The 72,089-nt window shown below is 37.1% G+C and overlaps 1 protein-coding gene across 2 annotated transcripts; it reads right to left on the bottom strand.

Moving 5' to 3' along the window:
• Positions 1–4,324: 4,324 nt before the first annotated feature.
• On the bottom strand, positions 4,325–31,566 carry LOC149200908 (DNA-directed RNA polymerases II, IV and V subunit 3-like). 2 transcript variants are annotated; one of them, XM_089402819.1, is made up of 5 exons: positions 31,411–31,566; positions 30,929–31,242; positions 30,671–30,835; positions 23,515–23,752; positions 4,325–4,920 (listed from the first exon to the last, which is right to left on the bottom strand). In XM_089402819.1, the coding sequence occupies exons 2-5, from the start codon at positions 31,234–31,236 to the stop codon at positions 4,639–4,641; spliced, it is 993 nt and encodes a 330-aa protein (XP_089258945.1). In that variant the 5' UTR covers positions 31,237–31,242; positions 31,411–31,566; the 3' UTR covers positions 4,325–4,638. The 2 variants fall into 2 exon arrangements, with proteins under 2 accessions (XP_089258945.1, XP_089258946.1); XM_089402820.1 differs by having other exon boundaries at positions 30,929–31,527.
• Between the last annotated feature and the right edge of the window lie 40,523 nt (positions 31,567–72,089).

Genomic DNA, 72,089 nt, shown 5'->3' on the forward strand with positions numbered 1-72,089 from the left:
GAGAAGCTTTCAGTAAACTTATATAAACAATATCATAACTTCAATCTCACTAAATTCAAATTTAATATATATGTATATATAAAATTTGTTCTCTTTATACTTGAGAGAAAATATCAGTGCAAAAGTTTAGTTTTGTTACAGAAAAATGATTAAAATTTTAAACAAGACAACATTCATGAAAAAAAACCATGAAGAGCATTGCATTAGGTTATTCTCTCATGGAAAAATAGGCACATGCATTCATGCACACTAGACATGGAAAAATAGGCACATGCATTCATGCACACTTCAAAACAATTCAAAGTTATATTAGGCATTTCAAAGTGATGGCATTTTCTTCCAAAATGATCACACTTTTCTCTGATCTTGCAATGAACACTTTTGCAATTTTTGTTTTGATATAAGAGGAAAATGGATTTCCAAAATTTAGAAATATAATGTAATGTTGAAGTCTAGTAAGTTGGTGAAATGGGAGTATTAGCTTGTTACTCATAAAAGAACGGTCTTCCATTCTCTTAAATTTTGAAGAATTTCAGATTTATTACTGTATTAATGTTTTTCCGTTTGGGGTAGCTCAATTGGCAATGGCTATGGAAATGAAGTCTCACCTAACCGAAAGTCTTGGGTTCAAATCTTGTGCTATTCCCTGATCAGGGTGAAAAAATGGACATGATAAAAATGTAGTCCTACCATGCTTACAAAAAAATAAATTTGTTGTATTAACATTTAATTTGGAAAGTCACACTTAAGATGATTTTGTTTGCCAATGCCCTTTGCACTGGGTGATTTTTGTACCTATTTGGAGTGGACATAAACTCAATATCATTGTTCAACAACTAAATTGAAGAGGTTGGTCCTTCTAAATTTTTTAATAGTTTTTGCAAAATGTTTATAAATATGGTAGGAATTCCACTGAAAATATCACTGCAAGAACAATTTTTGGCAAAATGTCCAAATAGACATAAACATGATAGGCATTACACTTAAAATGAAGCTGAAGCTGCTCGTAATCAAAGGCTGCTCATGCTCAAGTTGATTTGCAGAGCCTCTTAGAGTCCCTTCCCCAGGTTCAACTCCACATATATACATGCACAATTTCATTATACTCTATTTATGAATCTGGCCAACATGTTCCCAATATCTCCAATACAAATTTCATCTCAAAAAATCAAAGAGATTGAGAGAACGTAATCCATACCAAAATTTATTCATTATACTCTATTTATGAATCTGGCCAACATGTTCCCAATATCTCCAATACAAATTTCATCTCAAAAAATCAAAGAGATTGAGAGAACGTAATCCATACCAAAATTTAATTTTGACGTGATTAGGGAAATAAAACCAAACACCCATAAACTTAAACTCCAAAACAAATGTCAAAGTTCTCTCTTTACTAATAAAACGAGACACAAATAAACTTCAACCAAAAGCAAATTGATACATCGGACCCTTGATCAGGGATAACCACTGCTCTACTATCGATAATTCCATAGGTCTAGGGCTTGACCAGCTTCCCCTAAATTTCCCAATTAGAAACAAAAGCCCTAGACCAGCTTCCTTTAAATTTCCCAATTAGAAACAAAAATTAAGGTTTTTCTTTTTGAATTTTGGATAACCAATGTTCTACTGTCCATGCTGCCAGAATCCTCTAAATTTCCCAATCAAAACACACTCGACAAAAATGAAGACTTTTCTTCTTGATTATGGTGATGAAAGATGTAAGCTCCAACTAAGGAGCGTAAATTGTTTCCCATTCTCACCCCTTACTCCACTTGCTAAAACACTTCCACAAAGCACGGATCACAGGACTTCCCCCGACTCTAAGACCGAAATGGGTGATGCAAAACCTGCAACCGATGACAAACTCCAAACCATGGAACAAAGAAATCCAACGAAGGCACGTGCATTTCCCAACGAGGACTCTACACCCAGGAACGACGAAGAGGCAGAGCTGCAAAGCATCTCGACGACTAGATGGGTCGAGAGCATAGGAGGTCAGCAGCAACTAGAATGAACCCTAGCAGAAAGAGACGCGTTGGGCTTCCTCACGCAACATCTTCCCCCTTCCATAAGCTTAACATAATGTTTATGGTTGTTATTCAAAGAACACTGTCCTATGACTTTATGTTCATGAGATGTCATACGTTTGACGCAAGTACCTAGTAACATTGTTGGTGTATCTATTAAACATGAGGCTGTCTCTATTAGCATTTGCACTTTGCTGTAAGTGTTGTTTCATCCCTGTTATAAGCGGTAAACAGCATTGTTTAGGGGGGTTACTAAGTTATTTTGCTTCATAATTAAGTTCTATGAACTTTACCTTGCTTAATTTGATATTTGTCAGAGGGTTTACAAGACAAATTGTCTAAAAATACGATACATTGAAAACTTCAAAGTTTTCTGCTTCGTCAATTTAATACAAGTGAAAACCTGAAAATTTTCAGATTTGTCAATAAGGTTTAAAAGACAAATTGGCAATCCTTGTCAATTTGATACTTGTCAGAGGCTTTGAAAGACAAATTGGCAATCTTAGTAAAGAATCCCCTTGTTTTATATATTAAAAATAACCAACAAAAAAAAACAGCCTAAAGAGAAGGAAACACAGCGGGCACTGTTCCTATTATACCCCTTAAATGTGTGTTTCTATGTTGGCTTGAATAATTTGTGTAGATTTCTATAAAACCAACCTAAAGAGAAGGAAATAACCACTGAGGTTACCCCTTAAATATGTGTTTCTATGTTAAATAATTTACGAGTGTAGATATCTGTAAAACCAACCTAAAGAGAAGGAAACAACTAGACCAACCTAAATGGGAGGAAACAACGGCTTCGGTTACAGTAGGCCTTGTCTATTTTTCTGTGAATATATTTTTAAAAATCACCAAAATCCTATGGATACTATATAAAATCATCAAAAATTTGAAAAATTTTACAAAACTATCACCAAACATTTTATATTTTGCAAACAGTAGGCCTTGTCTATTTTTCTGTGAATATATTTTTTAAAATCACCAAAATTCTATAGATACTATATAAAATCATCAAAAATTTAAAAAAATTTACAAAACTATCACCAAACATTTTATATTTTGCAAATTAGAAACCAAACATTTTATATTTTGCAAATTAGAAACCAGGGAGATTTGCTAAAAATTTTGGACCTTAAAATAAATTTTATATTTTACATATTAAAAACTATATTTTGTAAGAAAAAACAATAATATCACCAAACATTTTATATTTTGCAAATTAAAAACCATATTTTGTAAAAAATTAACAAAAATATCACTAAACATTTTATATTTTGCACATTAAAAACCAGTAAGATTTGCTAAAGTTTTTGGACCTTTGTTGCATATTAAAAGCTATATTTTGCAGATTTGCTAAAGTTTTTGGACCTTGAAATAAATTTTATATTTTGCATATTAAAAGCTATATTTTGCAGCTAGGAAGATTGGCCAAGGTTTCTCCGCTTTAAAATAAATTCCCATCCTTTAAATTTTAGCTCCTCTTTTATCATTACCCTTTGCAAATTAAAAACCAGTAAGATTTCGTTCAAAATAAATTCCCATCCTTTAAATTTTAGCTCTCCTTTATCATTACCCTTTGCAAATTTTATATTTTGAAGGTTAAAAACTAGGAAGATTTACCAAGGTTCCTCCACTTTAAAATAAATTTCCGTCCTTCAAATTTTAGCTGCTACTTTGTCATTACCCTTCTCCGATTTTTTTCCTTTGTCATTACCCTTCCGATTTTTTTCCTTGGTCATTAACTTTCTCTTATTTCCGGTAATTATTGTTCCATTGTCATTTCTCTTCCTCATTTCCTGTAATATAGCCAAAGATTAAAACAATAAAATGATCAATTTGTCATTACCCTTCCGATTTTTTTCCTTGGTCATTAACTTTCTCTTATTTCCTGTAATTATTGTTCCATTGTCATTTCTCTTCACTCATTTCCTGTAATATAGCCAAAGATTAAAACAATAAAATGATCAATTTTGTACAGAAGCCTTAGCTGCTAAATTTCCTAAAAATAATAAACCAGCTGTACAGAAGCCTTAGCTGCTAAATTTCCTAAAAATAATAAACCAGTTGTACAGAAGCCTTAGCTGCTGAATTTCCCAAAAATAATAAACCAACCACCTGTTCGATCCAAGCTTCCCACTTAATGAGGCATTTTAACTGCTGATCCAACGGCTAATGAATCAACTCTTACTATTTTCACATATTATGTAATTTTAACACTAACTGAAACCACCACTGATTGCATTCAGTGCGATAATAAAATGCTAATCTCACTATCATACACAACAAGAGTATTAGTTAAGCACATCATATCCTGTATTTACAAAACCAGGAATAGGTTTCACAATACTCCCAATCATGAAATATACTTCAAGTACACTGATTGTTGTGTGTCCACTATAGAAATAGTACTGCATTAGCATGTATGATATCTTATTTAAACAGGCTTAAAACCTCAAGGATCTTTAGGGATTTCTTCCATCAAAATTATCTGCAAAGTTTGAAGCACTGTTGCAGGGCGATGCTTTACAGAACAAAGTGGCAAAGCACTCCTAACGCAAATTAAAGTAAAAAATGGTACAAGTTAGATACCAACTACGCATCATGATCATCTTCCACCTCCGCCTCGCATGTGCTGCTCTAGATCAATGAATTGTGCGTCATCTTCTTCAGTTTCTGGCGACAGCCGAACTGTTTCAAGTTTATGTTTAAGAATATCAATGGCATTAAGAAGCATCTGAGAAGCTTTGAGTGCGCCTGTGGATTCAACAGTGAATATAAAACTGTCATCTTTAGCATTAATGCTCACAAGTCCTGGCTTTCCCATTGCCTCAGCTTTCTTGATGACCTCATCATCATAGGAATATGCTTCAGCATCGTGCACATATACCTGCAAAATAAAACTCCACCATGAATCGGTACCAAAGAAATGTTTTGAAACTGGGATCAGCCCGCAGGCACATACATAAAGCTTTAGAACAAAAAATTAAAAATGTCAAAAAGGAAGGATGTGGATACGAAGAATTACCAGACTAACAATAAATATAGTTGTTATCTTTAACCACTGCTTCGAAAAGAGCATTTGTAGAACTAGCACAAATGGAATGACAGTACGTAGGAAGAGTATTGTAAGATAGATATACATGAATGACAGATTATATGACTGGGGCAGTTTCTTTTACTAATCACTAGAAACTCAGTTGCATATCGTTTTAACGCTTTGAAAGGCTAGGCGACTGTCCCATGAAATTTGCACTTTTATTCAAATGTGGTGTCAAGTAATGGTTGTAGAGAACACCGTGGACCTGATGTAGCATTAGCTCTTGATAGTGATCTACGAGGATGGGAAGAAAATAGCAGCACAAAGAGATTTGTTCGTCACCGGCTGTATCGGTGTGGCAATTCACACGAAATTTTTTGCCTCGCCCTTCAGGGTCAACTGGTTAAGCTAGTTGCTGATTTGAGGAAGCCTCCTGTCTAGTTTGGTCAGTTGTCTTGAAAATAATAGCGAGAAAAGGTTCCTTGATTTGTGCCTTAATCAAAGGAACCACAACAAGTTTTTCCTCAGCATGCTCGAGTTTCTTATAAGTTATGATGATTTCCTAAAATTTAGGAATAGTTCCTAAAAATCGGGATGAGTTTAAAAACAGTTAACTGATGTGTTAAAGTGGAAGACCGAGTTATTAGCCTTCTAGTGAGAGTTAATTGAGGAAAAGAATGTGTGATTGAATCCAAAGTCCTTGATTTGAGATAGGACGAGTTGCATGAGTAGTTAACTCATGCAAACTCAATCAATCAGAAACGCAAACTCCTTAATTAGAAACTCACTAAACTTAGCCATTTGAATTGCTTTAAAAGGAGGCACAAAGGCACAATTTGATCATTGTCTTCTGAGCACGAGTTGGTGAGACAAAGCAGTAGAGAGCACAGGTTGGTGATTTATTTGAGATAAGACAGAGTTGCATGAATAGTTAACTCATGCGAACTCAATCAATCACAAAAGCAAACTCCTTAATTAGAAACTCACTAAACTTAGCCATTTAAATTGCTTTAGAAGGAGGAGCAAAAGCACGAATTGATCATTGTCTTGTGAGCACGAGTTGGTGAGACAAAGCAGTAGAGAGCACAGGTTGGTGCTTGTGTGTTGAGGCTTGTGCAAGTTTGATAGAGAGCAGATTTCCTTGGAGAGTGGGCACAGAAATAGGGAGAATCCCTATTTAATAGGAGGCCTATTGTGCTAGGATTTAGGAGCTCTAGTGCAAGGAAATAGGGCTCAAGAGTGCGCATAAATTTAGGAGGCAGGGATCAGCAATCTTGCAAGGGTTTCAAGCCTGGTTCAAGGCAGGAAAACAAAGTTGTTTTTAGATTCAAACAAGTTGTATTTGTAAGACATCTATTGCTCAATTTCTATCAATAATCAAACAGAAGGTTTTCCTGGTTGGGTTCCCTGAAAAAATTGTGTTATTTTATGGTGATGGTGTGTTTATTTCTGTTCCTATTCTGCTGCAAAATAAGTAGAGAAATTCTATGTCTATATGAAATGAAATTAGTTTCAGATTGTTCATATTAGCACTTGCAGAATTTTGTAGATTTTCTACATGGTATCAGAGCTCTTGGAACAGATTTAAGATCATCACAAGTACATCTCGCATAAGGTGAAGGAGGCCATGTTGGGGTATCTTCTTTTGGGCAGCCAAGTTTGGTTAGGAGTTAGCTGAAAGCAAGTACAAATTCTGGGCAGTTTGGTGCTGTTTTTGAGTGCTTTATCTCATGAGAATAAGGTCGAGATTCTGTGTTGTTGCTGGTGGGATTGTGCTCTAGTTTAGGGCTGGTCTGGTGTCTTTAAGTGCCTGAACAGAAGTTTTGAAGAGGCTGTGTATCAGCACAGAAGTAGGGCTGCGGAAGAGGAAGGGACAGCGCAGTTTCTGGACGTGTCTGAGGTCACAGTCCAGACACAGTTTTCCTTTCGTTCTGTTGCATTCCCAGAGCTATAAAAAACTGAGTTATTAATAGGCCTGACTCCATTAATTACGCTTAAAGTGGCATTTCAAAAGGAATACTTGGCAGAACACCTTAGTGTAATAGCTTGTTGGAGCCGGAACGAGAAAAATCTATACGATGGGATGGCTAGAAGTAATTTTCAGTGGTTTTAAGGAAGCATGGTGGCCAATTTACCATTTTCCCAAATTAAAAAGAATATTTTAATTAAGGGAAATGTGCTCAATGATTAAAATAATAATAAAATAGGAGCTTCTAGAGGGGTCCATCAGATCTATAAAAAGAAGAGGAGGCCATTAGGGGACATCTTCGATTTGTATTTTCTTCTTGTGAAGAGGTTTGAAAACTCGGTTCTCTACTTCAGCAGTAGCCCCAGGACAGAAACCCTTGGGTGATCATGGTGAGAGTGGACAAAAACCCATCTCATCTCCTTGGTGGATTCAACCAGAAATCACAGGTGCAATGATTGATTTCAGTTCAGTTTTGGGAGGGTTGGCTTCAGCGTCAGAGTAAATCAGTTTTGGAGACCAGATTGTCTATCTCAGCGATTTTAGCTATATCATCATGTACACTCTTTCTGTCATCTATTATAATGAAAGCTGAGAATATTTCTGCTCATTGTGTTGTTGAATTGCATGCACTTTACTTGTTATATTTTACATGGCAATCTTCTATTAATCGAATAGTAATTTTATAGTGAAATTTTTGGTTGAGTTAAATTTCTACAAAATCAGTCAAATATCATGTTTGGGATATTACATGTTGTCCATGATTTGTGAGCTCTTTTACTCAATTTCCTTGATGATTTGTTGTACTAGAAGGCTAAAGGGCATTGAATCTTATGCAAGATTGCAAGTGGTCTCCATCTTGGGTTTGGTCTCCCTATACGGGGTCCTGACCCTCCAGAGGGCTACATTGGCACATGTAGGTGTGTGTGTTGAGAGCCATGGGCCTCCACAGCAGTAGACAACACTCCATGGATCCCCAGAGATGTTCAGAGATTGCTCGAGATTCAACTATTGGACGAAGAAGATGCAGCTGATTCACCATTGCCCAGCGGCCCCACAGTGGTACCATGCACTTGGAAGATGACCAAGGACTTGTACGTTGATGTGGCATCACTTACACCATCATCTGATCCCTTATAGATGGTCTACAAGCATCTTCGACTTACATGGAGACCCATTAGGTCACTTGTGTGCCCTCACACCCATTGAGAGCACCACAAATTTATTATGTAGAGAACAAGGGTCCAACCCCTTGTCCATTACTTTTGGAAATCCTATTCATCATTATGGCACTTATTGACTTCATCAGGCTTCTTAGAGAGTCTAACAATATGTATTATTGATCATTTGACCTCTTGAGTGGCTTCTTATTTTGTTTATGACCTAGTTTGGTGGGTTTGTCACCAAAAGTTAGTTATTTGTACATTATTTTTATTTTATGAGCTAATGTAAGCTCAAATAGCTAAATCAAACTCCTTAGAGGTGTAGAAATACAAATGATGAGAGTTCATTTCTCATCATCCCTTGGTTTGGACTTGTATCTCACTTGAGATTTTCGCTATTCCTTCTTGGTGGACGAAATTTTGGAACATAGATGAATTTTAATGTCTGGAATCTGGATTGCCTCTTCTTGTCTTGGAGCTTCATGATTGGCAAGTTTATTGGTGGTTGGATATATTCTCTTACATGTAAGTACAAATTTAATGTTATTATTCTTTTACTTTGAAACATGCAATTATACTGAAATTTTGGCTATACTAGGGCTAGTTGTTGCATGCATTTACTGCGAAATTGTGGAATGATGTTTTTATATAATATGGGCCATGTATGTTGAACGAATTCTCCTAGAGATAATTCTATGATCGGATTTATCCTGACAAGCCACTTCACCTTGCAAATGAAGTATAAAAGATTTTAAGGTCACTCTCCTTTTCCCTAAATGACAAGCGAAGTTGATCTTATAGCCTCCTTGACCAAGAAACGAAGTCTATCTTCATATTCTTCTTGACTCCAATCTCCCCAAGGGATTAGGCACTGGTTGACCATAAGGTGATCACTCAAACAAACATTTTTCTTCACCTCTCCTTCTTTATTCTAGGTCTAGCCACATTAGGGCTCCTAAGGCATCATTTTCCCAACAAACAACCCATAAGAAAAAATAGATCTCTTCGCCTCTACTGTGTTGTGTCTCCTAGACCTCCTCCAAATTTGAGGAAATTTCGAAGATGGGGTTGTGAGATATCCCAAGCCCTAGCCTCAAGATAGGTTTTTACCCTAAGTTTCCCTAGGCTAGTTCCTCATAGGAATCATTTTACACCTTTAACTGAAATTCAATTCTTTGATCCCCTTCACCTCCTTGTTTAGGTCAAGTTTATCATAAGTTGCTAAACTCCTTCCTCTTGACCTAACCTAGGTCCACTTGGCCCCATGTGGTCCCATACTTTTGGAAAGTTAACTCTTCAAAATACACTTGGGAAACCAAGTTCAACAAGAATTTTAGAGTTTTGGGAGCTCCTTTACAATTCACACTCCTTAAACCTAACCATTAAATCCCCATCCCCTTCTCCTAGAAAGAAGCCTTGCACCTTGCTTGAGAAGCAAGCAAGTCCCATTCTTGAGCCTCCCTATGAAAGGGTCCCCGAGATCACTTCACACCCATTTTAGTTGATCAATTCTTCATGAGTGATTCTCCATATATCAGGTCTCCTCCCATCAGTGAAAATCCGTAAAGAGTAGGAAGCTTTAGTTGTTGTGACAGTGGGCTTAAGCTTTCATTGTTGCTCTTGATCTAGCAAGTGCCCCTCTAGGACGCCCTGCTAGTTTGAGTGGTAACAAGTTCTATATTAGGTAAGTCGAACTGGTGGTTCACAAGTTAACAAAGGCTCACTGCTAGTGTTAAATCATCCTTCCTAAAATTTAGGAGGCTAACTCAAAATCTTCATCCTATTCCCAATACAACTCACATTAGAAGACAAAATTCAAATACTTGACCTTCTATTTTAACGCATTGGTTAAATGCTTCATAACTTGTCTTGGACTCCTATTTTTTAGGCGCTTGAGCATGTCATAAAAGAAACTCATTCTAGCTCCTATGATTAAGGCACAAATCAAGGAACCCTTTTCTCGCTAATATTTTCAACACACAACTCAGATAATTACTTAGATTTTGATGATGACCTGTCTATTCTAGGCTTCTCTCCATTCTTGGGATGGGACTTCTTGACATGTAGTTGCTCTTCACTTTTGGGATAGGACTTCCTTACATATGACTTCTCTTCTTGTGATTGTTCTTCATCATTCGGATGAGACTTCTCTTCATGTCGTTGTTCTTCATCATTGGGATGAGGGTTCTCTTCCTGTCGCTGCTCTTCATCTTCTTTGACATGTGGTTGCGCTTCATCATTGGAATATGAGGACTCACCAATATATCCAAGACTTGTCCTGATGAATGATGATCTATGGCAATTGATAATGTCTTCCAAAACCTGTGAACTTCTCAGTTTTTGTTTACTTCAGCACTCAAGGTGACAATTTTCAGCTCATGGTTTATCCAATCTTGTTCCTTCTGTTTTATCTAACCTTTTAAGACGTCTTCAACCCTTTTGGCTTCTTCAAGTTCCCTCTTCAAAGAGGTGATCTACTTTTTTTTATTCTACTTGTTCCATTTGTTTGGATTTTCTTTTTCTTTTTCCTTGAGTTGGCTTGTCAAGCTTTTTTCCCTATCATTTGCCTCTACCAGTTTGCTTTTGAGATCCTCCACTTCCTTCTTGGCTTCATCAAGTTCCTTATCTTTTTCAGATGATTGTAGCTTATTAGTTTGAGCTCAAAACCGGGTATTGTCAACATAGGTAAATCGATTACTATCATCAATCTTCTTCTTTTTAGCCTTCAATTTTCCATGCTCATTATGAAGGATATCATACATGGCTTATTCTTAAGAAGTCTATTGAAGAAGGTGTTGAGAAATCTAAGGCATAAAGAGTTAAAAGATTTATCTGCTTGATAATTGCCTTTTACTTCTTAGCTTGTAGTCTTCTCTTCGTTATATTATTATTATGTTCTTTTCATCAAGACAATTACCAATATGCACAATAGAAGACAAGTGACACAATGTGTAGGCTAGTCAGCCAGAGGCAAAACCTCTCACCTCTTGAGAGGAAAACCCGATCAAAATTCTTCTTATAGATCTTCAATTGACGAATACCATGACCATGACAAAGACCCTTGACTTTAGTATCCTCCCAAGAACCTTGTCACTAACCTTGATGTTCTGCCTCTTCTTTGCCTTGACTTCTTCTAGATCTTGAACTGCTTTCCTCGACTTCGAGAGAAACTCAGTCTCTATCCTTCACACTGCCTCTTCTCAGCTTCCCCTAGAGAAACTCGGTCTCTAGGCTTTTACTGGTCTCTTCTAGAGAATCTAAGTCTCTATCTCGATCACCTAGAGAATCTCGATCTCTTAGGTTTACCCTAGAACAGAAACCCTAGATCTCTTCGGTTTACCCTAGAACAAAAACCCTAGTCTACTTGATGTAGTAATAGGTTCTTCCTTTGATCTTCTTATGATGTCTTTGTTTCTTCTTTCTTCGCACAAGAGAGAGTATATAACCCAAGACAAGTCCTAGAAGAATCCTTCCTTTGCTGACCCCAGAAGAATCTTGTCCTTGTTATCCCCAAAAGGATCCTTTCTTCGTTATTCCTAGAAGAATCCTTCTTCGCAGTTCTTGTTGTTGGACTCTACTTCGCACTTCTTCTTGATCGAATGCTTGTCGAGTTGCTTGCCTCTAAGTGAGGTTGAGTGTGGCTATATACACACTTCATTACATGTCCTTTAGGCCAACATGATCACAAGTAGTTAGGCTGACTTCTTCTAGCAAGTTCTTCCATCATTCTTCCAAGGTGAAACACCCTTGCTTTCACCTTGATCCCTACTTCTTAACCCAAGGAACTCGTCCTTCTTCAAACTCCCACAAGCCTCCACGCACAAAGTCGTGCTTCCTGTTGCTTGGTCTCATACCAACTCGTGTTCACCAAAACAATGATTAAACTTGTGCCTTTGTTCCTCCTTTTTTAAAGGCAATTCGAATGGTTAAAATTAATGAGTTCTATATTAGGTAAGTTGAACTGGTGGTTCACAAGTTAACAAAGGCTCACTCCAGTGTTAACTCATCCTTCCTAAAATTTAGGAGGCTAACTCAAACTCTTCGTCCTATTCCCAATATATAACTCACATTAGAAGACAAAATTCAAATAACTCGGCCTTTTATTTTAACACATTAGTTAAATGCTTCATAACTCATTTGGACTCCTTATTTTTAGGAACTTGAGAATGCCATAAAAGAAACTCATTCTAGCTCTTATGATTAAGGCACAAATCAAGGAACCCTTTTCTCGCTAATATTTTCAACACTCACCTCAGATAATTATTTAGATCTTGATGATGACATGTTTATTCTAGGCCTTAGGAAGAATTTGCTTTAAGTTTTAATCACTGAAGATAAGGGCTTTATAGTGGAGTTCAATAACAAGTGAAGCCTCATCAAGTTGAAGGATTCTAGCCTAGATAGAGCTTCAATAGAAGGGGTTAGAGAAAGTAAATTGTATATGCTATATGATGAACATGTTCAAGCTTTGGTACATGACAATAATCGCTTGTGCAAGTTGTGACACAAGAGGATTGAACAGGCTGCATCACAAGGCATTTCCTATTCTAAGATAGTTAGAGGTCTAGACAAAGTTCAGTATTGAATAGCATAGTGTATGCAAAGGATGCACACTTGACAAGCATACCAAGGCTACTTTCCCAAGCAGTGAGCATAGGTCTAAAGGGACCTTAGACCTACCACATTTAGATGTTTATGGACCAATGTAAATATCATCAATAACAAAAAGCATATATTATGTTTCCTTTATTGATGATTCTTCTCACAAGACTTGGATCTACTTCTTAAAGACCAAGGATGAGGCCTTTAGAAAGTTTCAAGAGTTCAAAGCTCTAGTTTAAAAATAGACAAAGAAGAAGATCAACATCTTCAGAAGAGATAATGGGGGAGAGTATACCTCAAACAAGTTCAAGTGTTTTTGCGAGGAGGTAGGAATAAGAGGGAGTTGATAGTTCCATAAAACCCACAATTGTATGGGGTGGTCGAATAGAAGACGTAATCCACAATAGGTGTTGCTAAGGCCATGATATATGACCAAGACTTGTCGATATTTCTTTGCGCAAAGGCATGCAACACGACAATCTACATCTAGAATTGGTGTCCTCACAAGATCTTGAAGCAAGACACCAAAGGAAGCATTCACTAGTGTGAAGCCAAAGGTGACTCAATTTCATATCTTTACTTGTCTAGTTTATATCCATGTACTAGTAGAGAAGAGGGTTCCAAATGGCTAAGATGGAGCCCTCCATAATGAAGGGTTTATTTATAGGTTACAATAAGACTTCCAATATTTATAAGGTCTATATTCCAAAGCAAAGGAAGACAATAGTGAGCCAAGATGTGAAGTCTAAAGAATACTTTACAACCAAGATGTCCTGTAAGCCTATTCCAATGACAAAGGATGAGGAGCAAGAAGCTTTGAAGGTTGAGTTGGTGTCACCAATAATTTCCAAGATAGTACAATAACCTTAAGGTGAAGAGGGAAAGGCAAAATCCCCTTTTACTTTTGTCAAGAGACCTCTGTGGTTCAAACATTAAGGGATGCTCCAAAGCATGTTAAGACTCCTAGGAGCACTTTCAAAGAGAGCAAACCTCCAAAGAAGTTTCCAAACTATATGGCATAAATAAATAACATTCTAGATTCCAAGACTTCCAGTTTTCAAGAGGCAAGAGATCAACAAGTATAGAAAGATGCCATGGTGGAGAAGTACACCTCCATCATGAAGAATAATGTTTGGGACATAGTGCCAAGACCAAAAGGGAAGTCAACTATAAGTTCCCAGTGGGTATACAAAATCAAGCATGTTGTAGAGTGAAACACTAAGAAGTTCAAAGTGAGGTTTGTGGTAAGAGGGTTCTCCAAATAGAGGAGTGGACAAGGAAACATTTCCTCCAGTCACCAAGTACACTTAGAGTTATGTCTTTGCTTTCATCTATGAGAATGGGGATACATCAAATGGATGTGAAGATAGCTTTCCTTTATGGAATCACTAAGGAAGAAGTGTGCATAGAGCAACCTCGGGGCTTTGAGGTAAATGGAAGCAAGCCCCATGTGTGCAACTTAAAGAAGCCTCATATGGACTGAAGCAAGCACCGAGAACATGGTATTCCAAGATTGATGGATATCTACAGATAAAGGGCTTCACCAAAAGCAAAGTAGATTCTAACTTATATTACATATTTGTTCAAACCGATATGCTTATTTTTGTGTTATATGTAGATGACTTGTTTTTGATAGGTGCAGAGAAGTTCATTACAAAATGTTATGCCGCGCAAACATGGCAACTGAGTTTGAAATGAAGGACATTGGCTTACTGCATTACTTCTTGGGGTTGAAGATTTAATAGAGACCGAGAGATATCTTCCTTGGGCAAGGTAAGCATGTCGTTCAGATCTTGAAGAGGTTTTGGATGGATGATTGTAGACTTATGGCCACACCCATGATCACTAATCTGAAGAAGGTGACAACTTCATATTCAAAGTTGGTGGATTCCACAATGTACAAGCAATTGATATGTAGGATCCTTGGTGCATTTGGTCAATACAAAGCCAATGATATGTTTTGAAGTGAACACCTTAATTTAGTTCATGGTGGAGCCAAGGCAGAAACATAGGGTAGCAACAAAACATGTGTTCAAGTATTTGAGAGGCACAATGGAGAATGGTCTAAGATATTTTGGAAAAGTGAAGTAAAGTTGTAGGGTTACTTGGACTTAAAATTTGGCAAGCAATGTAGCATACAGAAATAGCATATTGAAGTGTTGCTTTATTTTGGGATTAACAATTATATCATGGTTTAGCAGGAAGCAGACTTTTGTGGCACTTAGCTCAGCAGAGGCAGAATAGATGGCAACTAGCACTGCTCGTTATGACGCCATCTAGTTTCACAAGTTACTCACGGGATTGTTTAATCAGGGGTGGGAGCCTACAATAATTTTCTATGATAATCAAAGTTGTATCAAACTCTACTTGAATCCAATTTTTCATGACAGATCCAAGCATATTGAAATCAAATATCACTTCAAATGAGACAAGGTTCAAATGAGAATAAAGCTCCAACATATTCCCACAAATCAACATGTAACTAATATTATGACAAAAGGGACATTTGAGGCATTCAGTGACAAACTTGAATTGGTGCATAATTCATTCCTTACTAAAAGCGAGTGTTGAGAATTATGGCTCTGACAAAAATTTCTGCACATGTTCAATGTAAACACACAAGAAGTAGTTTGCGATATTTTTAAAAAGTAATTCTACTTTTGGAAAAAAAAGTTATATTTTGTAGATCACTTTAATAGAGGCATAAAATTGCATATCATGTATAAAATTGTGTATCATGCATAAAATTGCATATCACGCATGATATAGACTAGGAGCAATCTTAAAAGTAGATTCTCTGCTCAAAGTATAAAAACAGAGTAAAGTAGAGGCTTTCAATGAGTAGTTGAGCAACAAAGACGGAGAAAAAGCAGGCCACGAGGAAAAAGATGTTTCAAGCAACACATTGTCTCGTACAACAGTTAAGTACAATCATATGAAAGTTCATACATACGTATGTATAGCATCGTACAACAATTTTCTGATGTTTATGTTCTTTAGCAGGATGTACAAGCTTAGTTCAAACTTCAATGTGTTTTTGGTATCTGTGCAATGTTGTTTTTCGAGCAATGTGTGGAAATTTCCTTGTAATTTTTTCATAGGGATGAAAAGTTGATTTGTTGTGCATGTGTGAAACTAATTTTCATGATTTCACTATTTAATTTCTAGCTTGTGTAATTGATGCTATGGTAATTAAATTCAACAATATACTTGCTCAATTGAGATTGCAAAGACACTAGTCACCTAGAGCTTCAAATTGTCAGAAAAAAAGGTTTTAACATGGGTCATTTGCAAAAAAGAATTCATCACAGGCTCAATGAATGCTTATTGTGCAAGGTAAGTGAAGAAATGATCCAACATCTATTAGCTATATATATATTGAGCAAGTTTAGAAAGACGTACAAATTATATTGGGGCTGACGAATGTTTGGAGGGGTATAAGTGAAGGACAGTCTAAAAAACTTTTGTCAGAATGCAGACATATAAAGAGTAAAGGCACTTCCTATTTAGTGTAAAGTATAAGTATACTAAATAGTTTCAAACAAATCAAAGTGAAACATCCTCCAAGGCATATCTCAATAGAGGTCATAGATCCGTCTTGTGCTTGGATTTATTTTGATGGTGCATCACAAGGGAATCCACAGGTATGTTGTAACATCCAATTTTACTTAAAATATTTGTAATTAAAATTGTTAGTTATTTTGCATGGGTATTTTGTTCCTATTGGACTCACACCATGAGGTAGATATAACATGGTGTTGTTGATATTGTAAATATTTTATGTCTGGAATTAATTAAAAAATGACCAAGGCCAACAAAGCAAGAGCACCTAAAGGGGAGATGATACCAAGAAAGAGGAAAGGTGAGGGGGTATGAGGAGGGTTATTTACTTATGCCTTAAAACATATAGCTTATGTTACCTTGAACCATCACTTATTTAAAACTTAGTTTGCAAAGGTAAATGAGATTAAGAGAAGCAAAGAAAACAACTCCCTTAATCTAGGCCATCATTTCCTAAAATTTAGGAAGTTGTCTTCCCTACATTCTTGGAACTAAAAAGAAGTTGTGTTGGAATTCTCTTTCTATCATTCATGCATGCAAAAATTCAAATGGGACAGAGGGACTCGTTAGAAAAACAAAGAGAAGTTTTAGAGATGGTTGATAACAGAAAAACAAAGTAACTTCACCATAGAACAAACCAGCCATGAGAATGAGCCATTCGACCTTGTAAAAAAGATAAGAAACCAAGGAAATTCTGTAGGAATTATGAGATATCAACCTGGACCTTACTATGCACACACTGAACAGTGAAGAATACTGAAGGAAGGGACTTCTGAGGGACTGTGTAACAAAGAACTACTAAACTCTATCCTCAAAGAACTTAGCAATGAAAATTACTTGCCTTGAACCTATTTAAACTGAATTTAGAACCTTCTTTCCCTATTGCTCCCCAGTGGTATCATAGCCCAACTCGGGGGGTGGTGACTGTTACCCACCAAAAGTAGGTAACCCAAAGGAGAAATTTTTTCTCCTCATATGACAGCTATCTAGCCAACAGCACCATGGTGGTCTTCAAATAGTTTTATATCAGAGCCCTCCACCTATTGCTCTGATCAATGCTTCCCCCATTTGGCATTCTTCTTGAAGGAAGGTGGGTCATCCATCAGCAGGTACATTAACCATTTTAGCAATTATGTGCTTTCATTTAACATTAAGGGCATATTGACATGACTCACAGGGAAAACTGGATAATTGACCACTCCTGATTGTATCCTTGTTCCCACATTTCACCTAGGAGGTTAGCCTTTGACTCTAGTCCAATGGGACCTCCTCTAACGCCTTATGGTTTAGGAAGGGCACTAATTGGTATAGTGTGTCTATGGTAATCCTTACTTACCACATTCCATCCTTGTTATTCATCTTCATTATTTGGGTTGATTGCCATTGGTCATTGAGATTGGCACCCTATATCCACATCTTTGAGTCAAGGCCCGCAAACTTGGCCTCGAAGGTTGATGCAGCTGGAAGAACTATAAAAGCATATAAAACCACAATAGAAAGAAAATGTAAAATGCAAAAGATGGTTGGAACTTATTTATCACTTGAGAAAAAGGCTAACATGAGTTGGCACCCCTCATGAGCCATCACCCAGTTCCTCAAATATTTAATGCTTCATCTAAAATAAAGGAACTCTCGAATGTCCCACCCCAATGAGTGAGAAACCACTACATCTTTAAGGGGAACTGGAAAAGCACAAAGCAAGCTTGGTCTCCTAAGCTATGCACCAAAGAAAGATAAATCATTAAAGTAAAAGGCACACTACAAGGGTGGAAAAAGCAAGTTGAGTAAAGGGGTAACTCATGTCTCCTTACATCATTATATTCAAGATGTTGGACCTCCATCAACCAGTCTCATGGTTGTGGCATCTTCCTTGAAATATTTCCCACTCCATGACCACATTATCACTTGCAACTATGGACTCATGGGTCCACATAGGACATGTGATTCCCCTTGGGTGTTGGAAAAACCAAATAGGGTTGGTGACCTATTCATCCTTAATATAAGTGAGATAACTTGTTCACAAATCTTGAGCTAGTAAGACATTTGTAGATACATCTTATGTGAAATATTTTTGTAACCTTAGCATTAAATATGGCCCACTATGATGTTTTACTAGTTTTTGTCCCTAATAATGTTGATTTCACTTGATATCACAAATACAACAAAGATCCCTTGACATATGGCTTTTCTCCTATACAACACACTCAAGAGGATGTTTTGTCGTGTTCTGAGATCTGATGTGACCTTGTAAACCCAACATTTCCCCTCCAAAAATGAGCACTGGGCCTTGAGCAGATTCCACATGCTCCCAAACCTCTAGATGTTGAAACGTTGGGCCAGAAATCTTAGGTATTAATATTACTTGATGATGTGCCCAAATGGACTCAAGACACCTCCAAGCTAGCCTTGACCATGTTTGATGGGTGTTTCCCAAATTCTAGAACAAAGATGAGGATGGATGTCACTGAGATGACTTGGGAAGGCTAGCAAGTAGCACACCATGCCTTGATGCCAATGCTTGTCCTAGACTATGCCACGCCAACCCTACCCCTAGGAGGGTGACGAAAGTTTTTTTAGGGATGGCATCATGGTGGAGGAGGTGCCTTTTGGAAATGCACCCATGCACTTTGATGATTTCTTGGAGTGAGGAGCACTCATGGACCATTTCATCACTTGCTTAATGGAGATTGATCAATCTTGGAGGATGATGTCATGGTGGAATGTCTTTATTCCTACACGTGTGGGTTATTTTGACATTTTTATTATGTTTTTGATCTACCTCAAGGTCGACTTGACCTTTGACCTAGTTGGATGCTTAAGCAAATTTTTAAGGGTTTTTCTTGTAAAATTATGAAAAAGTGACTTGGTTACCTTCATAGAAATAGAGGGGAGTCACTTTCATTATTCATCATCATCATTCACTCACTTCGTCATTAAAGGAATGTGCACTAGCTCCTGTCTTTTCTTTCTTGGACACAATGTGATCTTTATGGAGCAAATTGTCTTGGGAGGGAGATGTTTGCATGGGGAGACTTTGTTGGGATTGATTGAAGTAATTCCTGTAGAAAACGTGTAAGTGTGTAACTCGGGTGGTACTTCTAAATAGGCCTAAGTGTCTAGGCGTGCAAAAGTCACCTACAACCTCCTTAGATACTTGCTCTAGTGTGAGCAAGTTGTTTTTGTAACTTAGCGTAAATTAGACTTAAGAAGAGCACATAATTATTATGTTGGCTTATCAAGCTAAAGTAAACTTAGGAAAAGTAAAATAAATTACTTTAGTGATTATGTTGTAATTTCAACCCTTGATCTCAAGTAAGGCATAATATTAGTCATCAATCGCTTTGGAGATTAGGGTTAGTGATTTAGGTCAATGTAAAGTTATAAAAGTAAGGCTAGGGAAAAGGAGAAGACACCACACAGTAAGGCAAGATTGAGAGAGGCATCTCAGTGAGTGTGTTGAGTATGAGGAAGGGGCAGCAAGGAGATCCATATCAACCAAGGAGAGCTTGATCAGCTGAATGAGATATGTGTTGTATGTATTTCCTCAATTGGGTCATTTTCCCATGAAGGGAGCCCAAATAAGTTCTAAAGAATTTAATGGAGAACCCTAATTGGGAAGAATATGTTGTGTAATTTTTATGATTGAGATATGTACATTTCACTTTCTACTACATTTATTTTGTTTATACCCTAATTGTGCTTTTATTCAGTAGATGTAAATTTGCTAGGGCCTAATTGTTGGATTGTTAGGGTAAGAAAAACTAACATGGTATCAAAGCATAAACTCTGAGGTAATGATCTCTAAATCACATGTGCTAAGGTCATACTAGATCATCGGGGCTAGGTTTAGTCGCAATCATACGAGCAAAAAGTATTTTTTAAGGGGAACCTGAAGAAATTTGTCATACGACCCAATTGCCTCTTAAACACTAAGAATAAAAAATAAATAAATAAATTGAAAAAGTAATTGGGACAAAAAAATTTTAAGAACGTGATGTGGGTGCCAAAACTCAGGTGTAGTCTACTCACAATTTCTATGATGGAGAAGAAGGGGTTTTGTTTGGATTTCCAAGATGGGAAGGCATTGCTATGACCCAAAAATTCTAGCTCTGATGAGGGACATGTCATAGGCGTTAGATAGAGCAACACGAATAGGCTAAAGGGCTAGTCTATTCGAGCAATGGCACGAAGCAGAGCAGTGAGAGAGAACAAGGAGCAAGTACCTCTGAATATTGAGTAGCTCAAATAAATTCAACCTTCAAGTTCAGGAAGAGAGTAGTCAACAGATACCCCAAGTCTGTCAAGAAGGTCGACTCTTGGTACGAGATGACCTTATATGTTTAAGAGAAAATGGCTTCTACGAACCAGGCCTAGGGCAACAAGATTTTGATGATGTTTCTAAAATAGATGGCAACAAAGGCTTCTAGTTTAAAAGTAGTCAACATAACAAATGCAATTCTAGGATCAAAGTTAGTTCTAAGTGACAGAAGTACCTCACTTGCTAAGAGGGAGTGTTGATGTTTGTATCTCAAGCAGGTATTTCTACACAGACCTAATTGTCTAGGCGTGCAAAAGTCACCCACAATCGCCTTGAATACTTGCTCTAATGTGAACAAGTTGTTTTTGTAACTTAACCTAAGTTAGACTTAGGAAAAGCACATAATTACTATGTTGGCTTATCAAGTTAAAGTAAACTTGGGAAAAGTAAAGTAAATTACTTTAGAGATTATGTTTTAATCTCAACCCTTGATCTCAAGTCAAGCAAGATCCAATCTCAACCATCAATCACATTGGAGATTAGGGTTAGTGATAGAGCTCCATGTAAAGTAATAGATGCAAGGCTAAGGAGAAGGAGACAACACGATACAGTAGCACAAGATTGAGAGAGGCATCTCAGTGAGTTTGTTGGATCTGAGGAAGGGGTAGCAAGGAGATCTAGATCAGCCAAGGAGGGCTAGATCAGCTAGATCAACCCAGTGTTGTATGTATTTCCTCAACTGGGCTATCTTCACCAAAGGGAGCCCAAGTAAGTTTTGAAGAATTTAATGAAGAACTCTAATTGGGAAGAATATGTTGTGTCATTTTTGTGATTGATATTGATAAATTTGTTTCTGCTAAATTTGTGTTAGGAATCTAGTTATGCATTTAATCAATAGAACAGTTTTCCTCTAGGAATTAACTGTCGGGTGCTAGGTTTGCAGGAAATCTAACACTTCTTCTCTAAAGCAGTGTGTAGTAGCTATTGTCTCTTCTTCTTGGATGCAATGTGATCTTTATGGAGAGGATTATCTTGGGAGGGAGATGTTTTCATGGGGAGACTTCTTTGGGATAGATTAAAGTAATTCTTGTTGGAATTGTATAAGTCCATTGCCATTTTCATCCACTTTTCATGCTATATTTCTGAAATTAGGGTTTTTATGTGTGCCTTATTAAAAAGTGCAATATATTTTTTGAAATCTTGATTCTTTATGGTGTGTAAAATTTGTCTTGCAAGAATCCATCAAAGGAGTTTGGTTCATACATCCTTTAACCTTAAAAATCTCCCACACAGAAAAGTCGCAAGGATTTCTAAGTGAAGAAATAAAGTCTTCAACCCTCTTCATATGAGGCCCTCAATCATTGACCTCACCCTAACTGACTCTATTGCCCGATTAGATAAAAGCACTAATCTAGTAGGTGTTGATCAAATTAAATTTATCTTTCTGTAATTTCTTTGTAACCAAGGTTAGTGTTAGCTTAAAATCTGCATTTTATAGCAATTTTATGTCCATATGTTATTGCCCTATTGGAAGGGATTGCATTTAATAATTAAAAGGCAAAATCTAACATTAATTGCATATTTTAACCTTAAAATTAGGGATCACATCTTGGTATTTATTGTTGACATATATGTTTTTAGCCATCTAAAACTATTGTTTACTTGACCATAGCTTGCCTCCTTCATAGCCTATTGGTCCTTTGTTGATCTTATTCATTATAGGGCCTATAGGCTATTTTCTAGAGCTGCTATATGCCATTGTATGCCCTAAATCTGCATATCTTTCAAGCCCTAGCTTATAACAGCCCTAAATTTGGGTTAGGAATCTGCTTATGCATTTAATCAGTAGATCAGTTTTCCTCTAGGAATTAAGTGTCGGGTGCTAGGTTTGCAAGAAATCTAACACTTCTTCTCTAAAGCAGCATGTAGTAGCTATTGTCTCTTCTTCTTGGATGTAATGTGATCTTTATGGAGAGGATTATCTTGAGAGGGAGATGTTTTCATGGGGAGACTTCTTTGGGATTGATTGAAGTAATTCTTCTTGGAATTGTATAGGTCCATTGCCATTTGCATCCACTTTTCACGCTATATTTCTGAAATTAGGGTTTTTATGTGTGCCATATTAAAAAGTGCAATATCTCTTTTGCAATCTTGATTCTTTATGGTGTGTAAAATTTGTCTTGCAAGAATCCATCAAAGGAGTTTGGTTCATACATCCTTTGACCTCAAAAATCTCCCACCTTGAACTGTTTCCTTAGTTAATTTGACTCTAAGAAAGTTTGAAATGTTTCCTTGATTCTGCAATAATCAATTGCTGCACTTTTGCTGCAGGCCATTAGTTTGTATCATTCTTATAATACCAATTAGAATAATTTCTTTCTTATGTACAATTTATACCATTTCCTTAATATTTGTTTAGGGAACCTATTAATAGTAATTACACTTCTCTGTTAGTTGCTAGTTGTGTAGAACCCCCAAAACATTGTTTCAAGCAAACCAACTTGGGGCATATCCAATCAACTTATCTAACCACTGTAACTTCCTGTCATTACCTTTTCTTAAATAAGATAAGGATATCTTTATGGGAATGGAAAATATAAGTCATTTGCTACTTTGGTCATCCTGTCTTGGATTTAAATCTAGTTTACATTGAAATTAAACATCCTTGTTTTCTATGGTAGATGCCAAGGCAAACTGAAAGCAAGTTTCCTAAAATATCAGATGGAGCAACAGAAGTTGCAAGAAATTATGTAACCTTCATAGACTCTAACAAGAAAAAAATATGAATACTTCCAAAATTTCTGAAGAATGCATTCTCCACACTGTCTGAAGTTTGAACAAATTAAAGCAAATTCATTGAAGTTTGAATAAATTAAAGCAAATCACTGACAAACCTGTTGTGTATCTGGATTAATATCAAATACTTTTGTGGGACAGCTCTCAACCCACTCCCGCTTTTCATCAAGGGTTAAAGTCTCCATCAAATTTTCATTAATGTGAATATCAGGCTCATACATGAAAGTAACTGTTGCCGCCGGTGACCATTTTGCGTGGTCCTTGCCAATACCCTTTCTGGCTATTGCACGAAGCCTCAATTCCTGGCCACGTCGAAGTTTCACAATGATTATTCCCCTGCCTAGCAGTTAAAAATTAGTTGTTTTCCCTAAAACCAATAAAAATGTTTTGCAACATAGCAACAAAAACTACAACATTGCAAACCAAATACTTGGACTATAATCAATTACACACACACACACAAACACACACACATAAGACATGCAAATAAGTTTCACCGTTACAAAAGAATAAACACTTTCAAGTAAAAGACCTCCATAACAGTTTCAAACATAGTGAAAGAAATCAACACAGTAAATAGCAGCAATAGTTTTCATTATGATATCCTATAAAGGTTAAAACTTAAAATTCAATCTGAAAAGAAACCCCAGAATACTTTAAAATAACAATATTCAATCAGAATAGAGTGCATAATTGCTTAAATTATCCAAAAAAGGTCAAAAGTCCATTCATTATGGGAAAAATCGGAAAGAAATAGCCATATACCTCACAGATATCAATGCTATTCATCCATTCTCTCTACCTGTGTGGCCTATATATTCTTCCAGTATACAAGTATCTTTTAAACAATGATACCACTCTTAGCCCAACACATACTATCCTCTATGTATGAGCTTTTAACTTCAGTCAATCTTACAGTAAGATTTTTACCCTCTCTAACACAGCCAAACAATTCAATTTTTGGTAGCTGGATAATCCCTTCACCGCAATGGAACAATGCATGCTGATGTTTAGAGGACAAAACTCAATTTCAAAAATAGTGCAAGGGCTAACTATGTTTAAGTCATGCAGTGAGACACTTAGCAATGGATAAGGTCGTGCACATGCCCATCTGTTTATTTTAACCAACAATGACACCACAGTGGATAAAAGGAACCTTGCAACAATCAATGAACTGTTGTCAGTATTAACATTTCGTGCTTGTCAGGCAGTATATGTTGGAAATAATACTGAGAGGGGGGGTGAATCAGTATTATCAGATCAGATAAAACTTTTCAATTTCATACTCAGAAACATATACGCGACTTCAGTTAAGTGAACCCGCGTGTATACGCGACTGTGTCTAATGCAACTAGCGTATATCCAGAGATCTTATGATTCAGTTAATCTTATCTTCAGTAAATGCATCAGAACATTATTAAGCATATTAACAGTAAACAGGTGCAGTATAACAGAACAGATCATCACACAAATGCCACACACATGAACACCATGATATAAGGTGGAAACCCAATGTGGGTGAAAACCACCTGCTGCAATTTGTCTCTTTCTTCTTTAATGAGAACTTCTTTTACAATGTACTGGTGCAGTCCTTTACCAGCACGCAGGCTACAACCTGCAGAGGGCTACAACCCTCTTAGCTCTTGTACTAGCCGATCCATTTACTAGTACGTAGGTGCCTACCTACAGAATGCTTCTTTACTCGTTTTCCAGCTGCTAGTGGAAGGGAGCTACAACCCCCTGGCTCTTGTACTGGCTGATATGTTTACCAGTACGTAGGTGCCGGCCTACGATCTACTCGGGACCATGTTTCATACATTTTCATACTAGATCCATAAGACAATCATCATTGTAGTACAACCTGCATCATCAATCACCAGATCATAAACATGCGTCAGTAGATCTAGTCTCTCCAGAGTCAAACCATATGAAGATAATCATTCCAAGCCTTGAGATCTCGTTCCATCATTCATCATCCTCCACATGGGTGAAACCTTGGTTCAGATCACCAACCCATAACCAGCACTTGGATCACACACTTTCTCAGATCTTCATCACTCACACTTGCACACTTTGGCCTAGTGATCTTCTCCTTATATAGCCTTAGGCCTTGCTCAATACCAAGAGCCAAAACCATAGTAACACAATACCATCAACCTCAAAACTAGGGATCAACACGTCCGTCGAGACGCCATGGTCCAAAACCATAGGCACAACTTCCAAGGACTAACTGCCACTGACCAAAGGTACGTTTTCACATGTACGCGCTTTTACTGAAGCCAACCTGCGTGTACACGCTGATTCTCCTTGCTGAACCTGCGTATATCTCTTTCTTGTCCTGCTGTACTGAGATCTGTCCACTAGTTAAGTTGTCATCACCTGTACCAGTCTCTGAGCACCTGTACCAACCTCTGAGTGAGTTGCCATCAAGGACAACACTTGAATCATAATGCCAACAATCTCCCCCTTTGGACTTGATGGCAACCACCACACCAAGTCACTCTCCCCCTTTGACATCAAGGGCAAAGGGTGGACCAAGATATTCTCTTCCTTGGTATACCTTCTGCTGTCCATACTGCTGTCCATACTCCCCATGAGTACATGCTGAAATCTCCAAATGTGCTCCCCCTTTGTGTATGCCAAAGTGTACCAATCTATCCATCCTGCTCTTGCTGAATTGTGCTGTTCATGCTCCCCTTGACTGTAGGCAAGATCTGCAAAAGATGTTCTTCAAGAAGAACAAAGACTTATACATCATAGAAGACCTTCCTATCACCAAAAGACTCAACATACATTCATCACCCAACCTAGTGGGGATATACCAATATTGACTCATCCACCTAACCATGTGAAGATACATGATAATACATGAACATTTCATCATTCATCCCAGGCATAGTGGGGAAACCAACATAGGCCGTTACATGACCTTGACATCATAAAAGAGATACATGACATAGTGATGAAATATCTAGACCAAGACTTATGAAAGCCACCAACAGCATCATGATCTGTACCATAAGCATCAGCCTGCAATACCATTCCTAAACAGTAAGATGTATCATTTAGCTTCATAGACTTTATCAACACCTTCTAACCATAATGCCAACAATGCATTATTCGAAGAATATTCTCCCCCTGAGTGTAAGCCAACCATGTCTGAACCATTTCCTGAGTCTGTTCTGCTCCCCCTGAGCCTGAGCCAACCATGACTGAACCTAGGTCTGTTCTGTTGCCCTTTCTCCATATACGCGACTTTGCAGCCTGTAACTCGCGTATATACGCGACTTGTCTTCATGAAACTTGCGTATGAGAATCAGAACACTGAAGTTCTATACCTTCAGCTCCCCCTGAGTCTGTTATGTCTGTGCTGTGCTGAGTACCCTGTGCTGTGCCACATCTTTCTGACTGAACTTCCTTCTTCTTCCATATCTTCACGCATGTTGATGATTTCTTCTTATCATGAGCTTTGTTCCTGCAATCTCTTGCTTTATGTCCAAACTTGTTACATGCATAGCATCTTACATGTTTCATATTCCTCTTGTAGCAATCAGCAGCTTTGTGGCCAAACATATTGCAAGAAAAGCAATATCCATTAAAGTATCTTGAATGTGATGATCTTTCTGCATGATGGTCTTGAAACCTTCTTCTTCTACATATGGCTGCAACATGTCCAAGATTATGACATACAAAACATTCAACATTATTCAGTGGAGGAAATAATCGTCTATCACGTCCATAGTTAGGAGTAGAGAATCTTCCTTGAGGAATTTCTTTCCTTGGTTGTTCCTTTTTGGGCATTTCAGATTTCTCATTAGAGTTTCTTGCCTCACCTTGTGAACTAGATTCACTTTCAACATATTCATGAAAACCAAGACCAGTCTTGATAGCAGGAGATCTTTGACTACTAAGAATATCATCCAAGACTTTAGAGCTATCTTGAAATCGTAAAAGCTTATCCTTTTCTTCTAATTTGCTTTTCAAGATATTTACCTCAACTTGATGTTGTTCTTCTTTTTCAAGACATTGCTTCTTCAAGGTCTCTTCAACTTTCCTTCCTTCATCCAACTGATGCCTTAGTTTGAGGATCTCGTTTTCTTGCTCTTTATTCAGTGCTAGCAGCATTTCTCGAACTCTGGAGGCACATTCCAACTGTTCTTCTAATCTGATGATTTCTTCTTTGAGGGCATTCTCCCTTTTGCTAGGTAGATCTTGTTGATCTATGATTTGATCTGACGCTTCATTTGCTTGTCCATCTTCAATTTGAGGTGCTTCAGGATCTGAATACTTGCTTCCACACAACGACAGGTTGTCATTGTTCTTTTGAGCTGTCTTCTTCTTCTGACGTGCTTTCTTCCCCATTGTTCTACGAATCTCCTTCAAGCGATCAAGCTTCTCTGAAGGACCTGCTCTGATACCAATTGTTGGAAATAATACTGAGAGGGGGGGTGAATCAGTATTATCAGATCAGATAAAACTTTTCAATTTCATACTCAGAAACATATACGCGACTTCAGTTAAGTGAACCCGCGTGTATACGCGACTGTGTCTAATGCAACTAGCGTATATCCAGAGATCTTATGATTCAGTTAATCTTATCTTCAGTAAATGCATCAGAACATTATTAAGCATATTAACAGTAAACAGGTGCAGTATAACAGAACAGATCATCACACAAATGCCACACACATGAACACCATGATATAAGGTGGAAACCCAATGTGGGTGAAAACCACCTGCTGCAATTTGTCTCTTTCTTCTTTAATGAGAACTTCTTTTACAATGTACTGGTGCAGTCCTTTACCAGCACGCAGGCTACAACCTGCAGAGGGCTACAACCCTCTTAGCTCTTGTACTAGCCGATCCATTTACTAGTACGTAGGTGCCTACCTACAGAATGCTTCTTTACTCGTTTTCCAGCTGCTAGTGGAAGGGAGCTACAACCCCCTGGCTCTTGTACTGGCTGATATGTTTACCAGTACGTAGGTGCCGGCCTACAATCTACTCGGGACCATGTTTCATACATTTTCATACTAGATCCATAAGACAATCATCATTGTAGTACAACCTGCATCATCAATCACCAGATCATAAACATGCGTCAGTAGATCTAGTCTCTCCAGAGTCAAACCATATGAAGATAATCATTCCAAGCCTTGAGATCTCGTTCCATCATTCATCATCCTCCACATGGGTGAAACCTTGGTTCAGATCACCAACCCATAACCAGCACTTGGATCACACACTTTCTCAGATCTTCATCACTCACACTTGCACACTTTGGCCTAGTGATCTTCTCCTTATATAGCCTTAGGCCTTGCTCAATACCAAGAGCCAAAACCATAGTAACACAATACCATCAACCTCAAAACTAGGGATCAACACGTCCGTCGAGACGCCATGGTCCAAAACCATAGGCACAACTTCCAAGGACTAACTGCCACTGACCAAAGGTACGTTTTCACATGTACGCGCTTTTACTGAAGCCAACCTGCGTGTACACGCTGATTCTCCTTGCTGAACCTGCGTATATCTCTTTCTTGTCCTGCTGTACTGAGATCTGTCCACTAGTTAAGTTGTCATCACCTGTACCAGTCTCTGAGCACCTGTACCAACCTCTGAGTGAGTTGCCATCAAGGACAACACTTGAATCATAATGCCAACAGTATAGATATCCGGAAAGTAAGAGCAGCAATGGATTTCTCCAGTTTGAACAGATCGTATGCTGTCTATTTCCTTTATTTCAGAAAAATTTTAATAAAACAATAAAAATAAAAATTCCTAAAAATAAAATTGGTAACGTTCTGGGTAGAGCGGCAGGGAATTGCTATGCTATGTATAAAGTGTAGGTTAACAGTTGCTCCCTTTTCAAGTTTTTACCGCTTTGATGAGGTCCGTTCTAATGGCCTTCACACCCTGTCAACTGATAGAGAAACAGATTTTAAGATATTGGTAGTTGAATATGACTCTTTCATAATTATTGTTTTAACAATAAACTTCCAATTATTATTCACTGCAGTAACTGTGCCCTTCCCCATTCTGGTTGTGTTACAATGAAACGTCATTGGCTTACAAAACTTGAAAGCATCCCTTAAGCTGTGATGCGGGATGCAGGGTATTCAGACAAATTCGTCTAGGGGTATTTAGACAAATTCGTCTAGGACTTGCCACTGGCCCAACCACAACTTGAAACGGCATGCTTGCTTAAGCAAAACAGCAATCTAGCGGGAAAATGTGAAAGATAGCAATCTATCTATGGGAAATTTAAACCTTGGTGAGGATATGAAACACCCCCACTTTACCATCAAACCAGGACTTGCACCTGGTCCAACCTCAACAAGAAACAACATGCTTAAATAAAATGTGAAATATGACAGCAAGCTAGACGCCAAATAAAATGTATCTCATAGGATTTGAACCTTGACCCGGGCATGAAACGGTGTATGAAACATCCCACTTTGCCTTCGAACCAGGACTGGCACCCGGCCCACCACAACATGAAACTGCCCCACTTCACCATCGATAAAAGACCCACTGTTGCCTTTTAGATCAATTTTGTTGTTTTAACTTGGTGAATGTTAGGGCAGTGTTGACCTCTTTTAGATCAATTTTGTTGTTTTAACTTGGTAAATGTTAGGGCAGTCCACCGGGGTTCAATTATCCCTGTAGTCTGCCCCACGGGAATAACATAAGTTTCAGAGAAAGAGATTGCCATAGTATTTTAAAAAATGCTTAAGAAAGCACGAGGGATAACATGAAATTCAGAGGAAGAGATTGCTGTAGTATTTCAAAAAATGCTCAAGACAAGGTTAATTACAGCGTTGTGCAACAATGCTTCTTCTCTGGTAAGAATATTTTTTTAGGCGAAGTCTTCTGTATTTAAAAAAAGGGATGAAATTTAATGTCAAAAATCCATCCACACCAATGGAGTGTATGTCGTTGTGAAACAGTGGCAATAGTCTATTTTGTAAAAATTAATGAACTTAACTCTATCCATTTTTCAATAACGAGAAGAACAAGAAAAAGACGACCAAGTAAATGTGAGCCCATATTTCTTAGCAATTTAAGCGAGTTTAATCCCCCTCGGAACCAGATAAAGAGTAATGTATTATTTTGTATTTCTAAAGCTTAAGACGGAGAATGTTTAAAGAACATTTGTTCAGAGGCATCGATTTAAGTTAGTTCAATCCACTTCAGAATCACATTCATTCCTTTCCACTTGAAAAACTATATATGGAGAATGTTTAAAGAGACCTTTGTTCAGAGGGATCAAAGACGTTCATATCGGCAGCACGGTCCACAGCGACGACGGGATTATCTCTCATGTCGGAAGACACGAGATCTAAGCTCGTGACATCTAGGGTTTGATCGCCATCGCATTTCACGTTGAGCTTAAACTCCACCGAGCAATAATGGCACCTGAAAAACCACAGCATAGCATTAATGTCTATCATCAACCTCATTCCCATTAGGAAGACAAAGGCAGAAAGAATGGAAGGTGAGCATTGTTACTGGGCATCGCCGTCGCAGGTGTCGCAGTCACGGGAGAATCGCATTTCCATGGCGCGCTCGCTGATGAGGGGAATCAAACCAAGCCTGTGCGCAAGAAACTCGTCGTTGAGGACCGAGGAGTTGCTCTCGATTTCGACAAGGTCTATGGCGATGGTGGGTACTTCTCCAATAATCACCCTGCGAAGGGCGTTGGCGATGGAGGGGTCCGTGTTCCTCAGCTCGAACTTCATGTAATCATCCTTCAGTTCTCGAATTTTGATTGTTGGGAAGCGTTGGTAGGAGTACGACATTTGCCCTTGGCTCTCCATGTTTCTCTGTCCCGCAAACACTTATAGTTAGTTACTATTCAATGCCGTCCGTAGTAGGTGTTCCAATTTATCATTACCACCCCCGGGTACATAATCTAAGAAGGTCTATTCTGAACTACAATACTGAAAAAACCTTCCACCAGAACTGCAGCATAGCTGGCTGGAAATGCTCACCTGTAGCGATTAGGTTTCTTTCCCACGCGTAGGGCATGTCCAAGTCGTTGCCCTTGCGCGCACTGTAACAACCGGTTTTCCAGGAGTAAAAGCGTTGAGCGAAAAATTCAGTGTGGAATGGTGCGTGTGTGAATATATAGATCCAGGATTGAATATGAGTACTTGTTTAAATCTCCATTTAGTATAGGTTTTGGTTTTTCAATTAATTTTGTTCAAAAGCTACTCCAAGTACTTATTAAACCAGCAGTTGTCTATAACTTGATTTTTTGAAAGTTGAAAGTCTTTCTTGCGGGTTTTTCTGATAGAAATCCGGTAGGAATTTATTGGAATCGCAAGTTTGATAGCTAGTTTCTGCACAATGAAACACCAAAAACTCCCTTATTAAATCTCCATTTAGTATTTCAGTTATTCAAGTTGTATAATTAGAATGGTTGAAGATATTGAAAAAAGTTATGTATTAAAATTGTAATTTAAGTAAAATAAAAGTGTAATTTGATTAATAATTATTTTATTAAATTTTAATAATTATATACAAAACTAAAAATAAATAAATTTAAATATATGGAAATTGTATCTTTAATATAAATGTATAGATTTTTTTTAATTAAATAATAATAATGAAAAAATTATAAAAAAATATGTAGATGAAAATCTTTATTAAAATGTGAAATAATTAATACTAGTTATGAAATAGGTTAATAAAAATAAAGATGTTGCATACATTTATACAAATGAATAAATTTAAATTTTTTTTTAATTGATTAATAATTATAAGAGATATTATTTTTAAATTTAAAGAGGTATCTTTATAAAAATGAATAAATTTAATTTAATTTAATGTTTTTTAAAATTGATTAATAATTATAAGAGTTTTTTTTTTTATTTAAAGAGGTATAGTATATATATTTTTATATATGTTAAATTGTTATGTTTTAATTAAGCATTTTTTCCAAATTGTTTTATATAGCAATTTGATTATAGTTTATCAAGAATTTTAAAAATATATTATTATGGAAAAATAATATTAATAACAAATAATCATGATTGTTTAAAAAAAAATTGAAAGGAATTTTAAATAAATAAATAAACAAACAAACGAAACCAAAAGGGAATCATCTAATTTATTTTTTGTTTAAATGAGATTTCATTTAACTATGATTTTAGTGTGTAAGGAGGACATGTAAAAAATAATCAATGTTAAATTTCTAATTATATACAAATAAATATTTAATCATACCATTTTAAAGTGGTTGCACAACTTATAATTGTTGGAAAGGCAGAGGAGCTTAAATACAAATTTCACACAAAACGCACGAGTTGTGACTCTTCTATTGACCACACAAAAGCTTGATTATTACAATGAACCGGTGAAGGGTATTTAACATTTTCCAATGAGCGACTTGCCTAAAATAACTTGACATGCAACCACTCACTATAAATTCGACTATGACTTAACTCGACTTGACTCAACGCTTAGTTAACTAACTCTCTAATTTTAGCCAACTCCTCATGCAGGTGTAATTAGCTTTTTTTAACACTCCCCTTTAATTACAACCACTAAACTAGGACATGATTCATAACAACTGAAACATGCCTGCTGGTCTATGTCTCAGTTAGGCTTACAACACCCAAGTTTCTTCTATGAAACTCACACATCTTTTTCTAATGACTTAGTATATATATCAGCCAATTGAACACTAGATTTACAAGGCTTCAAGTGAACTTCTCCATTGCTCACAAGTTCTCTAATAAAGTGATATCTAGTATCAATATGCTTTCTCTTTTGATGAAACAAACTATTCTTGGATAGTGCGATCACTGAGGTGTTGCCACAATATATTGTTGTTGATCCTTGTTGTTTCTTTTTGAGTCCATCAAATAATCTTCTTAACCACACTACTTGACATGTTGCTGATGTTGCTGCTATATATTTTGCTTCTGCTGATGAAAGTGTCACAATAGGTTGCTTCTTAGATGCCCATGAAATCACACCCGAACCAAGATGGAACACATAACCAGAAGTGCTCTTCCTATCATCCAAACTTCTGCAAAATCATTGTATGTGTACCCAATCAAATCCTTCTTCTTTGTTCTTGCATACATTATGCCACAATCTCTAGTTCCTGCTATGTATCTCGGAATTATTTTTCCTACACTTTAATGTGTGTATTTTGTAGTTCCCATAAACCTGGAAATCAAAATCACTCCTTGCGCAATATCTGGTTTTGTAGCTGTGAGATACATGAGGCTTCTAACAAATATTTTGAATACAATTGGATTGACATTCGATCCTTCATCCTTGCTTAACTTTGTACTTGTTGCAATTGGTGTAGGGATAGGTTTGTAATTCTCCATCCTGAATCTTTTCAACAAATCTCTAGCATATTTATTTTGGCAAATCAAAATTCATTTTTCAGATTGCTCAACTTCTATGCCAAGAAAATATTTCATAAGTCCGAGATCTGTCATTTCAAATTCTTTCATCATGGTTGCTTTAAATTCATCCAATTCAACATCACATTTATAAATCATGTCATCAACATATAAGCAAACAATCTAAATCTGTCCATGCTCATTTACCTTTGTGTACAAGGTAGACTCAATGTTGCTTCTGCAAAATCCGTTCTTGATCATGTAGCTGTCAATTCTGCTATACCAAGCTCTAGATGTTTGCTTGAGTCCATAGAGCACTTACTTCAACCTATAAACTCTATCTTATTTACCTTCAACTTCATATCCTGGAGGCTACTGCACATAAATTTATTCTTCTAGAATTCCATTCAAGAAGGTTGATCTCACATCCATCTGATATACTTTCCACTTGTTTTGAGTTGTTGTGGCTAGAACTTCTCTTACAGTATCCATCTTGGCTACTGAGCAAACATTTCTCCAAAATCTATTCTCGGTTGTTGTGAGAATCCTTTTGCTACGAGTCATGGTTTAAATTTATTAATTTCACCTTTCTCATTCAACTTTGTCTTGTACACCCATTTTACCCCAATTAGATTTTTGTATTTTGACAAATCAACCAAATCCCATGTATCATTCTTTTCAGTAGCTTCAATTTCTTCATCCATGGCTTGCACCCAATTTTCATTTCAGATTGCTTCTTCAAACGAAGAAGGTTGGAATGACAATGATGCAAAATTTGAGCTAACATCCAAATCATCATAAATATCTTTTAGACTTCTCATCTTTCTCTTACCATTGTTTGATTCATCACCTGATTGATTGTTGGGAGAATCTCGATTTGTTGATCTACTTGAAGATCCATGCTGCTCTGAAAATCTTGGAGTCTTTGTTGGTGTGTCTCTATTTGGTGTCTTCACCTATGATTCTTACTACTCCTTGTCTACTACTTCATCTTCTTCCATTAGTGGCACTTGTGCATCAACTATTTTGTCTACAGTTCCATTCCATGAATCTTGTTATTTGAACACAACATCTTTGCTAATTATGGTCTTCTTGGTGACAGGGTTATACAATTTGTAAGCTTTTGATCGCTCATTATAACCAATAAATATGCATTTTTCACTTTTATCATCCAATTTTCCTCTTCGCTCTTTAGGCACATGTGCATAATCTACACATCCAAATACTCTGAGATGAGATACACTGCAAGACATACCTGACCATGCTTGTTCTGGTACTTTTTTCATCACACTCTTTGTAGGATATCTATTGATCACATAAATATCACATGCACTGCTTCTGCCCAATACTCATTAGACAAGTTTCTGCCTTTCAACATGCTTCTTGCCATGTCCATAATTGACTTGTTCTTTCTCTCTGCTACACCATTCTGATGTAGTGTGTACCTAGTTGTAAACATTAGTTTGATTCCATGTTGTTTGCAATAATCATGGAATGCCTTTGAATCATATTCTCCATCACGATTTGACCTCAATACCTTGATCTGTCGATCACTTTGGTTCTCAGCTAAGGCTTTGAATTCCTTGAACTTTGCAAATGTTTCATACTTTTGCTTCAAGAAGTAAACCCAAGTCCTTCTACTATAATCATCAATGAAAGTGAGGAAGTAACAAATTCCACCAATTGACTGTGTCCTCATATGTTCACACAAGTCTGTATGCACTAGCTCAAGAGGTTGCCTTGCTATGTATGCAACTCCCTTTGGAAAAACTTCATGGTGTTTCTTTCCCAAGATGCAACACTCACAAGCACTAGTAGGTTCTTTGATGGGAGGTAATCCTCTGACCATTTGTTTTTGCTGCAACAATATTAAACCAAGAAAGTGCAAGTGTCCAAACCGAAAGTGCCATAACCAATAATCATTAAAACATGCAACTGTAAAAGAACTGACCTGATCACTGTAATTCATAACTACAGGAAAGAGTCAGTTCCTCATCATTTGCACCTTTGCTATCAGTTGCTTTCTTGGGGGGCTTGTCATATATAACACACTCTTATCCTTGAAATATAACTATGTATCCCTTCTTTGTCAATTGACCAACACTTATCAAATTATGTTTGAGACCAGGAACATAATATACTTTTGAGCTTGTCTTCGACTTCCCTTGCTTGGTCAAAATGTTGACCACTCCTTTTCCATCTACATCCACAGTCTTATTATTCCCCAACTTTACCTTTGTCTTTACGGATTGATCCAAATTTGCAACCAAATTGTTGTTTCTTGTTATGTGGTTACTGCAACCACTGTCTAATAGCCACACATTATCAGAAGGTTCATGCATTGATGAGAAGCTAGGAGCATGGAGTTAGTACTCTTTGTAGTGACATTAGCTCTCTGGTTCCCTTAATCAACTATCCTCTTCCTGCAATCACGGACACAGTGACCAAATTTATTGCAATAATAACATTTCACCTTTTATTTGTCAACTCTTTGACTATTTCCGAAGGTTCTATAGTTGCTTCCACTTTCATGTTCATGCTCTTCTCGACTATCTCTCTGACCACCATTGCTTTTGCCTTGTCGTTTGCCTCTCGATCTACTTTTGCCTCGACCTCTGTCTTTTGAAATAGAAACCTGACTTTTGAAAGCAATTTCTAAAGTGGAATCCTTATTTTTGTCTATCCTTGCCCCATGTGATAGAAGTGATCCCATTAACTCATCAACTCTTAGTGATGTCAAATTATTGGCTTCTTCTATGGCTGCTACCATAACATCAAATTTGATAGACAAAGATTTGATGACCTTCTCAACCAATGTTTGATCTTTAATTTCCTCAACATAAATTTTTAACTAATTTACGACAGTCATGACCTGATTCATGAAAGAATTTATGTCCTTTGTCTCCTTCATCTGCAGAATTTCAAAATCTCTCATAGTATTCTACACCTTAACAATATTGACTTTAGCCATACCTTTATAGCTTGCTGCCAAGGTATCCCATGCTTCCTTTGTTGAAGACATGATCATTATCTTCTGGAACACTACTCAGTCCACTATTTACTGGATAAGCTACAACGCTTGTGCATTCTTCTTCTTGTCTTTCTTCCATAGATCCCTCTTTGCATTAGTGAGGGATAGTTCTTCTTCCTTAGGTTTTGAAAACCCAAACTGGACATAATCCCAAACATCATGAGCCTGCAACGTGATTGCCATCTTAATGGCCCACACATCATGATCCTTCCCTGTAAACAATAAGAATTGGAGCTAGAAATTTGAGAAAGCCATTTTTCTTCAAGACTTTTCTTCAAGAAAACCCTAAATTTCTCCTTTTATAAAATCCTTTCCCCTTTATGTATTTATTTTATATATATATAAAACTTATATAATATATCGTATTTCAAAAACTCTTTTTTTATAAACCTTTAGTAAGGGAAAATATTTATTTTCTTAAAAATGGTGGTTCACCTATATTTGCAACCTTTATAATAACACAAAAATCGTACCCACTTCCCTTTTATGGGTTTCGAACACCCACGTCACTATGCCTTTCATGAATTTCAAACAAAAAAAAGGGCCTTTAGGGGAGAGATTCCTAATATTGTGCAGGGACCAGTAGTTGATATAATACTGGTCCCACCAAACCGCCAGTGATTAAGACTTTTGAAACCAAATTTTAAACAGAAATAAATAACATTATGTATAAATAAGTTTTAAATTATGTCCAAAAATCACCCATATATTGACTGGGCCCACAACTGTCCATAAATAGTATTTTACTACTTAATATTGCAAAACATATTGACCCAAGTAGAAAACAGCTAGAGCCATAAAGGCTTCCAAACTGGTCTATTCCAGAAGTACAAAACAACAGTCACTTCAACCCCCACTCATCAGAACTGCAACTTTGCATCCCAAATAAATATGCCTACCTGCACATAACAAAAGGAATGTATGTCAGCCATAACTGCTGTGTTGTTCAACAACTAAACACCCTATGTTCAATAAATGACACCCAACCCAATAACAATTAAATCCAATTTGTTCAATAAATGACACCCAACCCAATAACAATTAAATCCACTTTGTTCAATAAATGACACCCAGACCCAATAACTGCAATAAATGACACCCAACTCACTCTATTTCTCATTAAAACAGATCAAAGCACATGGATCAACAAATAAATAATTCCCAACCATTAGATCACAGCAAATTAATTCCATACCACACATTCAAAATGAAGCCATTGCAATCCATGTGCATCCATGTCCACTAATTAAAATCAAGTCCCCAAAACTATAAAAGAAGTCCACCCACTGTTGAAGTTGCATCTTATGCTTTCAAACTATTCAGCAAACTTGAAGACAACATCACAAAACAGTGGCCAATATATTCAAGTTAGTTATATGAACTACAACTCATTCTTCTTACAGTTCTGTTTTCATTTATCAGATTTCTTACATTACAGTTCTGTCCATTCATTTATCAGATTTCTTACATTGCAGTTATGTCCATTCATTTATGAGATTTCTTACATTACAGTTTTGTCCATAGGGTGGTGACAGTTAACCTATACAGTTACAGTTAACCTTTTTTATACAGAGTTTATGTATGTGTTCTAGCTTATATAGTTAACCTATCGAATACAGTCGTATCCATCTAATCAACGTCACAGGTTGCTTACCTTACAGGAATTGAAGGTTAGCTTACACGAATTATTCGATCATCAACTTCATAGGGATTACAACTTACATATCACAAATGTTACGTATGTCCAAATGTTACGTATGTCGTGCTAGTACTGTAGTCATAGCTTGTTTACCTAACAGGAATTGAACCTTGAACCTTAGCTTACAGGAATTGAGCGATTATTATGGCTTGGGTTCTATGCAGAATGAGTTAAAACATAGAACAAAAACGAATTGTAACTTTAATGACTCTGATAAACTTAGTAATTTTTCACATATTTTCAAACCTTGACAATCATCATTGAGACATCACATTGAAACATAATCGAAAGACATGTATTTTCAGAAGCATGAAGCTATTGAGAAAGCAAAAATTTTGATATTGAGTCGAAAGAGTGCAAATAAGTGAATTTCTACTATTGGTGAATGGACCATAGAACTGAGGAATGGTTTCTTAGAATGGAAGCCCGAGCGGATGACCATTTCTCTTTATTGGATTAGATGACTGTAAGATTTTAGATAATGAGAAAACACAATTATAAGTAACATAGCAGCTGACCGTCTTATTGGCCTTCATATCTTTTCACCTCGTTGAGCTCGAGACCTTAGGGTATGGAGAGCCCGAGCCATACGGAGTTGTAAAAGTTGGACCAAAGGAATGGGGATTTACATAACTCAGCACTGTAAATTAAGTCACAGAAAATGGAGAGAAATCTTGGAGCAGAGATTGTTCTTCACAATATTCAAAATAACTAAATAAATTATATGAAAAATATAAAAAATAAATGACTGCAATGAAACTCGATTAAACTGAAGTAAAACCAATTGTCTATGACACCTAGGAGACCATAGAATCAAATGTGATAGTGATTACAGCTTACATATCACAGAGGTTACGTATGACGTCTTAGTACTGTAGTCATAGCTTGTTTATCTAACAGGAATTGAACCTTGAACCTTAGCTTACAGGAATTGAGCGATTATTATGGCTTGGGTTCTATGCAGAATGAGTTAAAACATAGAACAAAAACTAATTGTAACTTTAATGACTCTGATAAACTTAGTAATTTTTCACATATTTTCAGACCTTGACAATCATCATTGAGACATCACATTGAAACATAATCGAAAGACATGTATTTTCAGAAGCATGAAGCTATTGAGAAAGCAAACATTTTGATATTGAGTCGAAAGACTGCAAATAAGTGAATTTATACTACTGATGAATGGACCATAGAACTGAGGAATGGTTTCTTAGAATGGAAGCCCGAGCGGATGACCATTTCTCTTTATTGGATTAGATGACTGAAGCTATTGAATACATCTCATTCATCTTATCACTAGTAAGCTCTATACACTAAAAAGCGTGTATTAGTATCTGAGCATGGTTTCAGTTCACCCTTATCTATGAGTGAGCTAGAACAAAGCTCTGTATAATTACATATGTTATATGTATATTAAAGCTGAATCTAGTCTATTAGGGAGATAACCAACCTGTGATACAGGTACTTTATCATATCTATACATGTATTTCTTAGGTTAGCACTAATAGTTCAACCTTTAGATGATGTTACTTGTAAAATATCTGTGCTATTACTTATGCCGAGTGTAATGAGAATGAGACAAGCAAGTGATTAGGTAAACAAGCATGGTTAGAAAGAGTCATGTGTAACTACTGTGTTCTAATTGCATAGCTTGTCATAAGCTTAGATAAGATACAAAGGTGACAAGTTAATCAATATACCACATGATATCCTGGGGTTCTCACTCTTAGTCATTCCTATTATATAAATACCTTTTTTCTTATTGGTATACAGACTACCGTTCTCTCCATAATCAATACATATGGATAGACTGTAATCACTGTATACGCATATCCTAATGTAATACATAATCAATACATATGAATAGACTGTAATCACTGTATACGCATATCCTAATGTAATACATAATCAATACATATGGATAGACTGTAATCACTGTACACGCATCCTAAGGTAATACATATGGATAGACTGTAATCATTGTATACGCATATCCTAATGTAACAAGCTATGTATCCTAATGTATACGCATATCCTGACACTGCCCTATGAAAGTGAAACATTTGCTCTCATTATGAAAACAGTGACATACATGTTGACAATTTCCTGTAATAGAGGAAAAGTATTTTTGCATAATTAAAAACGCATAATTTGACATATATTCAAATGTCTAAATGCAACATACATGTTGATAATTTCCTGTAATAGAGGAAAAGTAATTTTTGCAGAAGTAATAAAGCATAATTTAACATATATTCTAATGTCTAAATGCATGCAATAATTTTACAGGTTGTTGCATCTATGGCAAAAGGAAGTTACTCTGCTCGTACAAGGAGAAGTGGCAGGAGAGTGACAAGGGGTGCGCAGCTACGATGCACATCGTCTGATGATGAGAGGCCAGCTGATGTCAATGCTGGCAATGCACCAGGGAACATTGTTGAAGATGACCATGTGACAGCCGTTGATGTTAACACACCATCAGCCACAGAACCACCATCAACAACAGTCCAAGGGGCAAGCTCAACTAAAAAGATCAGTGCTATAAGAGGATGGACAAAAGAACAAATGTTAGTTGCAATTGACGACATAGAGTTTAATGGATACTCAGTTCGGGCATCTGCAAAAAAACATGGTATTCCTCCCTCATCAATACATTATTGGATAAATGGACTGACTCATACAAAACGTAGAGGGCCTCTTACAGTTATGACTGAGGATGAGGAGGCCGAGGTGGTTGAGTGGTGTAAAGAGATGGCCCAACTGGGACATGGGCTAGAGTTGATACAACTCAAATCAACAGTTGCTCAAATCTGTCAAGGGAGGCCAAACCCATTCAAAGATGGGTTTCCTGGTAAATCATGGTGGTTTGGGTTTAAAAAAAGGCATCCAGAACTTGTATTGCGTACTGCTGAGGGCCTTGACAGAGATAGAGCATTAAATTTGCGCCCTGCAGTTGTGCAAAAATTCTATGACACACTTTCTAGTGCTTATGATAAACATTCTTATGGAGCATACCATATATGGAACTGTGATGAAACAGGTTTACAGGCAGGGAGGAATTGTGGCATGCGGGTAATTGCCAAGAGAGGGAGCCGAAATGTGCCAAAGATTTTGCCCAAGAGCAGGGAGTGGATAACTATTTTATGTTGTGTTAATGCAATTGGTACTTCAATCCCAGGATTTTATCTATTCAAAGGTAAAAATCAACTGAAAAACTATATACAGAACTGTGAACCAGGTGCATGCATGGCTGCACATCCCCATGCATGGATGACTAAAGAACTGTTTCTAAGTTGGCTTTTTCACTTGGCTACATCGGTACCAGGTGGCGTCTCGCCTAATAACAGACACCTTTTGATATTAGATGGCCATGGGAGCCACATGGTTGTACAAACAATTGAGGAAGCAAACGATTTAGGCATCGACCTGTTGACATTGCCCGCTCATACCACTCATAGGCTGCAACCCCTTGATGTTAGTGTGTTTGGCCCTTTCAAGAACTATTTCAGGTCGGAGCGTGCTGCATGGATGGCAAAGAATCCAGGGGTTGAGGTGAAAAGGTTTGAGCTAGCAGAGCTTGCAAGTAAAGCTTTTAAAAGGGCTTTGACACCATCAAATATCAAGGCTAGCTTTAGGAGGACAGGAATCTGGCCACTGAACTATGATGCTCTTATGCATGATACTGGTTGTAGCCAAGCGTTTCATGTGGATGGTCCGGAAGAAGGGAATGTCCAAACATGTGTTGAAGTGCAAGAAGTAGATGACCAAGATGATGTTGTTGCCGCTGGTAATATGATTTCCCTGTCTCAAGGACAGTTATATGCTGAAGATGATGAAACTGTATGTGAAACACAATATAACAATGAACAAATTCCTAGTAACATGGAGATTGTTCCACCAACTCAAGAACATCAAATTCCTGTTGCTGATATTGCTAATGATATTGTTGAACATGCAGTTGACAATGACCAATTGACATTGCCAAGCCAAGTAACCCCACCTTCATGGCTAGCAGAAGCAATGATCAATATGAATGCACATAGTGTCTCAGCAACCAATGAAGAAAGCATGAACATGCCCTCACAACCAGCAGAATTGAACAGTGAAATTGCTCATTTTTTTGTGGACAATAGATCAATGGAAGAAGACGAAGGACATAATGAGGCATCAAATGAAGATAATGATATGGTTCAATCAGTTCCAACAGATACTGAAAGGGAAGTACCAAGCAATGACATGCAAGTGGGAGGGGTGGAGAAGACACTTGGACGGTTCCTAAAGCTACCAGTAGAGAGAGTATCAATGAGAAAAAAGCAAGGTGCACCGGGTAGTCTTCGTCTGGGCCGAAGCTCACAGCTACTCACCTCAGAGGACTATATAAACCTGTTAGTTGAGTCAGAAAAAAAGAAACTTGAAATGCAAGAATTAAAACAGAAAAAGAAGGATATGGTCAAGGAGAAGAAGGCAGCAAGGATTGTTGCAGCACAACAGCGAGCAGAAGAAAGGATTGAAAGAGATAAAGCAAGGCAAGTTAAGGACCAACAAAAGCAAATGGCAAGACAGGAAAAGGAAAAACGAAAGGCACAACAAATGCTTGAAAAGGAACAAGGGATGATCAACGATACAAGAATAGCTTATGAAACCAGGATTATTTCAAACTCATTGGACTCCATTGCAGATAATACACCATTATTCCAAGATCTCATAAACATTCAAGTGCCCCACTATCAAACCGAGGGTTTACCCACTTGCCTTGTTCCTACCAGAGCTGGTGTCAATTCTCTGTATGCTCATTACACACCTCCACTTAATGCAGGGGTCAGTAGTGCAAATGTGAGGTATGGGTACTCAATACCTCCATGGTTGGAAGCTGCAAATTGGAATCAATCATATGGCAACAATCAACCATTTCCTAATCAGCCCTTGACTGGTAGGCCAACCTACCTGGCTCAAGAAGGTAACTCGGGGAGTTTTGGCACTCAAGATTCTCAGGGCCATAAAGAATAGGGGTGTCATATGTTTTCAGTTCTAACCACATTATGATGTGGATTTTGGATGGATTGTATCTTTTTCTTGGCACAACAACATTTTGGCTTACAACCTAGTAGTGATTTCTTGTGGCAACCTAACTGTGTGTTGATAAGAAATTTTCAATGGAATATGTCTTTCTGTAAAATATTAATTATGATAAAACTATTTCTATAAGTTATTCTGTGCGCATTGTACAAAGCTCTAAACTCACTTATGGCTCCAATAAATGGACCGTTATAATGTGATGACAGTGCTGGGCAAGTTTACAATCACTTAACACTGAATAGAAGTCTACACTCACAATTAGAAACACCTCCTGCTCGCTTCTAATGTACGAGGCACTAGTAGTAAGGAACTCTATACTTAGCATGTTATTGATTGAATTAGAATGAATAAGAACTTTACATTGCTGGAAACTAGAAATACAATAAAGAACATAGTTATGATTTTTATCAATCACCTAGCTAGCCTATTTTTTTACTACTGCCCAACTTATAGAGAGCATGTGTTTTTATATGTGTCAGTAAAAATGATGGAAGTATCTAAATTAATCAAATCAGTTGATGAACAACTATGAGAATCATATTGTTCCATCTTGTTACATCAACTTTCCAAAAGATAGAGAAATTTGGGTGCACAGTAACCTAATCAGCTATATGACGAATTGTGGCTTAGTCATTAATTCTTTTCTAAGCACCTATTCACCTTTTTCATTTTCCTTCATGAGTAGATCAATTGTTTGACAATATGAGTGATTCACATATGACAATTGTTTGGTTAACTAATGAATTGTTATAATTGACGCAAAGTTACAACAACCTTCTTAGAGTTGCAACAACAGTATTGAGCAAGTTGTAGCAAGAACCATGTGCTATAAGTCACAACAATGGTGAGAGTCACACCAAGTAAGCATAGGCGAGAGTCATAACAATAAGGGGTTAGATCGAACATATTTAGCATATAAATTTTATTAGAAACAAAAACAGTTATCATGTGATGACAGTGTTGGGCAAGTCCACAATCACTTAACACTGAATATAGGTCTACACTCGCAATTCGAAACACCTCCTGCTCGCTTCAAATGTACAAACCATAAAAACACAAACGTTAACATGCAAGAATAACTCAGGTTATGTTAGCAAAAGTTTCTTGGCCAGGTTATGATGCTAGAGCCAACCAAACCAGAGAAACAATTCAAAAACTATTAGAGTTAGAACAATTGATCTTGAAAGTTGCAGTAAAGGAAATATAACAGTTGCAGTTAAGTGCGAGAAGAATTGCTGGAAATAAAGTATGATACTACGCAAGTCCACAATCACTTAACACTGAATAGAGGTCTACACTCGCAATTAGAAACACCTCATGCTCTCTTCAAATGTACAAACCATAAAAACACAAACGTTAAGATGCAAGAATAACTCAGGTTATGTTAGCAAAAGTTTCCTGGCCAGGTTATGATGCTAGAGCCAACCAAACCAGAGAAACAGTTCAAAAACTATTAGAGTTAGAACAATTGATCTTGAAAGTTGCAGTAAAGGAAATATAACAGTTGCAATTAAGTGCGAGAAGAATTGCTGGAAATAAAGTATGATACTACGCAAGTCCACAATCACTTAACACTGAATAGAGGTCTACACTCGCGATTAGAAACACCTCCTGCTCTCTTCAAATGTACAAACCATAAAAACACAAACGTTAACATGCAAGAATAACTCAGGTTATGTTAGCAAAAGTTTCCTGGCCAGGTTATGATGCTAGAGCCAACCAAACCAGAGAAACAGTTCAAAAACTATTAGAGTTAGAACAATTGATCTTGAAAGTTGCAGTAAAGGAAATATAACAGTTGCAGTTAAGTGCGAGAAGAATTGCTGGAAATAAAGTATGATACTACGCAAGTCCACAATCACTTAACACTGAATAGAGGTCTACACTCGCAATTACAAACACCTGCTCGCTTCAAATGTACAAACCATAAAAACACAAACGTTAACATGCAAGAATAACTCAGGTTATGTTAGCAAAATTTTCCTGGCCAGGTTATGATGCTAGAGCCAACCAAACCAGAGAAACAGTTCAAAAACTATTAGAGTTAGAACAATTGATCTTGAAAGTTGCAGTAAAGGAAATATAACAGTTGCAGTTAAGTGCAAGAAGAATTGCTGGAAATAAAGTATGATACTACAACTACTCTATAAAGTACAAACAATACTCAGGTTATGTTAGCAAAAATTTCCTAGTCAGGTTATGATGCTAGAGCCAACCAAACCAGAGAAACAGTTAAAAAACTAAACTTGCTAAAATGAACAAAAGTAGTCATATCTACATGGAATGAAATCCCAAATTCAATGAAAAAGATACAATAGCAGGGACGATAAAAATGCAGCGTTTTTATCTATAAAGCAAACACAGTAACAAGGCAATTGAGAGCAGATACAGAGAGTTTCGAGGGTTGGTCTGGGCTCCTTTCTGCAATGTTCCATTTTCCCTTTGTCTTTCTGCTCGGGGCCGGCTATGCAAGTCAATTGAGAGCAGCTACAGAGCGTTTCGAGGGTTGGTCTGGGCTCATTTCTGCGATGTTCCATTTTCCCTTTGTCTTTCTGCTCGGGGCCGGCTATGCAAGTCAATTGACAGCAGCTACAGAGAGTTTCGAGGGTTGGTCTGGGCTCATTTCTGCGATGTTCCATTTTCCCTTTGTCTTTCTGCTCGGGGCCGGCTGTGGGGCGAAGCCCTCCGCCGAGAATGGCACGGGACGGCCGAGGGCACGGGGCAGCAAAAATTACAGGCTAAAACAGCAAAAATAGCATAGAATGCCGAGAATGGCATGGGACGGCCGAGGGCACGGGATGACCGAGGGCACGGGGCAACAAAAATTACAGACTAAAACAGCTAAAATAACATAGAATGCCATAGAATTCCTAAAACCCTAAACCCATAGAATGCCATAGAATGCCTAAAACCCTAAACCCTGAAAAAAATGCTCAAAAAAATTACAGACTAAAACAACAAAAATGCCATAGAATGCCATAGAATGCCTAAAACCCTAAACCCTCAAAAAAATGCTCAAAAAAATGCCATAAAATGCCATAGAAAGTTCACAAAATATCCTGTTAGAGTTGCTTGTGTTGAAAAACACAGAGTAATAGCTGGTAGGATTAAAATCCTATCGGTTACAGGCTATGGATGGTCGCCGACCTCCCCCACCTTCCCCAGAGCTCGCCAGACCTTCTCCACACCTGCAACGTCCTTTTCCACACCTGCAACAAGAAGAAAAAAGCCATTAGAGATCAGAAAAACAACAAAAACAACAGCACAAAATAGAAAAATCCTATGTTACCTCAAGCTCAGTAGAATGGCGACCGACTCCTCCCCAAACAACAAAATCGCCGAATAAGACCACCACCAAAGAAATGCTAAACAACCGGCATTCCATGTTAAACAACTTGCATTCCAGAACGACCAAGAAATCCAAGTGGAAAAGCACAAGAAAAGCAGAACCGTTGTCCCAACCAGAAACCCTGAAACTCCATCAAACCTTCGCACCAGCACACGAATAAATGACTCTGCGCGCAGGTACACAAACCCTGTCAACCGAACAAAGCATTCCCCCAGCACACGAATAAACCACCATGCGCGCAGGTTATAGGGCCGTCCCGCGCCATCTTCGGCGGGGGGCTTCGCCCAACAACCGGCCCCGAGCAGAAAGACAAAGGGAAAATGGAACATCACAGAAATGAGCCCAGACCAACCGTTGAAATGGCGCGAAGTCGGATTTTTATGCAGCGAGGTGATAGCCCACACATGGAGCTCCACGGTGGACAGGTGTCGTACCGGCTCCATGTGGGTTGACGCGTGGTAAAGTGACGTGGCGGGGAGGGCGCACATGTATTGGCGACCCTCCCCTACTCTATATTGATTCATGGAGTGCCTTTTTTTTTTTTTAAATAAGTGACAGGGCTTGCGCACCCCCGACATGTAATAACCTGCATAATTAACTCGTTTTTTTACATAGTTGTAATTAAACGATATTTGCAAGGTTTTTACACTAGCGAAGTGTGAAATCTGCATGTTTTTTAATAGTTCGACAAATTTGTAATGCAAATGTATTAAAAAAATTATTAGCCTTTTTTTCTTGGTCTTTTTTTCACTGGCTTTGTAGGCACCATTGATCTTGTGATCCTTCCTCAGTTTTGATACCAATTTGTTGGAAAGGCAGAGGAACTTAAACACAAATTTCACAAAACACGAGCTATGGCTCTTCTATTGATCACACAAAAGCTTGATTATTACGATGAACACGATGAAGGGTATTTAACCTTTTCCAACTAGCGACTTGCCTAAAATAACTTGACTTGCAACCACACACTATAAATTTGACCATGACTTAAACTCGACTTGACTCAATGCTCAATTAATTGACTCTCTAATTTTAGCCAACTCCTCATGCGGGAGTAATTAGCTTATTTAACAACAATTTCCCCATGGACACTTCAATTCCATTGATTAAAGTACTAAGAAACCTCACCAATCTCATAAATTTAAGAAAGAGATACTTTAATCAATCTTTAATTGTAAAATCGTCTGTAAACGTAGATGGATCCTTTTCCAAAAGGCCCCGAGTGTTTCGTGTGCTTGAACACAAACCCAAAATCGATCTAGTCTGGTTAGCAACTAAAATTGTTCTACTACGAAAACAAACCACCTTGAATTGATTCATTAATTCTATAAGTTAGAAAGGAACGAACACAAACCCAAAATTGATCTAATCCGGTTAGCAACTAAAACTGTTCTATTTGCGAAAACAAACCACCTCGAATTGATTCATTAATTCTATAAGTTAGAAATGAAGAAAGGAACCTGCCCAAATAATTGTGCTCATAGAAAATAAATACTCTAATAATTGTTGTGATTATTATCATCAAAGGAGTGAATGTTGTTGTAAACACGAGCTCTTTGACAAGAATGATTATGCCTGACAGATAATATGCAATTGCTGAACCAAACACTCATTACGCCCATCAATATTTATTAACACTCTACAGCTTGACACTCTACACCATTTGTTAATTAGCTTAGTATCGACCCAATTTCCCACTCTTCAATTCAAAAAATTATATAACATATAAATTTCCCTCATCCAAAGAAAATGAAAAACCAAACTTACAAGGAAAACTGCACAAAATGAAAAACTAAACCTATAGCGAAAATTGCAGATAGAGGTTGATATTCCATCATAACCTGCATTTGGAAACATCACCCACGACACCTAGGCCTAGAAATCTCGTTGCACTGTCCCTAAAAAGCATATTAAGGTGGCGAGGGAAAGTGGAGCAAAATATTTCTTCAACAACCAGTGCAAAATTGTGAATTACAATATATATATATATATATATATATATGTGTGTGTGTGTGTGTGTGTATGTGTGTATGTATGTATGCTAGTAGTAATGTCCCTAAGACATGCTAGTTAAAGCAATCTTGTGTTGGGAGTAGTTATAGAAAACTGAAAAGTTCTTGAAAATAGTTGCATTAAGTTATATCCTTAAAAGAATGAGTATTTCATTATGCTCCATTGCACATGTAGTGAAGGTGAGAATAATACCTTCAAAATATGAACCAATAAGACAACTACAAATTGTTTTTTTAATAATTTTAAAAAATACATATATACTTTAAAAAATTAAACATTAGAGAATATATTGGTCAATGCTCATCTCGTGGATTAATCAAATTCAAATCCATTGTTATAGTCTTTCTTGGGAGAGAAGATTTTATATCTAACTTTTAAAATTATTTTAAAGTAATTAAAACAAAAGACAAATAAAGAAAGATTTAAAAAGATACAATCCTTGAAAGTGTAATTTTTTTTAAATTTTGCCAACCTCAAAAATTTTGATCAACTTTTACTAGATCCACTAGATAAATCTATACAGGTTTTTTTTTAATTTTTTATACAAATATATTGAAATCAAATTGATAATGAACCTGAAGCAGGTTTAATTGAAATCGAATTAGTGATGAACCTGAAAGAGATTTATTTGAAATCAAATTGGTTTATGGCACTTGAACCAGTTGTATTAAAAAATAAAAACCAAACTAGGACTTTACAGTCATACCTTTACCTACCATTCCAGTGCTGACAATAGGACTTGTGCAATTTACAGTTCTACAGGTTTTACCCTTGCTTATGATTCTCTCGCCAATGTCGTGTTTAAACTTTAAAGTGATTAGTGATCAAATTGGTTACGAACCCGAAACTTTGCTGCTGATCACTGCAGACACTCCCTACCATTCTACTGCTATCAACCATTCCTTCCGTAATAGCATGTTAAATTATTTCTATCGATGTCACGCCATTATCAGTTTCAGGGCATCCTAATGCAATGTCTATTGCAAATTGAGAGTTCAAATAATTTTTTCACCTCTCTCTTGATTGAACATTTCAGCATTTGTTTCCGTGGACATTTTATTGAAAAATAACAGACCCGCCATGGAAGGAGACTAGAGCAGCAGAAGACTGTATGTGGTGATGCTCCCATTTTTAGGCCAAAGTCACTTCAATGTATGCTTACAGCTTTCCAGAATGCTGGCAACCAGAGGCGTAGCGGTCATTTACGTGAGCCTCCCTTCAAACCTGGATATTCTCCGCCCTCTAGTGGAAGGGCAAGGATGGAAGGGTCACGGTTTTCCCCTCTATTTCCAAGATTTAGCGATCCCTAACTCCGAAGCTCCTTTGCCGGCGAGTGGTCACAACACCAATAAAATCGCCCATGACAAGGCGGTGCCCACTACACTCTTTGATCTACTGGAACAAATGCACGACCCATTCGAAGCTCTCATGAGGGAGCTCACCAGGACGGAGTACTACGAATCTAGGGGGGTGCTATTTCCCGACCACCTCTGTCACACCCCTACACCTGCGGTAGTCTTTCAATCATTGATAGCGAGGTGCGGCACTACCAATCGTTTTCTTTTCAGCAATACTTACGATTGTAGACTACGCCTAAAATTCCACTTTTCCTACTTAGTTTGTGTTTCGCAACCAAGTATTATTAATGTGTTCCTTTATACAAGTGAAAGCCCATAACATTCACATAAAAAACATTATACAAGAGAAATGCACAACATTATAAAGGGAGGGGAAACTCCTTGCAATATGAGTCTACCCGAATTAGTATATTATACAATCTTCACTTTTAAAAAGTACAAGTTAAATCTTGGGAAACCCCAAATTTACACTTAGCCAATTTTCAACTTCGGCAAACTCGGTTGCTCTGCTCGTCAGCACCTACACACGGTCTCCGCATGACTCACCAACCCTTCATTCACCTTGTCGCACAATCGTGTTGTTTGCCCAACTTGGGCGCACCTCCAAGTCGCCACACACAGGTGCCTCTGCCTGAGACACACCTCCGTTCACAATCTCAACACTTCACCAAGTCACCATGCACACTTGCACGACAGGCGGGCGCTCACCCGAGTCACCCAAGAACTCGCGCCAGTCATCGCACAAAACGGGGCCCACCAATGTTTCACCGTCGGGCGCTCCATCACATAACTCAGGCACCACACACCCGTGCACACCCTACTCCATCCGACGGGCGCTCCTCTACCTGCGCCCTTCACCCAAACCAAGAAACGCGCTCACCTTTGTGCGGCCTCGCCCAAGAACGGGCGCATTACCCAAAATGCGCCTTTCCTTCTTCTTGCTGCGTCCACACCTTGTTTTGCGCACTTCTCACATGTTGAGTGATGGTTGTTGATCGTTCAAATGAGCTCCAATGCTCCTCCATATATACCAAAGGCAGGGTGAAGTCTTAACTACCCAGCCGACTTTCCCAACGCCCTTACTTCATCGCATATGCTTCAATACATCATGTCGGCCTCTCCTCAAATGCCCTCAACCATGGTCGGCCTGTGGGTGTTTAACCAAGCTCCCATGCATATATATAAACCTCGCCCTTCCTTCCACGCACTTGTTATTATGTCACAACACCTTCGCGCCAAGGACGAGCTCGCACTTCATCTTTTTCTTCGTCGCACTTCAAGCCAGGAGCGCTCAAGGATTGCAGGTCCTTACATCCTCCTCCACCTGAAGTCGTTGTCGTCCTCGACAACATACCATCTTGGTAGCCATCCACCAAGATCATCAGCAACTGTATCATCCATGATGTCAACTTCTCCACATACTGCAAACATCCCTGCAACATATGTAGAACCACTGTCTCCATCATGTCTCGTCCCAGCAACCATATGTCACCAAGATCACCATACCAAGGTATACACTCCATCGGTACGTCATACATCGAAAATCATCTCAATCCATGACCATCGACTACCCTGTCACAATCTCCACATGCTGCTCCCCATCATGGAAGGCTAGCCCTTCCATCTCAAGCTACATGCTTCCTACAACACCTCGTGTCAACCTCATCATGTGTCGTCCTCATGTGAACCACTCCCATGATACTCCAACACAATGCTAACACATCTCTGTACATGCCGGCCCCCATGTCTGAACTAGTTGGGTGATCAGTGCAACTATCACGCTCACACCATGAGAATGCACATCCTCATGCCACAATTAGTCATTTCTCAGAACATTCTGTCACATCCTCAACTCGATCAAGAATCCATCTCCATATAAGTAAGCCATGCTCAGGTCCATGAAGTAGTCCTCATCTCATCTGCAACATGTTGTCCATGATGTCTAATACTAATGTGCTGCATGAAATCAGCCACATCTATCCCAACATCATCATCCATATGTGTGCCTCCTCAATATGAAGAGACCATCTCATCAAGTTCCGACTCTCGATGTGCCACATCCAGGTCCATGAAGCAACCTCCATCATATCTGCAATGTGCCATCCATCAAGTCTGCCATAGAAACAAGTATACACCTGTCCCCTCTATCCACGTGCTACCCATGATCATAGATCAATCAGCGCCCATGTGCCAAAAGGTGGTTAAGTATCGGCTCAACCCATGTCCAAGTGTTGCCACCAAGGCATCATCATCATCATAACTCCATCACTCCAAAGTGTCTCGTATTGATCCTCCACATCAAGTCACTCTTTCAAGCCATTCCCATATATGTACTTGAAAGTATGCACCCCAACCTGCATCAAAGTCTCTGACCTTAGCTCCTCAATGCATCAAATCCTCCAAGTCCACCATATATGAAGTCCCCAAAAGTCACAACCTCGTGTCATCATGAGCTCCATGAGTCATCTCCAACTAACATCTTAGCAAGCATACATGTCTCAGCCCAAAGGTCTTTGCAAGATGCCTTAGCTCTCCATGTAGTAGGAATGCTCCATAGTCTGCTCACAACTCCATCCAAGTCCATGGCCTTGTTGTACATAAGTGCACAACCTCTCCATCGGCTCATAAGTAAAACATCCCCATCTCACACCAGCAAATCTACCTACACAATATCCCTACCTTGGCACTCCTCATTGGATGCCCATAAGTGACACCTCTACAAGTGCTCCTGCATAATGTCCCTGCATAAGACTGCCATGCTCCATGTCTCCAACCTGATGTCCATGACTAAGTTGCCCATGTAGTCTAACCAAGTAGACCCATCACAACAATTGGTCATCCTCATCCAAGTCTGCAATCTTTGGTCTAGTGAACTCAGTCACCCAACCATATCATCATCATCACGAGTCCCTTCCATCATAGCTCCCCCACTAAAGGTTCCACCAAGACTATCTCTTGGTCTCGACCATGAGAAGTCCACCCAAGTATCACGTACCTCAAGTGTGTGCCCTCCAATCTGTCCATGAGTCATGCCGGGAACGTAGCCAATTCTTTATTTGGCTAAAGCATGACACAATCCTCCGCAACGATCATCATGCTCCTCCCTTGTCACAGGCCTTTGCACCTTGCACCATAAGGTCACAAACAAGCCCAACAAGTCCTGCAATAGCCAACAATCCTTGCTTCTCCATACAACGTCTCATCATAGTCATCCATGGTAAGATCCTCCCTAGCATTGGCAAACTGATTTTTCCCTTCCTTGCATACGGTCCATCTACCAAATGCTCAAGTGAAACATAAGTATCAATAGTACTTACATCATCATCATCATGAGGCTCCTCCATGTGAGTATCCTCATCCATCCATGTCTGCAAATTGCACGATCTTGGTCCAACTTGATCAACCTCAAGTTCATCCTCCATCATTGTCACATCTGCAACATCTTCAATCATCACGGCTTCCTCTTCCTTGTCAGCGCAATCTGCAACTTCATCCTGCTCCATTGTCCAACCAAGTTGAAGAAGTTCGTCTTCAACATTATTTTCCAAGACTTCAAGCTTATCTCGAATCTGGGGGTTCTTTTCTTTCATCCACTTCAACCTGTATAAGGTAAGCAAGAGCTTCCCTTCACATTCTTCCAAACTTGCCATGTCTTGCCGTTCAGCTTGGTCCAAGCACTAAGCTTCACCTCTACTAAACCTGTTTCACCATTCACCTGAATCACCCTAATATTCCACCTGTTATCTGCAAAGCTTGAACTTCCTTTCAAGTCTTTGGTCTTCATAGAATCAGCTCCTTGATTCAGTCCACCAAGTTTCCTGCAAAACTTGGACCAGCTCTGATACCACCTGTCACGCCCCTACACCTGCGGTAGTCTTTTAACCGCTTATAGCGAGGTGCAACACTACCAATCGTTTTCTTTTCACCAATACTTATGATTGTAGACTACGCCTAACATTCCACTTTTCCTACTTAGTTTGTGTTTCGCAACCAAGTATTATTAATGTGTTCCTTTATACAAGTGAAATCCCATAACATTCACATAAACAACATTATACAAGAGAAATGCACAACAGTATAAAGGAAGGGACAACTCCTTGCAATATGAGTTTGCCCGAATCAATATATTATACAATCTTTACTTTTACAAAGTACAAGTTAAATCTTGGGAAACCTCAAATTTACACTTGGCCAATTTTCAACTTCGGCAAACTCGGTTGCCCAGCTCGTCGGTGCCTCCACACGATCACCACATGACTCACCAACCCTTCGTTCACCTCGTCGCACAATCGTGTTGTTTTAATGGGAAGTGACCGTAATGTTTTTGCGATCAGTCAAGATCACTTGAACTCAGTATTCCTTTGGCGTTCAAAGTTGTTTTGCTATATATATATTTATTTATTTTAACAATAATTTTTATTTCAATATTTTGTGAAAATTCTTATTATACCGGAGGCAGGCAGGATATATTACAAAGTTGCTTTCCTGTATATTTATTTATTTTAACAATAAATTTTATTTCAATACTTTTTGAAAGTTTTTATTATAGAGGATATATTGTGTTTAGTTTTTGTTTGAGTGCCTATTAACTTGCTCTGACTTAAAACAATTGCATCATTTTCCAATTATTTAATGTGAGAAATTTAATTTTAGTGTTTTTTAATAAGTTTTTATTGACTTAAAACAATGGCATCATTTTCCAATTATTTAGCGTGAGAAATTTAATTTTAGTGTTTTTTAATAATTTTTTATTGACTTAAAACAATTGCATCATTTTCCAATTATTTAATGTGAGAAATTTAATTTTTGTGTTTTTTTAATAATTTTTAAATCTATTTTCTTCTAAGGAGAAACAATATCTTGCTATTATGAGATTGAATCGAAGATATTTACAAAAGATTAATGTCTTAACCCAAAAGAGAGATAGTGATTTAAATTTATTTAGGCTTTGTTTACCAACACCACAAATTTAAATTTATTTAGGCTTTGTTTACTAACACTACAAATTTGTCTATATGGTATTTTTTTTAGGAATCTCGTAAAAAATGTTTCAAAAAATCATAGTGTTGGAGTGTTTGGATTGTTTTTTTGATGGTGGAAATGAATTCAACACCATCAAGAACACCTGGGGCACCCAAAATTCTGAAATTTGACACAGCGATAATCCAAAATTTCATATATATATATATATATATATATATCCATAATCTTGCCGGAATTTCCATTATTTTCTGGATTAATTTATGGGTTTTTTAAACTATGCCAATCTTTTATTTACAATATGATTAGTTGCACTCTTATTGTGAAATCATTACATTGTACACTCAATGAATATAAACTATTGAAAGTGGAGAAATCAAGGAAGCTAAAACAAAAATAAAAACAATGGTAAGCTTAAAATATAAGCTATTGAAAGTCGAGGAATAAAGTAAGCGAAAACAAAGATAAAAACATGTGGTAAGCTTAAAATATAAGCTACTGAAAATCGAGGAATAAAGTAAGTGAAAACAAAGATAAAAGCGCTGAGATACTAATCCATAACTAGGGGAGAGGCTTCTATTGTTGTGTAGGGACCAATAGTTGTTATAGTACTGGTCCCACATATCCATCAAAAAATCATCATAAAACATAAAAAAAATTGCACATAAATAGTTTATATTAAGTTATATAAGTTATTAAATTATGTCTAAAATGGGCCCATATATTGATTGGACCAACAACTTTCAAACACTAAGTCTTAACATAACAAGTTGAAAAGACATCCTGTCCCAACTACCTTGAGTTCTAAATTACCAATTAAGTCAAAATGCACTACAAAAAATTCCATTGAATTCTATCGAGGAGTGCACCTATCCCATCAAACAAGCACCCATTGATTTCCACAGGAGCAACACATCCCATCACCGGGTAATACATGCACAAGAAAAAGTAAAATGTGTGTCAGCCATATCTGCATTTATTTAAATTTAACCATTCAACCTAATGAAGGCAATAAATGTTACCATTCAATTCAGGAATTAGTTCAGAGGATGCAATAAATGACACCAACCCTTTCAATTCAAGTATTAAACACACCAACCCTTTCAATTCAGGAATTAAACTCAGGAAAACAAAAGGATCAAACATAAAAGTTTATCAACCATTGGATCATGTACAAATCAATCTAGAACACACATTTGAATTTGGGAGATGGCAATCCATGCCAATCTTCCCTACCAATCAAATTCTACACAAAAAAAACTATAAAACAACCTCAACCCTTACTGACATGCATTTGAAACATTAATTATACTCATCAAATGCTAGAGACATATAATCAGAGCAAGTGCACAGTGTTACATTCATTCTATTCATCAAACTGCTTGAGACATACAATCAGAGTGTGTGCACAATGTTATCAGGTTTAATTTTGTTGAATAATGTTATCATGTTGATTTTGTTGCTGCTATTTTTGTTTACTTTTGTTGTTTATATTGTTTATATGATTCATCCATTCCCATAATGTTTACACAATATATTTTTTGATAGACATATTCTAACATCATGCATTCTTTGAAAGACAAAGTTCACACGCCTTAGAGGTAATATTTGATTAGAAAAAGCATCCAGAAAATAAATAGCTAAAACATATAACCAAGCAACTAGGGAGCCCAGAAACACTTATTACTCTACCACACTTCTTATCCTTATTCTGATATTGAGGGCTCCCTAATCTGATGTAGAAGAGGGATGAAGATCAAGACTACACCCTAACCGTAGAAGAAAACAAGAATTGTGTAATTACATGCCCAAGTCTACATATACTATTCACCAATTACCATTGCAAACAATATGTAATGTTACAAAAAGAAGACTAATAAAAATCAACATGTTTATTTTCTAGTGATGTATGCTCTTTGGTACAAGCTATATTACTGTGTATACACGTCACATAATTTAACCTATCAAAGAAGTAACTACGATCAAGTAGCAAACAAGGAGTTGATAAACAATTTTAAATTATTTTCAACCCAGAATTGTTTAGCGACACATGGCTTACCACGCACATAGTCCTAGAATTCAAAAAAAGGAAATGTTAGATTGAAGTTACAGTACATAGTTAAAGCACTGATGTTTGTTGCTCATTAATTACAAAGGAAAATGAATTACCTTGTTTGCTAATACTACATTGACATGGTATTACTCATTCTATACTTAATTTGTAAGAGTTGTGTACATGTAATTGACTAGAGGATTAGTGGGTTTTGGTTCTTATGGACTGTAGCAATTAGGGTATAATGAGTAGTGAATTGACATTGTTCTTTGGTTAGATTAGCAGGTCCAGTTGGGCCAATGTCGAGATCAACAATTTTGTTTTTGGATCAGGGATTTCATGCTTTTATACCTTGAACATATACATCAAATTCCATGCAATAAGCCTTATTTTCACTAAGAAATTGCTAGTGCACGAATGATTGGTGATCTACTAAGAAAAATCAACAATTTTCTTAAATCATAATTTTGTGGGAAATCTGTAGGTTGTTGCAGCCATGCCAAGAGTTTCTATTGTAGATCGCACAAGGAACAACAGGAGGTGAGGGACCAACTGCGATCCAGTTCATCAGATGTGGATAGGGGGGGTTATGTGAATGCTCACAGTGCTCCCAACAATGTCATTGAGAATGACACTGTGGTGGTAGATCGTGTTATCCCACCATCAACCATAGAGCCATCTTCAACCACAGCGCAAGAAGAAAATTCAACAAAGAAAATTAATGCCATAAGAGGTTGGACAAAGAAAGACATGTTAGTTTCAATTGATGACATAGAGTTTAAGGGATATTCAATTCGTTCCTCTGCAAAAAAAAAACATGGTATTGCTGCCTCTAACATACATTATAGGATAAATGGGTTGACTCATACAAAGCGTAGAGGACCTATTATAGTTATGACTGAAGAGAAGGAGGAAAAGGTGGTTGAGTGTTGTAAGGAGATGGCCCAACTGGGACATGGGTTAGAGCTTATACAACTTAAATACACAGTGTTGTATCTCTGAGATGATACTGGTCAGCTATCATGCCAGGGCATCTAAGATAATTGTTTTGGGGGTTTTATTTTAATTTGGAGGACCAATGTAGGAAACAGATTTAAAATAGGGATGCCTAACCTTTTGAATAATATTAATATCTAAACAAAGGGTTGCTATTAAAATTCACACGGTGATATTGCTTCCATGGCGATGAGCAGAAATAGAGAGGTGGTATAACTATCACAATCTTCAAATTGAAGATTAAATAATCATAAGTAAGAAAACCTTTAAACTATGTTAAGAAGGTTTAACAAAATATGCTTATGCTTACAACAGATGCCGATGATATTATGATTTAGAGGGAATTAATAAAACAAACAGTTTATATAATTCATTCTCTTTATAAATGATCACTTCAGAAGCTTATAAGAGTAATTGAAACACAATTACGCCTACATGGTTATCTTTGTAAAACATAAGAACATGAAGAAAACATTGTGAAATAAAGCTGGAAAAACTTATGGAAAAATGAAACTGTATGAATCAGAATTCAGAATCCATTTGCTTTTGTATTAATGATTCAGAAAAGTCAAGTAAATTCAATGCATAGAAATGATTCTTCAAGGGTGAAACCATTAATAACTCGTGAAAGAGAGTTATTTATACAATCCGAGAACTGAGAAAATATCTTAAACTATTTTACAAAGATAGATAATTACAAAATCAGGAATATAAACTGCTAGCTGATCTGGCACTATTTTGGTGCTATGTTGTTTGATGACTGTTGCTGAAAAAATTGAAAATTGTTGAACTTGTGATGACTGTTCCTGTAAAGGCTGAATGTTGTTTGATCACCCTCTAGTCAAGTAAATCAGTTAATACTTCCCAACGCTTCTTATCTGGGATAGATATTTTGGTTACCCTTCTGTAAATTTCATCCATCTCTGTATACTTCGTGAAAGTGGGTTTTATTGGAAATATATGCCTAATCTCATCTAAAATGAAGAAGGTGTCCCTGAGTGCATTTAGCACCACTCTTGGTGTTGTTGCACCTTTTATGTTTGACGCTAAAGCTGCATTGGTGCCTACCTCTATAAGCTTTTGAACATAATCCTCAATAGGCATTAATTTGTCGTTAATTACAAGCATAGAGGGCAAACCCTTGCTGGTTAAGGGTTCAATCCTACTGAAAAATCATTGAACTATTGTATTCACACTGCTACACTTTTCTTCCAACTGAAGGATGAGGTTCTTCTTGGTGATGATCTTCTTTACTTCCAGAATAGTTGTTGTCCTGTCATTTATCCCTAATTCTTCAAGCTCATAGTTGTCTTTAAAATTGAGGAACTTGATTATATCAGAAGCAATTTCTGGCATATCCTCAAGCTGTTTAGAAATAGTTTCAACAACTTGGTGAGCTTTCTATAAGAGGTCTTTTTGATCAAATACTATCATGATATAGGGCCATATATCCTTAATTTCTTCAGTAATTTCTTCCCACAGAATTTCTCGTGCCAAACCCAATTTGTTTCCAATGTAAGATTATTTAAGTTCCCTCTGCAATTTTTCAATCTGAGCTTTTTCTCTCTACAACTCAGCTGCATGTGAAGTGTCAACAACTATTTTCATATGATATACTCCTTGAGTTCAATCTGCAACTTCTTGATTTCTCCTGTCTAAAAAGACAGGTTCTAAATAGCTTCATCAAGTTGTTCAGCTCCTTTTGCTGCACCTGTAGTTGATGTTGTGGCTGAAGTGGAAACCCTGGTTACATGGATTGGTACAAGGGGTACTATATCCATTGGAGTTTGAGCTCTTTTGACAACTTCCTGTTTCTCCTTGAGAAATTTCTCCATCAGCTCTTCCATTTGTTTTATTTGCAAATTCTGTTCCATGATGAGCTTCATCATGTCAGACTTCTGAGTTTCAGTTTCTTCAATCTCTTTAGCCATTGGGTCCTCAGAAGCTAGCAATTTGAGTTGTTTCCTTAATGCTGAAAGCTCAACATTTTTCTTATTCACAAGTTCTTTTGTAGCATTTATGTTGGAGGGATCATATCTCATCTTTAACATCAGATCTTCTAAAGATTTGATCTTTGTGTCCTTTTCCAATGAGGAGACTTTCTCCAACTTGAGCTATGATTGTGTGTTTGCTAAGGTAACCTGCGATTTTGACAAACTCATGGCAGTATGAGTTAAAGGAGAAGAAATCATCTGTTCGGTTTGTTTGTGCATCTCAATTTGATTAATTGGATGCACATCCTTTACATTAAATTCAAAAGAGGCCTGCTTTTGATAATGTGCAGCAATCCTAGCCTATGGAATCTGAGCCTGCAGTAAAGTCATCTGCATTTTACCCTTCTCAAAGTCAAAGATTGAAAGAAGTCTGGCCCGAGAGCTCGAGGAATGTTTCTAGAACTGTGTGTAGGTGTTCAAATTCAACTCTTCATTCTTCTTTTTGATCTCCCATAAAACATGAAAGATGTCCTCCTCCTTATCATTTTGAATGCTTCCACTAGTCTGAATTACCTGCTGTTCATGAGAAGTAGTGGAATGAGTTGGGGACTGGGTAGATTGTCCACCAGACTGTGTATAGAGAATAGTCTCTCCAAGTCCATCAAATGTGGTTTTCTGAGATTCCTATGTTGCACCAACAGTCACAAAGATCCTATGTCTCTTTTTCCTATGCACAATCCTAAAGCCTTGGCTTCATGCTTCAATTGTAGGGGATCACTGTCCTTCCCTTGCTCTTTTAGCTGTATTTTCCTGTGCAAGTGGAGTTTTTACATTTGAAGTGGAAATTTCCCGCTCTTCAACGTCTTGGAGGGTGTTCTCTGTCCACTCCAACTGATTTTTGTATTGTTCTATTTCTGGCCTGGCTATGTGGTGATATGTTGTAAACTTGTTTTCCACCCCAAGTTTAGAAATCACTCCCACGAGGTCATAAGACCAAGTGAAACTGAGACCAAACTTCATTTACATTAGCAACCTATTTGCTTCTTCTCCTGCTGCTCTGGTATTGCAGATGAATGGACCAACCTGAGCTTTGAGCTTGAATTGAGATTTCTTCTTTGCTACAACAAAGTGTACTTCATCTGCATTTAACCTTTGCCTAATATATTCCAGTGCAAAGATTATGACGGGGAGGTACTTGGGAAGTTTGTAGGGTGGAAGCTCACAACCATAAACCCTGATTTCTATGTAGTTTTGGTAACGATATCAATCTCCTGTTGTGGCTTGGTCAACCATCTGCAATACTTTGACAATCTCATCACTGATTCTTGGTATTAGAGCGCTGCTCATAAGACTGATAGCTGGATGAATAAACAATTCTATGAACTGTATATAGGTAAACTCTTATTTCTCCTTCATTCCCATTGTAGTCCAAAAGATTACTGACTGCTGGTTGCCTTCCTCATCTAGCTTCTGTAAGGTAAATGGAAATTTGTCTCCTTGAAAATATATGAAAATGTATACAAGTATTAAAGCATACTTGAATGATTCTTTAGTGTTAAACTGGAAAAACTGCTCATGTATGGCTTCAACTAGGAATTGATTGAAATTATAAATAACAGTGGGTTTGGAATTAGCAGAAAAGATAGATAAGAAACCTAGGATGACATCATTAACATATTGATCAGAGTTATAACCAAGCAGATAGGACAAAATAGTGATGATTTGCTTGGTTCTATTAGGGAACATGGATGAGTCATAAGGAGGGTTTCTTTTAGGTAGAGGATCTTTTAGTAAAATTTAGTTTCTGATAGGCTTCTATCAGGCTTTCATGGGAAAAAGGATGTGTTGGTGTAGTAGTAGGGGCTTGCAACATATTTTCAATGGACTCAATGTTAATTAAATAGAGGATTTCTTCTGTGGCTGAAACGATTTCTCTTTCACTGGGATCATAGGATTCATGGAATTTCCTAACAAATTCATGTGCTTTGTGTATCTGAGGGAAAATGTAGTGGGGAAGGAGGGAGTCCCAAAGCCCTATTTCATCAGTCTGATCAATTAATTGATCTTCCATCCAACAATAAATTTCATATAAATCAAATTGAGAAGAAGTCTCAATGATTTTACAATCCCTGTTGACCAAGGGGGTATGGTGGAAGTCAACCTGTGGGTGTACAAGAGGATTTGGGATTTCTACAACTTCTTTTCCCTTAGGAGGCATTTTATGAAATGAATTTGCAGACTGAAAATGATAGAAATGGAAAAATTGGTATGAGACAGGGTGTTCACAGTAAAAATAGTATGACTGAAAAAGAGACAAACAGACCTGGATGTCGGCTTTCTTCTGAACAGGACAAAATGGTTTCGAAAGTGTCGGATCATCTTTGAGCTATAAGGAGGAAAACTGTGAGTGATCATTTTGGTCACATAAATGTACTGTGTAACCGTTTTTATGGAGGAACACGACTTTTAATGGAAAAATTGGAGCGAAGCTGTTGAATGAACGACTAAATTTGCATTAATTATCCAACGTGATTAATTAACAGGTCTTTGGGACATAAATTCATGGGTGATGGTGAATTGAATGTAAAACGGATAGGAGGCAGTTGATTGGATGGAGAAATGACATGGAGCGGATGTGGATGGCGACATGGAGTGACGGTAAGTGGTCGCATGTCAATCGTGTTCTGGAGTAGCTTGAGGTGGTAAGTCATTTCGGGATTTTAAGTCCAAAAAGAATAAAATGAGGCTAAGGTGGTTTAAGGTGGCGGTTTCAAAAACTGCCCACTTCAGACCCCCCCGGACAAATGAGGGTCGAAGAGGGATGTGGGCCATCAGATGTCTGGGGAGCATGCGGGATGAAAGGTAAGGTGGAAGGGATTTAACATGTGAGGTGAAAGTGATGGTGGGGTCACGATTTTGGCGGATGTGACAGTTTGGTGTTATGGCGAATGAATGTTTGAAGTTAGGATATCACAAAATACATTGGTACTTATAATCCATAGTTAATTCAAAATGTAACATTGCATGCAAGAAGTATCCAATGTTACAACTTAGGATAAAATCCTTTCATGCTCCAATTATTTCTCATATGTCTACCTACCCTTTATACTCCTAATATTTTCATTTATTCATCCGAGTGCATTTAGGCTAGCAACTCAATATTTCCTTTGAATGACTAATCTACCTCTATCACTTATTTCCTCCACTGGATTAGATTAAGATATCGAGCCAATTTTATTTGCTACCTATTTCTACCTATTGACAAAAATTTAAATCAAATCCAATCATGATTAAACTATACAATTGGATTAGATGAACTAGGTGTGGCATTTAAAAATTCTACACACAACCTTTATTTGCAAAAATAAAATTGACTAAGAGTAGTGGCATTTGGATTTGCAACACTTTCAGAGTTTATTGTTTTTTTCTTTTCTTTCTAACCTAACATTCTATTTTTTCCTCCTTTTTTTAGGGCATATATTACACATTTTATTTGATATGGACTTATTCATAAAATATCCCTAACATTTTTTATTTAATATTCTTTTTTTCCATATCCTAACTTAACATTTTTTGAAATATATTTTCATTTTTTGACTAATTGATACTAACTTACCAAAACAAAAAATGTTACAACATTGTCTCCAACTGGGGACTTCTTTCTCCTATAGAATGCAGAGAACCTATAGATCCATGTGCCTTCTCCTTGGGCTATGGAGTCTTTTCTATAAAAAATCACACTGACAGCTTGAAAAGTAAAATAAACCGGAGTTTTTATAATGATAGTAATGAAATCTACTTCAACTTCTCAATACTGAATGTAATGTTTGAGAACGTTCCATTAACAGGGTAAGTGGAATATGGTCCCTCAAGATTTTGAAGCATAAAAAATTTGTTTCCCTTTACTTTAGTAATAACTAAAGGTCCAAACCATAGGTTATCAAACTTGCCATGTTTTCCTTTATCTTCTCTTATGGAATCCCATCTTAGAACTAGATCACCCTCCTTGAAGTTCCTTTCCTTGGCCCTTTTGTCAAACAGGCTCTTCATCTTATTCTGATACTTTTTCAATTTATATTGAACTTCATCTCTGTTTTCATTTGGTTCAATAATCTGATTTATTCTCCTTGAAAAATCATCAGGCTCATCAGTTGAATCCTGCAGGGATTTTAAAACAAGGAAGGCCAAGTTGGTAGGGAAGATTGCATCTTTTCCATAGTCTAACTGAAAAAGGAGACTTTCCAGTAGACCTCTTTGGAGTAATCCTGTTTGCCCAGAATGCATAAATTAGATGATAATCCCAGCTCTTTTTATGATCTTCTAGAGTCTTTTGGATCACCTTTACCAAACTTTTATTTGAGGATTCTGCAAGACCACTACCTTGAGGGTAATAAGGAGTTGAATGATGTAACAGAATTTGATATTTCTGGAAAAAATCAACCATTTTAACACTAGAAAATGCTACCGCATTATCAGTAACAATTTGTGTTGGGCAACCAAACCTAGATAAAATATTTTCTTCAATGAATTTGATTACCACTGAATCAGTATCATTTCTTACTGGAATTACCTCCACCCATTTAATGAAGTAGTTTTTTCTAGTGAGAATCCATCTATGTTGATTGCTTGAAGTAGGATGAATTTCTCCAATAAAATCTAGTCCCCATTAGAGAAAAGGTGCTGAGACTATTGTTGGGATTAGTTGTTATAAACATTTTTGGGCACTGCAACCCCAATCATATATGTCCATAAACCAAGGGCTCCTAAGTCCCTAAAAGTGTTGTTCTATCCCCTAAAAGAACAAGGTCAACTGATTACATCATCTCCTATAAGTTCTCCATGAAAAACTACTCAAAACTGGTCAAAACTGGACCATCTTACCTGCTCCATGGACAAAGTGCGATGCATCCCACCTAAATACACACAGAGGGTGCGATGCATACTGAAAAGCCCTTCTATGGGGTGCGATGGGCGAGAATGGACAAATGGCAGAGGCAGTGTGCGAGGTGGAAAATCATGGAATCTTCCAGAAACTTCTCTTGTGACACTTGCCTCTCTGAATTCGCCCAGGGATGAGTAAGAGATCATCATTCTCCAAGTGGAATCAAGAACTATCAGAGAGAGGACACTAATCAAATCCTAGAAGCTGACTCACCCCCCTTTGCAAACATCTATATATGGATCCCTCATCCCAGAGATCCAGAGGCTGGAATTTTATATCTTGTGAAGAAGTGTTGTTGGTTTCTTATTGTAACATCATAGTGTTAGGTGATCTAAGCTTTTCATGAGGTGAAGAAGGGCTTCTTGCTGAGAGGATGACGCTAGGTCAGAACAATTAGTTGTAATCCTCTTTGCTCTTTCTTGATATTAATAAAGCTATTCAAGTTTTCCTCCACATTCTTGCATGTTTTATGGTATATGTTTGTGTGTGGTCAATATACATCTGGTCCTGTATTGTTTATGTTAGTAGATCTTTGTTCTTGGATAGTATTATGTTGCTTTGATTCTGCAGGTGCTCTTTGAAGTTGGGTTGATGAGGAAACGAGTGGCAAAGATCTATCAGAAGGGAGAGGAATCAAGCAAGGAACCAAGCGCAATATTAAAGTTGGTGTCCTTGTTCCCCTCTTATCTATCTATCCTAAAGGAAAATGAAAGTAGTTTTACTTTGTTTGTTTCTAAGGTAGCTACCACCCTTAGTGGGACTAGCAGCTCTGCATAGACACTAGATTTCCCAGTAACATTAGTGGAAGAGCTACTAGTTTTTGCTTACCAACAAACATCTGATAAGGGGCACAATTTATGACCTTTGCTCCGACTTGTAATTTTATGAAACCAACTCACAAAAAGATAAAAAAGAGAGATCAACGCCTTAGAATTCAGCCTTTTTGAGGGGGCAACCTCCTTTACATTACACAAATGAACAATTGTTGGATGATACAAATGACAAGACCTCCTTTCTATATATAGGAGTCTAAGGGGTCATAATATAATCAGAGCCGACATAACAATAATAATGTAAGGGCACAATAATAAAGGTAGTGGGCTTCTATGGGGCACAATAATAAACATATGGGGACTACATGGGCACAACAATATAATAAGGGGGCTGTAATAATAACAATAAGGGGTTACACTAGTAGTATAGGGACCTAACATGCCCCTTTCCTTCAAAAAGTGTTGTCCTCAACGCTTGAGTAGTTCTTGATGCTTCTGTATAAAATTATTGTCCTCCCATGTGGAATCTTCAGCGGGTAAGTTCTTCCACTTGATGCTATACTCTGAAATTGATTGATTTCGTAGCTTTTGGGTTCTTGTTTCTGTAAATGCTCTAGGTTCCAATATGATTTTTCTTTCCTCATCAAGTTTTGATAATATTTCTTAAACTAGGATCTTCAACAATTTTTGAATGAGTGGCCACACTTCTTCATCCTTCTTCCATTCATCTCTTGCTTCGTTTATCCAATCTGGTTGGATAATAGAAATAGCACAAAAAATGCTTCCACATCCTCATCCTTTCTTGAGAGTGCATCTACAACAAAATTTTGCTTCCCTTTTTTGTAGATGATTTCAAAGTCATAACCCAACATATTTGTGACCCATTTTTTCTGTTCTTCTAAAGATAATATTTGTTCTAAAAAGTATTTAAGACTATCATGATCCATTTTTACCTTGAAGTGTCTTCCCATTAGGTAAGGTCGCCATTTCTTAAGTGCATGTAGTATTGCCAACATTTCCTTCTCATAAATAGCTTTCTTGAGATGTAGTTGTAAAAATACCTAATCGCCTCCATCAAAACTTCTTTCACTGCGATGTTGATATCCCTGTTTCTTCATTTGATTCTACACCAAAGTGGCATTATCCTTTAAAAGTTGGATAACTTCTTGTTGATGCTCGATGTGATATTTCACTTCTTGAATCTTTTTCTTCTTGATATGTCCTTCTATCTTGAGAGTTTGAGGAATGGTAATTTCTTCCAATGCATTACAAGATATGGCCGGATTCATTTCTTAATGCTCGATGTGATCTTTCACTTCTTGAACATTTTTCTTCCTTATATGTCCTTCTATCTTCATAGTTTGAGGAGTGGTAATTCTGGCCAATGCATTACAAGATATGGTCAAATTCATTTCTTCTTTCTTGATGTGATATTTCACTTCTTGAACCTTTTTCTTCTTGATATGTCCTTCTATCTTGAGAGTTTTAGGAGTGGTAATTCTTGCCAATGATTTACAAGATATGGTCAGATTCATTTCTTGATGCTTGATGTGATCTTTCACTTCTTGAACATTTTTTTTTCTTGATATGTCCTCCTATCTTGAGAGTTTGAGGAGTGGTAATTCTTGTCAGTGATTTACAAGATATGGTCGGACTCATTTCTTATTTCTCTAGGGTTGTTCCTGGTTTATATCCTCTTCTTTTGACATTTCTTGATCCTCTTCTTCCTTCTCTTCACACTCAATGTAAAATAATTTCATATCAACACACTTATGACCTTTAGTGTATTTGTTATCATAATTGTAGTAAAGCCCTTTTGCTCTTTTTTCTTCCAATTGTTGTGGTGTCAACCTTGTACGTTGTGCAAGGCTAAGAGAAACAACACTTCCATATTTATGGTTGTAAGGGGTACACTTCCTTGTTGCCATAATTTTGCTTTCCACTTTTTTTTTTCCAACCTGAATGCATTCTCCAATGAATCAGGTTCCCAAAGACGAACCTCATGTTGAATGTTATCCTTTAAATTCCCTATGGAGACATCAATCCTCTGCTTCTCTTGAATATCATTTTCCCTTATATCCAATTTTTGAAAGTCCTCAATGTGCTCTTCCATTGAACACTTTTGTTTGAGATTTATCAATTGGCTAAAGAAGGTGTTTCTCTTTGCATCGTCATAATGTGCTATCGTTTCCTCCGTGAAAATTGACCATGTAACAAGTGATTTACGAGAACAAATCCCTTTATACCATAAAAATTGATCCAGTTCTAAATATGAATATGCAATACATACCTTTTATAACAGTTTCACATCATGTAGATTAAAATATTGCTCCATCTGTAGTATCCAATTTATCGGATCCTTTCCATCAAAATTCTCCATATCACCTTTTCTTGATTTTAGGGGCTCAACTTTAAATGACTGTAATTTTGTAATTTCAGATCTCCAAGTTCTGAAATTGTGATCTGCAGTAGCCCTCTGCATCCTCTTTCTAATGCCACCAGTCTCATCAAAATTGGATTCTCCAAGGAAGAGTTATGTCAAATCGCCCACGTGACCTGATTATAGACTAGTTCAGTAGAGTGAACTTGTACGAAGTGCCACGTGTCATTGTTTCGACCTTAGTACCTGAAACTGATATACCAAAAACTAAATGCCGTCCTATTGCAAAAACTTCTTACAAAATTTCAATCTGATGCTTAGAACAAAATTTATGACGATTTTTCTCAGGTCACCTGTTTGGAATGTAATTCGGGAGTCTGCAAAAACCCTAACTTCCTCAAATCATATCTCCAAAAAGATAGCGAGACAAGCTCTGAAATTCAGATATGAAGTTCAGAACGATGGCTCAAATGGGTTTCCTAGCTCATGAAACATCACAGGAAAAAATTATAGCGAAAATTCCACGATGACCTATTTGGAGCAGCGAAACCCTAGAATCTAAAGCTCTGATACCAAATGTTATGAAACCAGCTCACAAAAAGATAGAAAAGAGAGATCAATGCCTTAGAATTCAGCCGCTTCTAGGGAGGAACCTCCTTTACATTACACAAATGAACAATTGTTGGATGATACAAATGATAAGACCTCCTTTCTATAAATAGGAGTCTAAGGGGTCAATATAATCAGAGCCGACATAACAATAATAATGTAAGGGCACAATAATAACAATAGTGGGCTTCTATGGGGCATAGTAATAACCATATGGGGACTACATGTGCACAACAATATAATAAGGGGGTTGTACTAATAACAATAAGGGGTTACACTAGTAGTATAGGGACCTAACATGTAAAAACAATGTGGGCTAATAAAATCCCGCCCTTAATATCTTATATGTTGTTTCTCTCCAAGCATAATGTCCTCCACAAAATCCTGTGTGAAATTGATCAATAATTCCTTCAGTTTCTAATTCTGTCAAAGATAATAACAAGATATTTAGTGGGTCCTTCCAGTAAAGATTTTCATTTATGATACAATATTTTACTGCCTTCAATTTGAGAGCTTTACATTGATTTTTGGAAAATGATGCTAGACATTCAAAATGAATCAAGAAATTTACAATATCTTGATACCAATTTGAAGAAAGAAATTTCTCATCAATGTGTAGAGATATGGCCTAATTTGAAGGTAAAGGTTCTTGTGGATTCTTTTCTTCATGATGGTGAGGAGGTTCTTGTGGATTCTCTTCATTCAAATTTTGTGAAGGTTCTTGTGGATTATCCCCTTCTTTCAGAATAGAAGGTTCTTGTGGATTCTTCTTATCTGAACTTTGAGAAGGTTCTTGAGGATTCTCCCCTTGTATTTCCAAAATAGAGTTGATGCCAAGCACTTTACAGTTTGATTCAGCTAGAAGCTTAGCTAATCCTTGACCCTTGACTAGTTTTGTAGTTTTGATAGTTAGATAAAACTCCAGTATTATAGTGATCCATCTACCTCTTTTCCCATCAGTGTCAGGTTGGGTTAAAACAACCTTGATAGCACTGTTAGGAACATAAGTGTTAATAGGTGAATGTAGGACATATATCTTGAATGATTTCAGGGCTTGTATTAGAGAATAGGCTTGATTTTCAATTATGTCATACTTAAGCTCGACATCCCTCATAACCTTACTGAAAAAGTTATAGGTTGGTCATGGAAATCTTCACTCTTTTGTAATAAAACAATAGCAAGGGTTGTTTCAGAGGCAAACGAAAATATACTAAATGGTTTGGTATAATCAGGACTAGCCAAGGTTGGGGCTTTAGAGATAGATTTCTTGATTTTGTCAAATGCATACCTGGAAGAGACAATCCATTTAACTTCATGATCATTTCAGAGCATATCAGTTATGTCTTTCACAATTTCAGCATAATTTGGGATGAACTTTCTTAAAAGATTAATCTTGCCTAGACAAGCTTGGATCTCCTTCTTGTTTCTAGGTAATGACAATGTTTTTATTGCAGAAGCACGTTTGGGATCAATCACCACTCTTTCTTTTGAGATTATATGTCCTAGGAGCTTTCCTTCTTTGAGAACAAAAAGAGACTTTTTAGGATTGAGGGATATTCCAAATTTCCTACACCTGTCAGAAACCTTCATCAAGTGCTTTAGATGTTTCTGATTAGAATTAGAAAAAACAGTTATGTCATCAAGATAAATGACTACAAATTTGTTTATTTGGCCCACAAAAGCTATATCCATAGCTCTTTGAAAGGTTTCTCTAGCATTGGATAAGCCAAAAGGCATTTTAGAATACATAAATGTACCCCAGGGTGTAGTAAAAGTTGTCTTCTCTCTGTCTATTGGATCGACATTTATCTGATTGTACCCTAAAAACCCATCAAGCATAGAAATTCTTTGTGCTCCTGAAACCATTTGAAGTAACTGCTACATTTGGGTAAAGGGTAATTATCCTTTAATGATGCTTTGTTCAATTTTCTAAAGTCCACACAAAGTCTGATTTCTTCATTCTTCTTTCTAACAGGAACTAAATTAGCAACCCAAATAGAGTATCTAAGAGGGAGAATAATTTGGGCATCTAGAATTTTCTTAATTTCCTTTTCTACAGTTGGCAGAAGTGGTGGATTAATCCTCCTAGGTTTTTGTTGACAAGGTTTTGCTTCTGGTTTTAAAGGAATCTTATCTTGAATTAATGATGTATCATAAGTTTTTAGATCAACATAGTTCCATGCAAAAACAACCTTGTATTTTTCATATAACTTAAGGCATTGAGCTTTAATTTCAGGATCTAAGGATGCACAGATTTTGATGCTTCTAATGTCATCATTTGTTCTAGTATTTACTTCCTTGATGTCATCTTGTGGAGAAATTGATTGTGGATTTCTATGGACATCATTTTGATCAAACAATTTTTCAAAAGGAATGAGTCGTTTGGGAATGAAATTGTTAGATAGCTGAATGATATCATGATTGGAAATTTTTGAGTTGAAATCTGAATTATCATTTTCATTTGAATTCTCAATTGTTTCTATTTTATTTTCATCAATTTGTAGAACTGAAAATTCATTTATAACTTGCAGAAAAGATTTTAACTGCTCATCATCTTCAAATATCTGCCAGTATTTTAGGTTGTCTGGGATGGATGGCCTGTATTTGACTTGTATTTGATAGAGCACATTAGTTTGATCAGGGATTTTAAATGAACTAGCAGAAACAGCTAGGGAATCTACATGACTATTTTGATCCCTTGGGATATAAGTCAAATTAAAAGCATTGGATAAATTTTCAACTGAATCCCAAACCTCGTTTCAGTAAGATCTAAGCCTAGGATGTTTTGTTTGGCAAAGATTTCTTACTTGTTTAACAATGAGCTCTAAGTCATTGAAAACACACAAAATTTGAACCTTTAAGCTCTTGGCTAATTGCAGTCCTAAAAGGAAAGCTTCATATTCAACCACATTATTTGTAACTTCAAAATCAAGTTTACATGATTATGTAATATTTTCTTTTTCTAGTGAGATTAAAACTACCCCAGCTCCTGCTCCCTCTTTTTTACAAGCACCATCAAAGAATAGTTTCGATACATCAATCTGACTTGGTACAGGTCTTTCAATTACATCTTCAATTTTTTTCTTGAGTTTCATGTGTTTGGTTTGAAG

This window comes from Pinus tabuliformis, chromosome 2_1 (genome assembly GCF_031772625.1).
Source record: "Pinus tabuliformis cultivar Carrire ecotype Pingquan chromosome 2_1, CPIR1, whole genome shotgun sequence".
Classification (NCBI taxonomy): Eukaryota; Viridiplantae; Streptophyta; class Pinopsida; order Pinales; family Pinaceae; genus Pinus; species Pinus tabuliformis.

Coding starts and splice junctions, on each gene's coding strand:
- LOC149200908 (XM_089402819.1), bottom strand. CDS start 31,236: ATGGAGAGCCAAGGGCAAATGTCGTACTCCTACCAACGCTTCCCAACA. Junction 23,753..30,670: donor TTTGATCCCTCTGAACAAAG/GTCTCTTTAAAC, acceptor ACTGCTAGGCAG/GGGAATAATCATTGTGAAAC. Junction 4,921..23,514: donor TTAATCCAGATACACAACAG/GTTTGTCAGTGA, acceptor TTTATTTTGCAG/GTATATGTGCACGATGCTGA.